The following is a 72,089-nucleotide window of genomic DNA, read 5'->3' on the forward strand; positions in this document are numbered from 1 at the left end:
CTATCCCCAGTGTCCATCTGTTCTTCTGTCCCAGGAGTTTCAATTTTGACAGAACTCTGTGAAAATGGGTCATTTTGTTTTGTTTTTCTAAGAACTGGCCCTCATGACATCACAAAGATTTGTAAGTACAGAGTTCTTAGTTGATGTTCATCAAAGGAAAGATCTGTAATCCATGATTGGCATACACCATGTGTTTTCTGAATCCAGAATGTCCCAAAGTTTCCACTACTTTGTGATTTGGTGTTTGCAGTAAATATGTATTAAACTATTTTTAATTGTGAGTTGTTTGTGCCATCTTGGCCAGGGCAGTATTACACAATACTCTCTTGGTTAAATAAAAGTAATCAGCTGGGGGGGTCGGGATTCTGACACCATTATTCCTTTTTTTTTTTAAATATGTACTTGTTCATTGTTATTGACTTGTGCAGCTCTATAAGAAGTAATGAAATTAAATAGGCCTGGAAGAACAAGATATGGTACTACTGATACCACTGCACATCAGAATCAAAATTCCTTTTTTGTCATTCCATAGGGTACAGTGAAATTGGTTTGCAGTCCTACTGGTGCATTCGTACAACAAAATAAATAAAAGGTGTGTGTGTGTGTGTACACACACAAAGTACAAGTTGTCAAAATGCCTTGGAGGAGGGGGGAAAAACAACTTTTTCTGTATTACCAGATCTTTAATTTAGGATTTTGTACATTGTTGTAGCGTGCTTTTTATTATTGGGATTTATTTTATTACTGGTTTTTGTTTCGTGCTTTGATTCCTGTGAAAGTCCTATATACACTGAACAAAAATATAAATGCAACACTTTTATTTTTGCTCCCATTTTTCACAAGCTGAACTCAAAGATCTAAAACATTTTCTATACACACAAAAGATAAGGTAGTGTTTAAAAATGGGAAGCTGACAGGGGGTGGTAATATATTGTGCAAAGTTTCTGTAATGAGTTGGAATGGCGTGTGAGTCCAGAATGTTTTTAAACTTTAGACCTTAGGCCTCAACACTTTTTAAAAGAACTCAATCCTTTTATTTCCTGTTAATTACATAATTTTTAATGGTAATTTACAGTCTTAATGTATTTATGAATTGTTTAGGTTCTTGTTATCATATACACGCTATTATTATGATCAGTATTATTGTTTTATTTTTACTTCTATTTTGTCATTTGATTTTTAAATGGACCACAATGGAAATAAGTGTTTTCACTTTCTTGTATCATCCGTGTATTTTAAACGTATATATATGATTTACTGCCCTTGCTGGAATGGCATGTGAGTCCAGAATGTAATCATTAACCTCAGTTGTTCAGTGTTGTTAGCTAGTATGTAGTTTCTCCCAAAATATTAGTCCTATCAATGTTCCATTTTAACAGCGTTCGTCCATGACCTAAAATAAATAAGTATACCAGACGGCAAATGTCATCTCTCCCCAGTTTGTCCGTAATCAAAGTTATACGCACACATGCAGAGCTTTTTGTCTTTTCTGCTTTCTGCCTCGAGCAGCTGCTTTTATTTTTACACAGCCACAACCATAGATGGTGTCAGAAGATATCAAATGCACTAGAGTTCTCAGTCATGGTACCGCCAACATGACGCTTAACTAAACTGACTAAACCAGTTGAACTACAAAAACACAATAACACTAATAACACTGTTTAACATGAACCACAATAACATTTAAAACCCCAAACTCCCATGGTGCACTGCAGCACAATGTCCATTGTTAACTGTTATTAGCTAATATCGCTAATTTCTCCAAAAATATTAGTCCTATCAACTTTGCGTTTTCGCAGCATTTGTCCTTGACCAAAAATACATAACCATGTCAAACTGCAAATGTTAGCTCTACGCAGTTTCTCTGTGATCAAAGCCATACAGACGCATGCACACATACACTCACAGAGGCCACTTGGCTATACACACACACACACACATACATATATATATATAGTGTAATTTGTTAGGTTTACGTGTATGATGGTTAAATTGGAATCAAGAAGGCGTCTTTCTATCCTTTTATAACAATGTTCAAACATATATTTGAAATTGAAAGTTAAGTGTTAGATCGTTCCTCACTTACCTTTTATAAAAACTTAGTCATTAGATTTGTTTTGGGCAGTCCAAACAGGCTGTCAATGAAGTGTGCCACCAATTAATACTTGAGTGTTAATTGGTGATTAATTGTGGGAATTTCTGGATGTATACCAGTTGTCACAGGGACGTGTGGGTTAGAGTGACTACATATTCACGTTAAATGCAGTTAACTTCTTTTATATTGCTCACCAGCCATGAACAAAAGAGCATGAAAGATGGGTGATCAAGGTATGCAGTGAATGGGGTCTGTGTGTGTGAGAGAGAGAGGGAAACAGAATCCCCACAGAAATATACTAAATCAGAAGAATCAACTTTTTTTCATTGTGTAACAGCAGTTACATCATATAGTAAACTCAAATAACACTGTTACATCACACCTGCGGAAAGCATTTGCAGACACTGGATATGAAGTTGCATGCAGCTTGAAATTCACTTGTTTCGGTTTATTTATGTATAAAGCTTTAGTGTGGTGATCAGCAAGATGAATGTTGCTCATATTTATTCCACTTAAAATTCACTGATAGTTGAATAATTTCAGTTAAATGTTTTGAGGCATTTAGTTGTTTTAAAGAATTTGGAGTCTAGTTTTCCAGTGGGTATTGGTTAAACTGGGGTCAAGAAGAGTCTTAGTGTAGGTGCTAAATAATGTTCAGTGGGGCATTAGTTCTGGTCTTGTTGATAACTTTAAGTAATTTTATAATCTTAAGTATTTGGCCTTGCACGTTTGTGCTTTGTGACAAATGCAATTTTCACAACTTTGTGACAGTCTCATCACAAAGCTGGGACTGGTTTAAAAACTCAACTTGCGTTATATATAACGCAGCAATCCTCGATTTATCATATCAGTTGTCATTTTGATGATTTTAACACTTCAGAGGATGTTTGCCGGCCATTCCATGGAAGAATGATCAGCGTCGCTCCAGGCTGAGAAATGCTGATACCTGCATGTTACGTCATGTTGAGGGGATAAAAGGACGGGCTGGGTTACGTAAGCGCTTGAAGCTGTGTTTGTGCCTTTGTGTCGTGTGCGGCGCCTCTGTGTTCTCGGTCCAAACCTCACGGTGCTTTTCGGCCCTCAGGCGGCAGCTGACATGTGCTGCCGGGGAGTGACCACGCCCACTCAGCCCGCCTCACATGTTCCCGCACACAGAGCAAGACAGGGAGTGGCTACTCGTGCTGCCTTCACTGCGCATGGGAATAAAGAATGTGAGGCGTTTGTGGAGTCTTCCTGTAAGAGTCGCTTTGTGTGTTTTTAGAGAGCACATGCTCGAAGTTATAAGTTTAGTTTAAGCTGTGATTTTTTTTTTTTTGTTTGTTTAAGGCGAATAAGTGGTGGTTTTTTGTGTCTCTTTCCTGTGCTTGAACACTGACAAAATGTCTTAAATAAATGTACTAAGAACAACAGCAACGTTTTTGCAGGCATACAAGAGTCAAAAAATGCAAATAAATGAAGAATAATATACAACAAACAACCACAGTGATGTGTTCACATGTCAGACTGCATTCCAGCAGTTTAGTGTGCAGTAGTGGCTGCAGGAAATTTGGGGGGGGTGCAAAGCAAAAATACAATGCACTGCATGCCGTTTCTATTTTGTTTTGCTGCTCTCATGAATATCGCATTGTTTTACATGTCTTACTGTGTTTGGAATGCAAGTGTGCAATAACTGCTGTTCCCAATCCCCATTCTCCCTACTGAGATATCCCATAAAACCTTGCACACCAGGGAGTCGCTGCAGTCTAAACAGCATGGAGAAACCACATGACAATTGCAAATGAACATTAGACTACCAAAATGTAATTTTTATGCTTTTCACCAAGTTAATAAGAGACTGCATGCATCAGACCCTGAGAACTTGCTAAAACCAATATTCTGTGTCTGTTAAGTTTAACCTGTGTGGAACTTAACGCAAACCGAATTTCAGACATCTTACATATATTACTCTGGAACAAACAGCACAAACAGTGTTGTAAAGGACAATCAGCAGGGTATTAAAGAGCAAACTTCACTTTCCACCACAATGACATGAACAGGAAGAGATTGCGGCTCACGGTTTTTGCATGTTTACATAAAAACAATAACAGCGTCTAAAAACCTGGATAATATAGTCACTAGAGTTTTGAACACAATATACAAAGAGTTTTATGTTGCAATGTTAATGCTGTTGTCTGTGTGCAGCGGTTAAATTGCAGCCTTTATGTCAACATTAATGACATCTCGCAGAGCGGCGAACTCTGAAATTTTGCAGGATTTGAAACCTCAATAGGGTGAATTAACCTGGTACTTTGTAATATTTTTTAGGAGCACCAGGTATCCTTTTTATACTTTTATAGCTTTATATTTATTTACTCAAACTCTGCACAGGAATTCCAATGTGCCCAAACCTTATGTGCAAGTACGAATGGCAAATTCTCTATCTTTCTTTCCATCTATGTATGAGATCAAACAGGCAATCACTGTTCTCTCAAATTCCATTTTGCATCATGAATAAAGCACATGTGGGTTGCTGAAACATATTATTAGCTGACAACTAAGGTTTCCTTTGTGTCAAGCACATATTGACAGAATGACTGCCTGTCCTAAACTTTGCTCGTGGTGGTGATCCACATTTGTTGTTGTGGTGCGGTGGTTAGCACTTTAACCTCACAGTCAGGAGGTCCTATGTTCAAGCTCGCCAGTTCATTTCTGTAAGGAGTTTTCACACTCTGTGCTTGTGTGTGTCTGTCCTCCCACCGTCACGAACATGCACATCAGGTTCTTTCTTCTTGTAGATGGGGAGAGGTATTAAGCATAAAAACTGTGCCTAATGAGTTTCTACATTTGTTCGCAAGAAGACCTCACCAATAAATATAGAGACTGGTGCATTTGTGGAAACCCGCAGATCTAAATTTTGATAGCAGTTCCCCCTTCCAATTTTGTCAAAGAAATAGCCACTTTAGAGATTTCAACAATACAAGCACCCTGTCACTGGCTTGGATTCATTTCACCAATAACCCTGTGGTTTGGTCCGGTAAATCAACAGATTTGTATTTGTATTAACAACAATTAAGGTGAAAAAGACAACATTTATCTTTGTTGCTGCAAAGTTACTGCACAAAGAGTCACTGGCTTTGTACAGTGTTTCCAGATGTCAGACAATCGACTGTCCCTGTGACAGGTCTGATGGAACCAGAAGGTTGGACACAAATGCAGGAATCAGGATTCAGCTTAACAGAGTTTAATGCAGCCGTGGGTCGGTACACAAAAAGGCTGTCCAAAATTAGCAACAGTAGCTGAAGCATGAGGCAGAGACAAAATCCAAAAAACAGGCAGACAGGTCGATACTTGGTAAAGCAAACAAACAGGTCTAGGAAACAGGACATATGCTTGAAAGTGGCACAAGGCTCAACAGTCTCACAAGTGAGAGGGAGAAGATGTGACTAATAAAGGGGACATGATCAAGAGAATATGCACCGCAGGTGTGTGAGGAATGATCCAGAACGAGGCGTGGCAAGCAGGGACAGGCAGGAGGGACAGGCCCAATACCAAACACACAATACAAGAGAGATCCCACCACCAAGCCCCAGTGAACTAACCAACAGCATACCCAAGAAAAACGACTACAAAGCAACACACAATAAACAACACAGACCCAATCATGACATCACCCCCCAGGACAGCAGGACAGCACCCAGAAATGCTCTTCAGGACCGTAGCCTTCCCAATCCACCAAGTACTGCATACCCCGGCACCGATGACGAGCAGCCAGGAGATGGCGGACAGAGAAGACAGGGCCACCGCGCATGAATTGACCAGGCAGTAGTGGATTGGCCGGAGGGCACAAAGAACTAGTCATTACGGGCTTAACCCGACTTAGGTGAAAAGTGGGGTGGACATGCAGAGCTCCGGGCAGGCGAAAGCAAACCAACACAGGATTGATCACCTTGGTAACAGGAAAGGGACCCACAAATCTGGGCGCAAGCTTCCACGCTGTCCCGCAAAGCGGCAGATCTCAGGTAGACAACCATACCCACTGGCCTGGAGCATAGGAAGGTGCAGGTGCTCGATGGCGATCCGCCGCAGTCTTAAAGTAAGAGGTCTTCAACAGCGTTCACCAGGCCCAAGTCCAGATCCCTTTGTAGTGCGAGAGCTAGCGCAGAAGGTACTGAAGAGGTCAAGTCTATGGGGAGAAATACAGGAGGTTGAAAACCATGGACTTCATGAAACAGGGAGAAACCAGTAGCTGAGGTCGGGAGCAAATTGTGGGCCAACTCCACACAGTGCAATTGCACAGCCCAGGTGGATGGATTGTGGGAAGCCAGGATGCGCAGACCCTTTTGTAGCTCCTGATTAGCACGTTCAACTTGGCCGTTGGCCTTAGGGTGATACCTGGATGTGAGACTTATAGTGGCTCCTATCAATTTATAGAATTCGGACCAAAAGTGGGAAACAAATTGAGGACCTCAGTCGGACACGATATCCTGCGGGAATCCATACAGCTTACACACATTCTGAAGAAGGATCTCTGCGGTCACTTTAGCCATAGGGAGTTTAGGAAGAGGGATGAAGTAACACATCTTAGAGAATTGGTCTATAAATGTAAGTATTACTGTGTACCCCTGTGAGGTTGGGAGACCGGTGACAAAGTCTATGTCAATATGGGACCAGGGTCACGTGGGAATTGACGGGTAGCAATTTTTCAGTAAGTTTCTAATTAGGTGATTTTTGAGTCGCACAAACCTGACAAGCATTGACATATTCAACTATGTCGTGACCTATACTAGGCCACCAAAAGCACTGGAGAATCAACCATTTGGTCTTTTTGATACTGGGGTGGCAGGCACCCCTGACCTGGCAACAAGCGATCTGTTGTCCGTGCTGACCGCAGTAGAAGCAGAGACCCTCCTGCTGACATCGGCGATGCTCCTCAGCTGAGAGTCAGGTGCGGCCCAGCTGCATGGGTTCATCTTCTTCATTCCTCGCTCCGGAGGGACATGTATCCCCTGATCGAGATGGAACAAAGCTTTGGTTCGAAGGCCGTGCCCGATCACAGTGCCGGTCTATCAGCCCTCTGTCGATCGATATGGCCAGAGCGATGACAGCGTTGAGAACCTCCAGGAAATCAGCAGTGACCAGCTGATCTTTAACTTTTTCGGAAAGTCCTTGGGTGAAAGCATCGACTAATGCCGCAGTGTTCCACTCACTCTTAGTGGCTAAGATGCAGAAGTCGATAACTAGTCTGTCACCTGCTCTCTGCCTTGTCTGAGATGCATGAGAGAACGAGGTGCTTCATGGCCCAGTGAAATGTGTTGAAACACTTGCTTCAAGGCGGAGGTGAAGCTCTGGAGCATTTGAAACGTTTCTGAGCAGTGACTCCATTCGGTGGTGGCCCAGGATGCCGCTGTTCCAGTCAAGTGGGATATCATATACGCTATCCTCATCCACTTGGATGGGAACTTAGACGACATCAGATTAGAGCGACACAATGCTGTTTGCTCCACTCCTGCAGAATTGTGCGCCTCAATAAAAAAGGCATTAAATGCATAGGTCCAGACATCCTGATGTCCACTGCAAAGGCAAGGCTGGCAGCAGCTCCACCACTTCCAGAAGCAGCCGTTCCTCTTTGATCATTCTGCTGTTGTGGTGTGCTGCACCCGCAGCTTGTGCGTGTTAGTGTGCCTTGATAGACAGAGTGGCGACATGACGAGTCGAAAAAAATTGGTCAAGTGACTCATGGTGCCATCTTGGGTTCAAAATAGCATTCACTGTTAATCTATCTGCATGTAAATCCAGCTGTTTTATTTATTTATTCACTGAAAATGCTGGGTTGTTGTGCATTTGGAAGCACAAATAGACATAGCAAGGGCTTCAAGATGTAGAGATTCCCTTCAGATCCAAAGGGAAGAAAAATTTGGGAAAATAAAGTCAGCTGCGTGGGATGGAAACCGACTTCATCGTCAAAGTTTTGAGAGGTAAATTTATTGTTCAGCCCCATGTACAGTAAAACTCACCTACACCGTCATCGTATTAACCAGATATTCGCAGTCACTGGACAAAAAAACTTCCAAGGTTTTTGTGGGTGATTCTTTAACTACGAGCACTATTGTCCTTGTAAATGTAATTTCCACCACACCATTGCCTTACAATATAAAGCGCCTTGGGGCAACTGTTTGTTGTGATTTGGCGCTATATACATGTGCTCTGATGTCACTGTTTATCTCCATAGAAACTACCCAAACAATCTTTCATACAAACTGTTTAAAGGGACATTACAATGTTGTGGTGGAAATTACGGCAATAGTGTGGGACAAATACATTTTGTTTAAAAAAATCACAACAGTTGTATGACATTGAATACCCCAATTATGTTTTGATTATTTTACTGATATTTTATTCAGAGATATTTAAAACATTAGAAAAAAAATGTTTCTTTACCATTCATTTTTATCATTGAAGATCAAAAGTCTGGGTGTGGGACAAGCACAAAACGGCAATATTTGCATATAATGATGCTGAAAAAAGGTGAAAAAGTCATCATAGACTACTAGAACAAATTTCTTAACACACTTTCATTGTAAAGATAACTATAAAAGTGTGAAATTTCCCCTTTTTTCTGTTTTTCATACAATATGATCAAAGGACATAAGTGCCCATAGTCTAAGAATCACCCTTGTATTGTTTTCCTTGTAATAAACACTGTATATAACTATATATTTTGTACAGCGGATTTTTTGCTCACATTGGATAAAATGCCCTGTCCAATCGCAATGTATTTCCATTAAACCCCTCGCATGTGGGACCGGAGTCATTTCCGTGATTAAAAGCCCGACCGTTTATTTTTTCACACTGTGCTCAGACTCAGAAGTGCGCGGCAGGCTGCGGGCTGCTTCTGCAGTGAAAGCAGCAAAGTTCGCTGCTTTCATTGCACAGCATTTATATTTTGATAACGGATCGAATACATTTGTCAGAAAAAGAACTTCAGAAGAAATTTTGAGGAAAATGGGACTGGAGTCATTTCTGTGATTAAAAGTCAGACTTTTTTTTTTTTCCTTTTCCCAAGCCATGTTCAGACTGGGACCTGAAGCCTGACATGCACCTGTTAAATCAGACACACATTTTCTGCTTTCAATCCTTTGTCTGCCATCATATTATAATAGTTTTTACAATGCGCGTTGATTACAAATGGATCAGAAAAGTCCGCAAATTTACAGCACAAAGTCTATAAACGAGGAAATTGTTCAGCTTACCTTTGATTTGGGACTGATGATTGTAGAAAGAAAAGCTTGTTGGGGGTCATATTAGTCCTTAAAAAAGCATAATCCAGAGACAGAGAACTTTAAAACTCACGCACGTCATTGCATGACAGAGTTAAATAGCAGCAGCTACATAAATCAGGCTTTAAATTAATTAAATAAATCATCATAAATTGTAAATTTGATAGCTTAACTTTATTTCGATAGCCCTTGTACCTGGATGTGTTGCTGTATGTTGTTAAATTTTTTAAAAAATGTTGAAAACATTAAAGGTTCATTCAGTAGTTCAGCACAGTTGGACCCAATATGGCGCCATGTTCTAAGTTGATGCCGCTCTCGCTAATCAAGGCACTCTAGTGTGTGTGCCCCCCACCAACACCTCACACAGTTCTCTCATGAGTCTCTCATGTTAGGAATCGCAGCGAGGACATTCAGAGGGTCGCATGACACCAGCGATGGCTCTGGGAGCATACAGGGAGGAGCCTTGTCGCCTCGCCAACTTTGAAAAATTCAAAATCTAGACACAACACTGGCGACACCCTGTGAATGAAGCGAGGGAAGAGCGCCACCCAGCGAACATCGCATGAAGCGATTTCCCTCGCAGTTGCCATTTGCAGGCTGTGGCAGCCCAGCAAGACTGGACCCTTAACAGTCAATTTACTTCTGTCGCAACTCCCAAAACCAACCCATAGAATCGGAATTCAGTCTCGGTTACGCACCCCTCTGAGAGGAATTTAAGGTCGTTTTACTTTGAAAATCAAATCACATAGCAGTGGTATGTTTAGGCCAGCACTAACCAGCTACAGGTCCCTTCTGGATCACATCTGTGGGAACATCAAATACCAAAATGTGATTAATTCTGAATCAGTAAAACACTTTTTGACATGTCCAGTGCACACAGTCAGACAATGTGGTTCACATGAGCTCCACGCTGAGGGTGACGGTAGTAATTTGGGTTAGAACATACAAGGGGTGTTCCACAAGTCTGTAACCTGACTGAAAGCATGAGGTTGCGTTGCCTGTTGGATCCACTGACACAATCATCTGAAATCACCAAAACATAAATCTCTCTATGGGTGATTCTTAGACTACGGGCACTTATGTCCTTTGATCATATTGTATGAAAAACAGAAAAAAGGGGAAATTTCACACTTTTATAGTTATCTTTACAGTGAAAGTGTGTTAAGAAATTTGTTCTAGTAGTCTATGATGACTTTTTCACCTTTTTTCAGCATCATTATAATATTGCTGTTTTGTGCCCAGACTTTTGATCTTCAATGATAAAAATGAATGGTAAAGAAACGTTTTTCTAATGTTTTAAAATATCTCTGAATAAAATATCAGTAAAATAATCAAAACATAATTGGGGTATTCAATGTCATACAACTGTTGTGATTTGTTTAAACAAAATGTAGTTGTCCCACACTATTGCCGTAATTTCCTCCACAACATTGTAATGTCCCTTTAAACAGTTTGTATGAAAGATTGTTTCGGTAGTTTCTATGGAGATAAACAGTGACATCGGAGCACATGTATATAGCGCCAAATCACAACAAACAGTTGCCCCAAGGCGCTTTATATTGTAAGGCAATGGTGTGGTGGAAATTACATTTACAAGGCCAATAGTGCCCATAGTTAAAGAATCACCCCTACAAGTTCAGCACGTACCAAGAAGTTGCAATCCCAGGCACTCCGTATTCTCAAGTGCTGCAATCAGGGTCTACATTGATTTTGTTGCATCTTAAATTACATCAGTGCATTTTGTTTATTTTTCCCATTATTCACATAAGTATGCTGCAGTGCATACCTCACATATATTTATATTTGTTAATTCGAATGCTTGGAAACGGAACTATTTGTTTGCAGAGACTATATGCTACGTTTATTTATACAAACTGATCTATACCACATTGTACATAGTCATAGTCATTTGTAGTGGTTTACATCAAAAGAATCAGTGTTCCACGCATTTTTGTGCTCAGGTAATTAATTTTAATCTAATGATCTTATAAAACGCACATTGTGAAACTCACGCTGCCCTAACATAACTCTGAACTCCTTTTTTATCGTCAAAGATTGTAGACAAAGATCAAACACCCCAAATTGACTTGATTTTTTTTTTTTATCTTTTCAATTTCCGTCAGCACTTAAACGCATCATACTAGCACCAACAAACCCCTCACGTGGACTGTACGACGTCAGCACCTAAACACGTGTCTCGGCACGGGATTGGCCAAACCGCTGCTGTGACGTTCAGGGGCGTCGTGGCATTCGTAAATTTTTTTAAATGAGTGGGCGTGGCCGCGCAAAAGAGCATCATCATGGATGCTTCGAATACACGCCCAGACTGGCCGCTTTTAACTCCGGCGAAGCGTAGCTTCATGTTTTCATCTTTGTTGCTTTTGTCGTTGAAGATTTCTCTCATCTGTTTTCCACAGGATGACTCTCTGTAAGTCTGAGGAGATTTAGGAGGTTTCTGCCTCCTTCATTTGTGTGATCCTGTGGATGAAACACTGACTCACAGGTGAGTCACACTGCTTTGAAATTCAGCTTTTTAAATATGTAAATGCAAAATGTCTTGTTTCCCCCCCTTTTTTTAAATTATATTTATTTTTTATTATTATTATTTGGCAGGTCACCTTGCCGTTCTGGTCAGCTCACATGTTTTGCTCTTTACAATTTGTTGATTATAGTCAGACTGTATTGAGGGATCCACTTGACGTTAAAAGTGTATTTCCTGTGTGTGTGTGTGTGTGTGTGTGTGTGTGTTATGTGATTATTTGTGGATCAGCAGCAGACGTCTGTTGCATAATAGTTCTGGGCTGGGACTCGTTATCAAGTTCCTGCTGCTTCATCCTGCATGTGCTGTTTGTCCAAACACATGAATCTCGCACTATCAGATCCTCTTCTCCTGAACTGCCCGTCAGAACAAGTCGATTCATCAACAGAAAAGAAATCGGCAACAGTCATCGAGGATTAGTTGTTTATCAAGAACTGTCAAATTTGGACTTCTTCCAGTTTCATGGCCGCGATGTCACCTGCTTTTGACTCTGCATCAAACACGTTTGAACTGGTTGAAACCAGATATTAGCCAATTAGAATTAGAATATACAATGGTCTGAGCCAACAGTTAAAAGACATGGATTTAATTGGGTGAATTGAAAATGATTTTTTTTTTTTACCTGTTCTAGAAGTTATGAATTGTTTCAGGCATGTTGATCTAGTTTAAACTATACCTGATCTGGGCTTGGTTTAATTTAAATATATTTACAGATAAATTGCAAATAATCTGCTTTTAAACTTGGAAGTGGCACACAGTATGCAGCAGTATTGATAATACCAAAATCTGTCCGGATGTAGTGTGTTAATTGTACCATTAGGTTAAGGTCTGGGTTACAGTTTATCCTGTAGCCATTCGTAATTGCTATGTATGATAACTCTAAGGGCCCCTTCACACATAGTACGAATCAGGGCGAATCACTGAGAAACAGCTCGTATGAGTGAACCACAATTTTCAATTTCAATTTATTTTCAGTTATATAGCACCAAATCACAACAGAGGTGCCTCAAGGCGCTTCACACAAGTAAGGTATAACCTTACTAACCCCCAGAGCAACAGTGGTAAGGAAAAACTCTCTCTGAGGAAGAAACCTCAAGCAGACCAGACTCAAAGGGGTGACCCTCTGCTTGGGCCATGCTACAGACATAAATTACAGAAACAATTCACAGAAACAATTGACAAAACAAATATACAGGAAATGCTGTTGGTGCACAGGACAGGAGGGTCTCCAGCACAAATACCACTCCCATCTCTGGATGGAGCTGCACCTTAAACAGAGAAAAATAGAATCAGGCATCAGAAAGACAAGAAATACTGTATAATTTGTCAGCATTAAACAACAAGAAAAACAGGAAATACTAAGGTGATCGCCAGCCACTAGCCCTAAGCTTCACTAAAAGACCCAGAATTTAGGTAAAATTGAGGCCGCGGCACGCTCCGTTTCCTAATAAAATGAATTAAAAGAGTAAAAAGCATAGAACCAGTATGCCAGTATGCTAGCCATATGAAAGGGAAAATAAGTGCGTCTTAATTCTGGCCTTGGAAGTCTCTACAGAATCTGACTGTTTTATTGACGGGCGATCATTCCACAGAACAGGGAGACGATAAGAGAAAGCTCTGTGACCTGCAGACTTCTTATTCACCCTAGGGACACAAAGTAGTCCTGCATAGGGATGGGTATCGAGAAGCGGTTCCTTTCGGGTATCGTTAAGAAATGATTCGATCCCTTCCAAGATGGCGCCACGTGAAGGCGCCCTGGTATTCTGGTGCTCCCTGTTTTGTCTGTTTTTGTGCGTGAAGCGTGTGTCATCATGTCCCTACACCCGCGAGGAGCTTCTAAACATCAAATCATCAACACCCACGGACATTACGCCAGTTTTTTTAGTGCCTGCAGCTGAACTGGTTCACTTTTTGGCCAAAAAAGTGAGACGACGGCGGAGAGGAAAACGAGCTGGAGCTCTCGTGTGCCTCAGACGAAGGAGCACGCGCACGCCCCTACCTGGGATATTTCTCTCCAACGCCCGCTCACTCCACAACAAGATGGATGAGCTGGCACTGCTGATGAAGAAGAGTAGAGATTTCTCCTCATCTTGTGTACTGTGCTTCACGGAGACGTGGTTAAATGCACAGACACCGGACTGTGCGCTCCAACTAGAGGGATTCCGACTCCTCCGCGCAGACAGAGACCGAGCACTCTCTGGTGGAAAAACAAGAGGTGGAGGACTCTGCTTCTATATCAACAACGCCTGGTGCGCCGATGTGACTGTGATCTCCCAACACTGCTGTCCCTCTGTGGAATATCTCCATAAACTGCAGACCGTTCTACTCTCCACGTGAGTTTAACTCTTTCACACTTTGCTCTGTGTATATTCCACCGAGTGCAGACGTGCACGAGGCCGAGCGCGCGCTCGCGGATCAGATTATGAGTTTGGAGAGAGACTTTCCGGACTCTCTTGTTATAATTCTCGGTGATTTTAACAAAGGGAATCTCAATCAGGAATTACCAAAATACAAACAGTTTGTTAAATGCCCGACCAGAGAAGGGAGCATGTTAGATCATTGTTACACGACAGTGAGCGGCGCCTACCACGCGGTGGCCCGTGCAGCTTTAGGACTCTCAGATCACGTGATGGTCTGCAGCAAAGGTTCTCTGCCAACGACTCGGCCTCTGTGTGGAGGGGGTTGAAAGAGATCACCAACTACAAGCCCAAAGCACCTCGTTCTATTGACGACCTGAAGCTGGCCAACGACCTGAACGTCTTCTATTCACGCTTTGAAGACAAGGACTCACACCTCCTCACCACCCACACAACTGGATATTCAAACACTCTGGACCTCCCCCCCTCACTGCTGCCCTCCCCACTCCCCCTCTTGCCCTCCATTGGAGGACGTGAGGAGACATTTCAAAAGGCTGAATCCACGTAAGGCCCCAGGCCCAGACTGTGTCTCTCCTGCCACCCTGAGACACTGCGCTGATGAGCTGGCCCCAGTCTTCACGGGGATCTTCAACACCTCCCTGGAGTCATGCCATGTTCCAGTCTGTTTCAAGTCCTTAATCACAGTTCCAGTCCCCAAGAAACCACGCGTCACTGGACTTAATGATTACAGGCCTGTGGCACTCACGTCTGTAGTGGTGAAGACCTTCGAACACCTGGTTTTATCCCACCTGAAGTCCATCACTGACCCCCTCCTGGACCCCCTGCAGTTTGCCTACAGAGCTAACAGGTCTGTAGATGACGCCATAAACCTGGCCCTGCACTCCATCCTGCAGCACCTGGACTCCCCAGGAACCTACGCTAGGATCCTGTTTGTGGACTTCAGCTCTGCATTCAACACCATCCTTCCAGCTTTGCTCCAGGACAAGCTTTCGCTGCTCCACGTGCCCAACTCCACCTGCAGGTGGATCACAGACTTCCTGACAGACCGGAGTCAGCGTGTGAGGCTGGGAAAAAATGTCTCGAACACTCGGGCTTTCAGCACAGGATCTCCACAGGGCTGTGTCCTTTCCCCTCTGCTCTTCTCCCTCTACACTAACTGCTGCACCTCCAGCCACGACTCTGTAAAGCTCATCAAGTTTGCAGACGACACCACCCTCATCGGACTCATTTCGGATGGGGATGAGTCTGCCTACAGGAGGGAGGTGGACCGGCTGGTGACCTGGTGCAGCAGCAACAACTTGGAGCTCAACGCCCAGAAAACAGTGGAGATGATCGTGGACTTCAGGAAAGCCACAGCCCCCCCGCCCTCCCTCGCCCTCACCAACAGCCCCATCACCACTGTGGTCTGTCACCACTTCCTCGGCACCACCATCACCCAGGACCTCAAGTGGGAGTCAACAATCAGCTCCCTCATCAAGAAGGCCCAGCAGAGGATGTACTTCCTGTGGCAGCTGAAGAAGGCCATGCTGCCTGTCCAGCTGATGGTGCAGTTCTACACGGCCATCATCGAGTCCATCCTCTGCTCCTCCATCACGGTGTGGTACGCCGGGGCCACAGCCAGGGACAGACACAGACTGCAGCGCATTGTGGCCTCTGCTGAGAAGGTGATCGGCTGTAGCCTTCCATCTCTCCATGACCTGCACGTCTCCAGGACTCTGGGCCGAGCAGGTCGGATCACAGCTGACCCTCTCACCCTGCACACAGTCTATTCAAACCACTCCCCTCGGGCAGGAGGCTACGGTCCATCCGGACCAGAACCTCCCGCCATAAGAACAGTTACTTCCCCTCTGCCTTTAGACTCATGAACACCTCATAACTCAGTCACCTTAAGCTTAACTCTGTCACTTTATCATTTTATCACGGGTCACTTTAGACAATGTACTTTGGTTTTTAATTGCACTCCTCCCACTGCACTGTTTTTTCTGTTTCTCTGTTTTTCTGTTGCACACAGCCTTTCATATTTCATATTTCTTTTTATCTTATATTTTATCTTATTTTGACACATATGTTATATTTTATCCCAGCATTTTATCTCTTCTTAATGTTGCACCATTGTACCGAAGCAAATTCCTAGTCTGTGAATCCTGTTCACTGGCAGTGGCAATAAACTTCTTCTGATTCTGATTCTGATCCACTGACATCAATAACCTTTTTGCTTAACGATTCCCTTATCAGTCCCTTATCAGTCCAGTCCAGGCATGCTGGGATATGTTTAGCCTAATGTCTTCTATTTTCTTCTCAAAGTAATCCAGGAAATCTTGTGTGAAAACATCAAGCCGACGTTGGGAGGGACACGTAGTCGGGCAGGCGTGAACGATCCCGTTGCAGTTTTGTGCACGCTCGTGTACGAAACCGTCGCAGTGGGAACACAGTGCGAGCAGCTGGAGTATGTGTAACCACATCGCACAGCTGCTGTGAAAAAAAATACATGCCACCGACGGGATTTGAACCTGCAATTTACAAAAGCTCTAATTGCCAGCCAGAAACTGCGCTATCATCACTGTCCTATAAAAGGTGCAGAAAAATGCCTGAAATCAACAAGGAGATAGATGTATTTAATCCATCCATCCATCCATTTTCTTCCGCTTTATCCGGAGTCGGGTCGCGGGGGCAGTAGCTCAAGCAAAGCCGCCCAGACCTCCCGATCCACACACAACCTAGATGTATTTAAAAAAAACAAAAAAAAACCATACACCATAAAAACAATGCCACATTTTATTGAATCCCTCTCATCCAGCGGACAATACAAGTATGAACCATCTGTTCCTCTGTAGATGACCCATGGTTACAGACGTACAGGCATGAAATGACATGAATGGAGCAGTGCGCTCTTATTATGCCCACATCTACTGGCCTGGCGTGTCTGGCCAGCCCTGCGCGTGTTTCTGGCCCGACACGCGTGTCTTGCAGGACAGAAACCGCATCATGTGGAACAGAGTTCATGTGGGTGATGTGACATTCAGATCGCCTGCTGCGTGTTATGATCTGAGGGTCTGTTTCACCTGAGGCAGCCTGTCAATGTAAGTGCCGTGCGCTTGCTGGCTGCAGCCCGTCGCAACAGCGATATGTGTTTTTATGTATGTCCATGTATGGACAGCATGCAGACACACACACGTCACAATGGACAGTTGTAAGTTTATGTCCATCCAAAAACGGTACGTGTTCCCCAGCCGTGACATCCAGATCCAGAGATCTCAACAGCTGCGGCTGTCGTTGGCCACGCCCCCTATCAGTTCAGCGCACACACAGTGTCACTCTGTGTTATGTGATAATTTCTTATTAGTTATTTTTACTGCTTTTTAGTTATTCCCCCTGCACATGTGTTGCGGAGGGTGCGACACTCCGGCACCCCACATGTCCATTGCTGTTTTGCAACACCATACTCATGGGGGCACTTAGACAAATTTCACATCCAGCTCAAAAATGATCATCTGCTCACTATTTTCGTGCTAATAGCGTGAATGGCCACACATTTTCTAAGTGCCAAGCGGGCGGTGTTAGATGTTCGTGTGTGTCACCTGGAATTTGGCCGGCACCTGCCGCGAGAGGGATCAAATGGGCTCTCTCTGTCTTTCAGCCGCTGGTGTGCGCAAATAGTTGTAGCAACAGGTGTTGGAGGCAGCTCAGATTTATCATGTATTGCATACAATTCCTGCTTCGTGCGCAATTCAGCCACATTCGTACTATGTGTGAAGGGGCACTAAGCTATGACCCATCACATACTGAGACACTGGTGTAAATGGTAGGGCATGGGACATCTGAGCCAAAGGCCTTGGGTTTGAATCCCAGTCATATTAAGCATTGTCTATACTTCAAGTATAAAATGGACACAACACTCATCATAACTAAAATAATTACTAATACTAATACAGTGTCTGTAGGAAGTTTGTATTCCTATAGAAAATTGGGAGCTTCAGTAGATTTTTCATGTTTGGTCATATGAGGATGTGTTTGAAGGTGGGATGTACAAAGAGGTGTACTTTCTCTTACATAGTTTTAATAGACAAAGTGTACGTTTGTTAAGACAGGTTGACATTGAGATACAAAGAGACACGTAAATACAGTTTAAGATAAAGATTGACATTCATCCAACATGGTCAGACACACACACACAGAGATAGGAAGGAATAAACACAGTTAGTGTACATGAAGCACAAATATGGATATAATATGGATGTGAATACAGTAGTTATTATTGATAATGTGAGTCAGGGACATTTAGGTTTGTTGTGAAATGTGTTGATTGATATGTGAGCTGACGACTTACATTCTAACATTTGAGGTAGAAATAATATGCATTTTGATACAATACAAAAATTGAAAAGCCACTTGCCACAAATTAAAGATATTTGATTGGCGTGGAGTGATTATTTGGGTCTATGTTTTGATTGATATGCTACATTGTATTATTATTTGAATATAGTATTTCATATTGTTTTCAAAATTCAGTTTTATTATCAATTATATGAAAATAAAATTATTCCTATTAAACAGGTTATTATAAGAGACTAAGACAAAATTAAACAGAACATTTACAATATTTGAATCAGCAAATCCCCAGTACCCCCAACCCCCGAACACAGTTTATTTAAACTTGAACTCACAGCAAATGTAGATTTTATTCAGCTTATGTACTTAATGAAACTTTGTAGAAATTGTGGGAAATTTGTCATTTTTAGCAAAAACAGATTTTAGCTCATGTTTCCTTAGTGTTGTCAAGTTAAACTCAGTCACAAGGAACACTGACAGCATGCCTTTCACAGTAAAAGTGTTTGCTGGGGTGCTGGCATTACATTTTATTGTGAAATGGTGTGAGCAACATGAATCTCTGTTGTTTATCTTTTCTACCAGTAACATCAGCAAGCAACACTTGATATTATTTGCAAACAAATGTGAAAAGAACACGTTTAACTGACAACTATTCTCAAAAGTCATTCTCCTGCAGTCTGTTTTCTCACTTTACCCTAACACTGAAGTTGCAGCTCTTGGTCAGAGCTAGCTTACAGTCACGAGACATCACAGAGGACGCCATCTTGGAAGCGATAATGTTACACTGTTAATGAAAATAAAGGTTTCAAAATAAAGGTTTTGAAAATTAACCTGCTTATGCCCAGATTTTTTTTTTATTTTTTATAAGTGGAAAAAGTTGCATTAGTACCTTTGAGATTTTTTTATTATGAGTAGAAGATGACAGTGATACACTTCGGCAACAATTGTTGCCAGTGGGCAAAACGGGTTAATCTCAAAAATTTTCATAATAAAGGGTGCACATCATCATGCCATGCGCGAGTCATATCCGAAAGCTGAGGTCGATCTGATGAACACACACAAACGTTGCTTGCTTTTATAGATAGATTTGAACCAGAGAAAGAGACCTTAACTTCAAAAGTTAATTTCAGCCCTACATACAGATAGAAAACAAAAGCAAAGGTACGGAATCTCAGACTGACTGACCAATCACAAGCACTATGTATGACTAGACTTGTGTATTATCAATACGATTACATGTGTTCTCGTGCATTGAAAATGAATATTTATAACGATGATAACTGTTCCTTTGCCTCTGTTATCGCCAAGCCGATGACTCTATGTCCCCTTCCCCAAAATGTGTGGTAAGCTGTTTGCTGTATTTACACTCTGTAACTTCATTAAACCTGATCATGGCTGGAGCTACTCATTATTGGCTGGTTCAGTCAACGAAGATGCCATCCTAGTCATTTTTTTCATCTCTTTGGAACAGACAAATTCTGATCGTGGTGTGATCTGTTGCATCCTGTTTGGTCGGCCCAGGTAACACTGGCTTAAGGCACAAGTATTGTACTCTCTGAGTGCCCCTTCGAATTTGTACCACTTGCAAAGACCTTGTTGCAACAAGTGGTTTGCCATTAAAATTAGCCTCATCATTGTATCAAGATAAACAATACTGCTACCAAATATTTCACTGGGTGATTTTGTCTTAAAGGTCTGGAATGCCACAGGGACATTTTGGGGAACGGGCCAACCGTAGTACCACAAAGAATGCCAAGGACAAGAGTAACAGCGCCACCTTGCGGGCATCCCAGGGTGGCACTCACAGTGATCATTCTGGGATGAGTGACATCAGCAACCACATGGTGCACTATGAGTCGGAGAAGGACTGTGAAAAGGATTCCGGATATTCAGGTAATGAGGTACAAGCTCCGTAAAATGTATAGCAGTTTATACTGAAAGTGGTTTTTAATCTTTTCTATTTGTGATGTAGATGAAAATTAACATGTGTTCAACTAATAATAAACAACTAATTTCTTTAGAAATACTGAGTTATTTATTTATTTATTTATTTTTTAACTACAATGATTTCACGCATGCAACAATTCAGGAAATTATATATATGCTACCGTGTTGGCTGTGGGGATCCACAGGCTCTAGATTGGGTAGTGTTTATGAAGTAGGTAGCTGACATTTTTCAAGCATGGTAATAAATTGCACAAAGTTTCTATAATGAATTGGAATGGCATGTGATTCCAGAATGTTTTTAGAACCTTAGACCTCAACAGTTTTTTGAAGAACTCAACACTTGTGTTTCCTCTTAATTATGTAACTTTTTAATGTTAATCTATTGTCTTAATGTATTTAGACATTATTTAGGATCTTATCATATACACACATTATTAGTAGTAGTATTATTATTAGTATTATTAATTTATTTTTACTTCTGTTTTGTCTTTTGACTTTTAAATGGGCCACAATGGAATCCAATCTTAGCCACATAAGCCTATAACTTGTTCTGGGTTGTCTGGGTATCTTGGTGGCGTTCCTCACTCTTCTTCTTGCACAGTCACTCAGTTTTTGAGAAATGTCTACTTGATGCAGATGCACCATAGAGTGCCATAATATTTGTATTTCTTCATAACTGATGTAAATAAAGTCCAAGACATATTCAGTGGCAGCTTTACCATCAGAGAGCCTCGTCCACAACTACTACAAAAGACTCCAAGCTGTCATTGATGTTAAAGGGGGCAATACACACTATTAGGAACAGGGGTATCTTAACTTTTGATCAGGGTCATTTGGGTAGTTTCTGTTGTCATTATAATTTAAAAAGAGTAAACACAGTTGTTTGACAAAAAATGGCTTCACCCAACCACTAACCATGAGTGAAAAAAGTTTTGTGTTATCATTCATATTCTCTGAAAAAAAAAAAATTCTGCCAGGGTATGCGAACATTTGAGCACAACTATAGATTATTTACCACCCCCTGCTGGATTGGTGTGCGAGTCCAGAATGTAAATATCAATGTATTTACATTCTGTATTTTTTGTATTTGACCCTCCAATGGGTAAATACAGTATACGAGGTCTGTTAGAAAAGTATCGGACCTTTTTATTTTTTGCAAAAGCCTGATGGATTTGAATCACGTGTGCTTGCATGAGCAAACCTTGTACCTTCGTAGGCATGCGTGAACGTTTTCACGCCTATTGATTGCAGCCTTTGTGTGAGGACGTGTAGTGCGCTCAGCGGATTTTCATTTCAAGGAAAAAGACGGAACGACTTGAGCAGCACTACTGCATCAAATTTTGCCAGAAACTGGGGGATAGCCAGGTGGAAACCATTCGAAAGATTCACCCGGCTTTCGGTGATGATCCTATGGGCATCACACAGATTAAGGAGCGGTACAACCGGTTTAAAGACGTCCGCAAAACGGTGGCGAGCCACGCTTCGGTCGGCCATCAATACGCTGAAATGACCAGATCATTCCAAAGTGAACGCTGTGGTGATGCAGGACCGTCGTGTGACTGTCCGAGAAATTGCGGAAGAGGTGGACATCAGCACTTTCTCAGTACATTCCACTGTGACAGAAGATTTGGCCATGAAAAGAGTGGCGGTGAAATTCATGCTGCTGCTAACGGCGGAGCGCCTCCGTGTTGAAGTCTCACAGGACATGCTGTGACATGCCCACCTGTTTCTCGGACAGTCACACGACTGAAAAGTCACAGAAAGCCGTTTGAATCATCCGAATGGTTTCCACCTGGCTGTCGCCAGTTTCTGGCAAAATTTGATGCAGCACTGCTCCAGTCGTTCCATCTTTTTCCTTGAAATGAAAATCCGCCGAGCGCACTACACCTGTCCTCACACAAAGGCTGCTTACCAGAAAATGATGCAATCGACAGGCATGAAAAAGTTCACGCATGCGCACGAAGGTTCAAGGTTTGCTCATGCAAGAACACGTGATTCAAATCCATCAGGTTTTTGCAAAAAATAAAAAGGTCCAATACTTTTCTAACAGACCTCGTATAGAGTGAGACAAATAAGTATTTGATCTACTGTCGATTTTGCAAGTTTTCCCCACCTATAAAGAATAGAAAAGTCTGTAAATTTTAATGTAGGTGCACTTCAACTGTGAGAGACAATCTAAAAGTGCAAATCCAAAAAATCACATTGAATGATTTTTAAATAATTAATTAGAATTTTATTGCATGAAATAAGTATTTGATCACCAACCAACCAGCAAGAATTCTGGCTCTCACACACCTGTTAGGTTTTCTTTAAGAAGCTCCTATTCTGCACTCTTACCTCCCTGTTACTCATTGCACGGCTCTCGAGCCGCATGAAGCTTTACTTGGCGGCTCTCAAACCAGGCAACACACCCCACCTGGCAACGCACCCCACCGACCATTTGTTTACCGATACACTTACGCATGTGCAGCGATGTCATATAATAGACTACTTCGGATGTGAGATGCAAAAATCACAGATGACAAAATGGATTGTTTTGTAATTAAAAAGGGAAAGAAAATAGCTGATGCAGGAGATGGAAAGACACAGAGTTGCAAGAAACAGAGAGGGGAGAGAGCGTGAGGAAGATCAGCATGCAGACCCCGACGAGGGGACAAGCAGCCAAACGGAAAGTCAGAGTACAAAAAAGAAGGTACGAAGCGTACAAGATGAGCACAGGAAATTTCAAGATAAATGGACGGATGAGTTTTTGTTTATTCTCCATAACACGACCCCGCTGTGTTTATTGTGCAATGAAACCCGTGCCTGCTTTAAAAGAAGTAACTTGGAGAGGCATTTCAAAACAGCGCATCCACAATTTAATGAAAATTATCCACCTGGCAGTGAAGTAAGAAAGATTAAAATAACACAGCTCACTACTTCACTTGGTGAGCAGCAAAGACTTATCCACAAGACAAGCTCTGCTGCAGAGCTTTTAACAGAGGCATCTTTTGAGATAGTGTGGATTTTGGCCCGGGACAAAAAACCTTTCTCGGACTCCGAAACAGTTAAACACTGTTTTTTGGCTTCCGCGGAAATAGTGTTCAGAGACTTCGCCAACAAAGATGAAGCGTCCTTAAAGGGGTCCTTAAAGCTGTAGTAACAGACCTTATTCTCTGTGAAGCCCGTAAAATTTTCACCGAAATCCAGATAAATTTTTCGAATGGTTTCCAGGTGCCAGTCTCTAACAGCTTCTGAAAAAATTCTGATGGAAAAAAAGGCCTTTTCATTACGCCATTTCCAGACAATGAAAATCCGACGAGGGGGCGGGACCACTCCTTCCCAAGGCGTGCTCACAGGCGAATGACGTCACCAACAGGCGTGGAAAAACTCACGCATGCGCATGAGGGTTCAAGCATATCTGACGTAAAAACATATGAATGAAATCCATATAGTTTTTGAAAAAAAATAAAAAGGACCGTTACTTTATTGACAGACCTCGTATGCGGCTCTCCTCCTGGTTTTTTTTTCTTCGTATGTGGCTCTTGAGAAAAAAATAGTGAGTATCACTGCTTTACCTGTATTAATTGCACCTGTTTGAACTTGTTACCTGTATAAAAGTCACCTGTCCACACAATCAATCAATCACACTCCAACCTATCCACCATGGCCAAGCCCAAAGACCTGTCTAAGGACACCAGGGACATAATTGTAGACCTGCACAAGGCTGGGATGGGCTACAGGACAATAAGCAAATAGCTTGGTGAGAAGACAACAACTGTTGGCGTAATTATTTGAAAATGGAAGAAACACAAAATGACTGTCAATCTTCCTTGTTCTGTGGCTCCATGCAAAATCTTGCCTCGTGGGGTAAGGATTATTCTGAAAAAGCCCAGAACTACACGGGAGGACCTGGTCAATGACCTGAAGAGAGCTGGAACCACAGTCGCAACCTAAGTAACACACTACAATGTCAAGGTTTAAAATCAGTAGAACTCAACATCTTGGTCCCCTAACCAGCCCTCTACTGCAGCAGTCAGCTCATCGTCATACTCAAATCTCTGGCCCGAAGGTATTTTTTCAGCCTGGGAAAGAGGTGGAAGTCACTAGGGGCTAGGTCTGGAGAATAGGGTGGGTGAGGAAGAAGTTCATAGCCACACTCGCACACAGCATCTATGGCAACCCGGCTGGTGTGGACTGGTGCGTTGTGCTGGTGAGCAGAATGCCACGACTGACACTGGATGGTATGTCTCTTCCACACAGTGTTATGACTCAACAATTGAAGTGAGCAATATGATTCTACATAATATAAGTAGGTAAGGCATTGATATAGATCAGGTGTGATGCATTATAATATCCAACTGGGAAAAATGTGCGAGGCTGTTAGATTGTGAATTGTAAATTTTCCCGGGTGTAATGGGGCTCAATTCAAAAACACAAAAATCACAGATAACGGATTTCAATTTTAAATGTTGTATTGATAGAAATCTTTCCTGGACAGGAAGGTGCTGATTAGGGATGGGTATCGAGAACCGGTTCCTTTCGAGTATCGTTAAGGAATGATTCGATCCACTGACATCAATAAGCTTTTTGCTTAACGATTCTGTTATCAGTCCTTCAGAGTGGCTGTTGTTTTGGGGGGTGTTTGTCAGGAAAATTATAATTTCTCTACATTGATTACAGACCCTGCAGCGGGTATGTAATCAACTTTTCTGCAGCGCGGCTTTGCTTTGAACCTTGAACCAATCGAAGCAGTGGTTCGCAGATTGAAGCAGTGCTTTGATCTATTGCTTCGTTTATTCGTTCTTTCTTTCGCTTAATTTTCCCCCGCTAAAACCCTAAAGAGCATACGTCTGTGAGTATTATTTACCTTTTTTATGTTAAACCGACCTGTTATGGTCTTCTGAAACAGTTGATAGATGTATTTTATAACTTAAAAACCGGAGCGATGCTAACGCGTTAGCATGTCTATGGCATTTTCAGTGTTAAAAGTTAGCATTAAGCAGTTGCAGCTGTCATCACGTTAGGGTGCATTTTTTTTCAAATTGTAATATTTTTTAAATTTATTTTTGTTTATATATTAATAATTTAATGGTTATTATATACTTATTATATACAATTTTAGAGAAAGAGACAAAAGAACCTGAATAGAAACACAACAGAAAATATAAAACCAACTAACAATGAACATACATAAATAAATACATACATACATACAGAAATAAGTTTTTCCTGTGAACACCTAGTGACTCTTATACCTCCATGTCATCCCAGTCTTATTTAAGTTTAATGACAGTTTGTTTCGGTCAAACCATATTTTTAATGTGTTAATTTCTTCAGTGATTTCCTCCAGAACTATCTGCCAAACTAGAAAACTGCTGCATCCTAGTAAGAGCAGAATACTACTGGAATGAATTTGAATAAGGAAAGTTTTTTTTTTCTCTCTCTCTCTCTCTCTCTCTCTCTCTCTCTCTCTCTCTCTCTCTCTCACTAAATGGATGCTGCACTCACTCCAGTTTATTGTCTGGAATAGTCCCAGATTGCATTTCACAGCTTCTAGAATTGAAACATTTTCATGCACGTGGTGTTGGGGGGTAATTTTGGGTTTCAGCTTTTTTAGTTTTTCACCACTTTCATCCCTGAATGTGTCAATTGTGAGTCACTTTTGTGCGGATTAAAGTTACTAACTGGGACTCCTGTCTTGTTGCGAGAAAGAAACGAGAATCGTCCTCCATTCTGTTCACACAGCTCCAAACGCTGTGCGGCTCTCTGCCGAGTCAAGTTCGAATGATAGAGTCCAGTCGGAATTGATAACTTCAAAGCGAAACACCGTTTTGTTTATTTTTATTTATGTCCAGAGATCAAGGATACAGTGACCAATTTCATATTTATTTACTTTAAGACTCAATGAAATACATATAAAACCTGTAAAGCCTAGTTTTAGTACAAAATTCATGAGGTATCGATAAGGGAATCGATAAGGAATCGGATCGATAAGCAGAATCGATAATGGCATCGATATCGATAAAATCTTATCAATACCCATCCCTAGTGCAGATATAGCCTGCAAGGTGACTAACCCCACCCTCTCGCCTGCCTTTTACCCCCTGCACTCCAGCCATGCCCCAGATGGGCAGGCCACTACCCTCAGCATGAATCAGTAAAGTTATGTGTTTCCATGAAACATCCATCCATCCATTCATTTTCTTCTGCTTGTTGCATTTTAACATCTGATGTTTATGTGCAGAGTGCTGCTCGCATTGTTATATAAACATGTGTAAAAGTAAAACTGTTTGTCTGTGTAGATAAGCAGATGAACAGTCTCATGGCGTTCCAGAAGAAATACGAGGATATTATTATCATTATTATTAATATTATTATCATCATAAGATATGAGGTTATTAGCAAGTTATGTTATGATCTTTATCACAAACAAATTACCCATGAAACATAGTATCCTCGACATCCCCTCGTGTGTGTGTGTGTGTGTATATATATATATATATATATATATATATATAAAATATACACTGAGGAAAATAAGTATTTGAACACCCTGCGATTTTGCACGTTCTCATAATGTAATCACAATGTATGATTTTTTTAAATTTATTTTTATGGTACTGCTTCAAATAAGTATTTGAACACCTACCAACCAGCAAGAATTCTGCACAACAGACCTGCAATCTGCACTATAGACCTGCATAAGGCTGGGATGGACTACAGGACAACAGGCAAGCAGCTTGGTAGAAGACAACAACTGTTATGATTATTTATTAGAAAGTGGGAGAACCACAAGATGACTGTCAGTCTCCCTCAGTCTGGGATTCCATGCAATATCTCACTTTGTGGGGTAAGGATGATTCTGAGAAAGCTCAGAACTACACAGGAGGACCTGGTCAATGACCTGAAGAGAGCTGGGACCACAGTCACACAGATTACATTAGTAACACATGATGCTGTCATGGTTTAAAATCCTGCAGGGCAGCAAGGTCCCCCTGCTCAAAGCCAGCACATGTCCTGGAGTTTCAGCTCCCTCCAAAGATTTATTCAGGTCTGGAGACTGGCCAGGCCACTCCAGGACCTTGAAATGCTTCTTATGGAGCCCCTCCTTAGTTGCCCTGGCTGTGTGTTTGGGGTCATTGTCATGCTGGAAGACCCAGCCATGACCCATCTTCAATGCTCTTACTGAGGGAAGGAGGTTGTTTGCCAAAAATCTCGCAATACATGACCCCATCCATCCTCCCTTCAAAACGGTGCAGTCGTCCTGTCCCCTTTGCAGAAGAGCACCCCCAGAGTATGATGTTTCCACCCCCATGCTTCCTTCTCCCATGCCTCCTCTGGATCATCCAGATGGTCACTGGTGAACTTCAGACGGGCCTGGACATGTGCTGGCTTGAGCAGGGGGCCCTTGCTGCCCTGCAGGATTTTAAACCATGACAGCATCATGTGTTACTAATGTAATCTGTGTGACTGTTGTCCCAGCTCTCTTCAGGTCATTGACCAGGTCCTCCTGTGTAGTTCTGAGCTTTCTCAGAATCATCCTTACTCCACAAATTGAGATCTTGCATGGAATCCCAGACCGAGGGAGATTGACAGTCATCTTGTGTTTCTTCCACTTTCTAATAAATAATCATAACAGTTGTTGTCTTCTACCAAGCTGCTTGCCTGTTGTCCTGTAGTCCATCCCAGCCTTGTGCAGGCCTACAGTTTTGTCCCTGGTGTCCTTAGACAGCTCTTTGGTCTTGGCTATGGTGGACAGGTTGGAGTGTGATTGATTGAGTGTGTGAACAGGTGGCTTTTATACAGGTAACAAGTTCAAACAGGTGCAATTAATACAGGTAAAGAGTGCAGAATAAGAGGGCTTCTTAAAGAAAAATTAACCGGTCTCTGTGAGCCAGAATTCATGCTGGTTGGTAGGTGTTCAAATACTTATTTGCAGCAGTAACATACAAATAAATTCTTAAAAATCATACGTTTTTAGATTATGTCTTTCACAGTGGACGTGCACCTAAGATGAAAATTTCAGACCCCTCCATGATTTCTAAGTGGGAGAACTTGCAAAATCGCAGGGTGTTCAAATACTTATTTTCCTCACTGTATATATATATTAGGGAGGTCCTAAAATACAAACTTCAACTTTTTCAAGGTGCTTCTTCATTTTTTTGTTCCATTTGGTGAAATAATATATTGAGTGAAATTTCATAAGAATTGAAAAATATTAACCACTGCCGCTTGACCCCCGTTTTTGCACCAGGCGAGTAAAATTTTGAGTTCTTGAATGGATACAGCAATGGGAAGACAAAACACAGTTCAGGAGTTATAAGTACTGTTGGCACCATTTAGTCCTGCACTTGAGTCTATTCAGTATTCATGTAATTAAAATAGCATGTGCTACAAGAAAGAAGAAGGTAGTGTGGCTGATTGGCTTCCCCTCAGATGAACTACCTGGAAATCGGCTACCATCTTGGGCTGAAGTTCTTCAAAGATACTTCAAGCTGATGAGAAGCTAGAAATCAGGAGGGCAGCAACTCAAGTTGTTAGTGAGATGTTAAGCATCTGGGAGAAAGCATGGATTCCAACTGCTGAAGAAAGAAACATTATTAAAAAGCTTGAGAGAAAAGTGGAACAGTATTGATCAATAGCTAGGGGAAAGATGAAGCAATCTGCATCTCAGATAAAGAAAGAGGAGGCGTTCAAGGCAAATTTAAATGACTTGTTTGACATTGCTCATGTCCAAGCATTTCAGTTGATTAAGATACCAGAGGATTGCAAATTCCTTAAAGCACAACGGGAGCCAGGGCGACGTGGCTTTATGGTTGGTGTTCACAAAGTGCTGGAAGGAAGGGAAAAACGGGCTCTTCAACAGGCTGAGATGTCAACTGCAAGGGAGCAGCATGAAATGGCGCTGAAGGCTGCACGAGAAGAGACTGTTGAACTGATGTCTTCAACAGAGAGCAATACTGATGTCACGGATTCTGAGGACAATCCGGTTCCACCTCCTCCAAAAAGGTCATGCCGGCGTGCACAGAACGTTGTTACACCGGAGCTGACTGCAGCCCTGGACCGCACAAAAATAAGTGACCAATCAGCAGTTCATGTTCTGTCAGCAACAGTCTCTGCCCTGGGGCATGACCCATCAGAGTTGGCCATTAATCGGTCGTCGAGCTGTAGACATAGGCGAATCCACAGGAAGGTGATTGCAGAGGAGATTCAGAAGAGTTATGCTAGCAGCACAAGCCTGGTAGTTCATTGGTATGGCAAACTGCTTCCTGACGATGGGAATCAGAAAGTTGATCGTCTTCCTGTCATCATTACTGACCCACGAGGAACTGCAAAGTTACTTGGTGTGCCAAAACCTCCTGCGGGTACTGGCCAAGCAACAGCCACTGCTGTTATGCAGTGTCTTGAGGACTGGCAGTTATCAGACAAGGTGGTTGGCATGAGCTTTGTTACATCTGCCTCAAGTTGCATTTTTGAGGCATTCGAACTTAACATGGACTTCCTCGTCAAGGACCTATCAGAGTGGGAGGATGACCCATCATTCCAGTCGTCACAGCAGGTCCTGCATGGCATTGCTGCTGTCAATGATTTTGCAGAGCGGGAGTGGCCCTTATTCAGGATTACAACCAAATCCTGACAAAGGATGAGCAGCAGCGGCAATACCTTCTGCAGGTTGTTGAGATGCATCGACGTCAGTTCCCAGAAGCAAAGAAAACTGTAACCAAATGACTGTTTGTTCCTATCAAATATGTTAACAGTGACACTTCATGTATTTTTATGTATCCTGTATGCTAATTTAAATAAAATAAGATTGTTCTTTCAATTTGTATTTCATATCTGAACAGGCACATTGTTATTGTTGGTTTGCACAATATACTAGAATAGTCTTAATTTTCACCCCGCGTGCGGCAGTGGTTAGAATTGTTGTACTGAAGTAAAATTTTGCACAAAATATTTTCTTACCAAGATGAACAATTTTGGCAGGAAGCACCTTAAAGTCACATTTTAATTTTTGGCATGCTGTAGAGGACCACCCTAATATAAATATAATATATATATATATATATATATATATATATATATATATATATATATATATATATATATATATATATATATATATATATATATATATATATATGTGTGTTGTTTGTTAGTTCACAATTTACTAGCAACAGTTTGTAACTCTCCAGCAGCAGTGCTGCATTGTCAGGGCCTTATGTTTTGGAACACTATGCATTACATTCAGATTGCAGCATGCATTCGCACCTGGAATGTACGCAGTACAATCACATTTTGATTTTGTAACTGTTAAACAGCAGCTGAGGACGATGTGCTTTTCATAAAAGCAGTTAAGTGGAAGTAATGAAGAAAAAAGTTAATTCCCCCCACCCCAACCCTGTCTGCACTGAGTAGATTCAATGAAGTTGCCAATACATAGTAATAGTCAAACATTTTTGAAAGATTACCAGCAGTATTTATCAACATATAAACGACAAAAACATAAACATAAGTGATCTTTCTCTGATTACTCTTAGTCTAACCTTTCATAATTTTTATATGTGCTACCCCTCCCCTACCCCTTATTTCAGAGGCCAGCTCAGATGACCAGCACAGCTTTCAAAGTGAAAGCAGCAAAAGCTCCAACAGCACCAGTGTGAATGCTGCAGGACACAACATGGCTCCTTACGAGAAGCTCACGCCTTTATATGTTATTAAAAATCTGGTGGTCAAGCCGGTGAGATTTTAAGCCATTAATAACATTTTTGTTTACTTAAATTTGTTGTATAATAAACAATGATTCAACAGAGTCCATAATCTAGAAGTTATTGTTAAGTAGCAATATGTTCTCACTAGAAAACTGTCACTTTTTAACAAAAAATAGGTTGGTTGGTTGTTTGTTTGACCGAATGCCAACATGTGACGAGTTGGGTACCCTCTTTGCATAATTTAGTGACACGTGGGGGAAACCCCGGTCATAACCTAACCATAGACAGGTAAGTGTTCCCTGATGATGCAGAAGTCAACCAGATAGTTCTGTCTGAGAGAAGATGATGCTGCTGTATATTAAAGCGTTTCCCCGTGCGGGACAAAATGACACTCATCACATAGTGATGCAAAGGGGCACTGACCAAAAAAGTGAGTAAAGCTCAAAATCCTTATAATATACAAATAATGAAAGTTTGAGTTCAGTGGTATAAATATTTCATGAAGTGAAAGATGAAATGTTCCATTCAAAGAGGCAAAGCAGAGTTGAATGGTATGTTCCAGTTTTCACCGAATAAAATATTTGTTCCATTAAAAGAATGAAAAAAAAATCATTACTTGTTTTATATAATGACTGAAATAGATCCTTGTCATTTGATATTATATTAATGTATAAAAAACAGAAAAGGGGCTTACATTTTGGTGCGTGTCACTGGTGCTGTGACGTCAACAGTGCAACACGAACTTTAAATAGGAGTTCAAAATTGTTCTCAGTCATCTTGGAAAAACAGTTGATAGTTCAAAAATAATTCTGACGATGTAGTCTGTGATGCTGTGCACTGACTTCGTGTACTTCCAAAAAAAAAAAAAGACTTCATGTACTTCCTCAGTCCAGCAAAAATTGTCAGAAATTTATCCAGGATTAAATCCTAACATCATCCTAACTTCATCCTAACAGCTTTTCATGCCTCCAGACGGCTTACGGCGTAGTGGATTGGTTGTGTGTGTGTGTGTGTGTGTGTGTGTGTGTGTGTGTGTGTGTGTGTGTGTGTGTGTGTGTGTGTGTGTGTGTGTGTGTGTGTGTGTGTGTGTGTGTGTGTGTGTGTGTGTGTGTTAGAAGAATTAGCTCCGTCAATTAACTCGTTCAAATCATCGTCCGCCAGCAAAACAAACTCCGTCATGTTTAGCTAAATGCCGCCCCCACTAGTGTGTGCGTGGGTGACATTTGCAGCATGCAATGGTACAAAATGTATGGACCTAAATTTACACAGTAAGTGGAACCAGATTTGCACGCTAAATGCAACGCAACACAAATGGGATGAATAATCCATGTCAGGTGACATACAAAGCACCAATCAAATGAGAAGGATCCACTCAGCTGTTATATAATAGCTTTTATTCCCATACACTCAAATAGATTAGGAACACTGTACATTCTATTCCAAATCAAAACATGAAAAAAAATGTATCAAATTTAGTATTACTTTTCAGAAAGTGAAGAAAAAAATAATTAGGCTATTCAAAAAAATAGCAGTGTCTGCATTTTTCTTTAACTACTCAAACATTTATTGCATAAAATGAAAAATTCTTAAAGATTTAGCTTCCTTGTGAATCACTGAACTAATATTTAGTTGTATAAGCACTGTTTCTGAGAACTGCTTCACATCTGTATTGCATGGAGTTGACCCACTTAAAGGTTTTAAGAATGTTTGGAGGAGAAAATACCCAACAACCTGTGAACAGGTATTCCAGCCCAGGATGATTGGACTGCATTCCACAATTCCTCTGCATTTCTTGGTTTTGCCTCAGAAACAGCATTTATGATGTCACCCCACAAGTCTTCTATTGAGTTAAGGTCTGGGGATTGGACTGGCCACTCCATAATGTTAATTTTGTTGGTCTGGAACCAAGATGCTGCTCACTTGCTGGTGTGTTTGGGATCATTTTCTTGTTGAAACACCCATTTCAAGGGTGTTTCCTCTTCAGCATCAGGCTACATGACCTCTTCAAGTATTTTAATGTATTCAAACTGATAAATGATCCCTGGTATGCAGTAAATAGGCCGGACACCACAGCATAAGAAACATCCCCATATCATGATGCTTGCCCCACCTTAAATGAATGAAGGAATGAATTTATTCAGCCCACACATACCCCAAATAACAAAGTAAACTCACAAAGAAAGCAAACTAAAATAAACTAAAATTTCAAAACACAAACATGCAAACAGAAGTGCACCATGCACAAACCCAAAAAACAAAATCAATAAACTTAATTCATCACACCACAACGAGTAATTAAATTATTTTTGTAAAGTCTTTTAAAGCCAACCAAGTTACCAAGTTATTTTATGTTATCCGGGCACAAATTTCAAATATTACCACATTTAACAGACGCACAATGACTTTTTACTGTAGTTTAAATCTTTGATTTTTGGAATACTAATGTTCCTCGCAAATTATAACTGGAGTCCTCATTTTGAACAGGCCCTGGACATGTTGTGGTAAAAGTTTATTTTTTACTTTAAACATAATTTGTATGATGCTGTCATCAATCAGGTCTCAAAATTTTAAAATGTATAAACAATGCATTTTCCAACTCAATTTATCGTCAATGAAAACCCCAAGAAATTTGTCATTTACAAGTTCAGTTTCAATATCATGTACTAATAAATTTCTACATAAATTCCTGGGTTTATTTCCAAATATGATACACTTTGTTTTTACCAAAATGAAGTGATAATTTGTTTGAATCAAACCATTGTTTGAACTTCTGCAGGTCCCTCTCCATCATGTACATAACCTGTCCCAAATGATCCCCATTACAAAACAGTCGTGTCATCAGCAAATAAAATGCAACTCACAAACTGACAAACCAAACATCTCATTCATCTTCAACCGCTGTTCCAGGTTCAGGTCATGGGGGCAACAGCTCCAGCAGGGGACCCCAGACTTCCTTTTCCTGTGCCACATTGACCACCTCGGACTCAGGGATTCCTACGCGTTCCCAGACCAGTGTGGAGATATAATCTCTCCACCTAGTCCTGGGTCTTCCCCGGGTTCTCCTCCCAATTGGACATGCCTGGAACACCTCTCTAGGGAGGCGCCCAGGAGGCATCCTTACCAGATGTCCGAACCACCTCAGCTGGCTCCTTTCAACGCAAAGGAGCAACAACTCTACTCCGAGCTCCCCACGGATGACCGAAGTTCTCACCCTATCTCTAAGGGAGACACCAGCCACCCTGCTGAGGAAACCCATTTCAGCCGTTTGTACCCGCCATCTAGTTCTTTCGGTCATGACCCAACCCTCATGACCACAGGTGAGAGTAGGAACCAAGATTGACCAGTAGATCCAGAGCTTCGCCTTTTGGCTCAGCTCCCTTTTTGTCACAACAGTACAGTACAGCGAATGCAATACCCTGCTGCACTGATTCCAATCTCACGCTCCATCGTATCCTCACTCGTAAACAAGACCCCGAGGTACTTGAACACCTTCACAGACTCAAAGGGGTGACCATCTGCTTGGGCCATGCAACCGACACAATTGACAAACAATTTACAAAACAAATATACTTGAAATTTTCCCAAGCACAAGCCAAGCACGAAGTCAAAGGAATTGTCTGTAGACCTCCGAGATAGGATTGTCTCAAGCCACAAATGTGGGGAAGGGTACAGAGACATTTCTGCTGCTTTAAGGTCCCAGTGAGTACAGTTGCTTCCATCTTCCGTAAGTGGAAGAAGATTGGATCCACCAGAACTCTTCCTAGAGCTGGCCGGCATCTAAACTGAGCGACTGGGGGAGGAGGGCCTTCATCAGGAAACATAGTGGGTCACCCCTCTGAGTCTGGTCTGCTTGAAGTTTCTTCCTCAATATCAACAGAGGGAGTTTTTCCTTACCACTGTCGCCTGTGTGCTTTTTGCTCTAGGCTTTGTTTTCAATATTCTTAAAGCATAGTTTCTAGGCATCAAATAGTGACAGTGACATTTTGTGCAAGGTTTACTGCACTATACCATCAGCATTCTTGACTTGCTTGGAATTTGGCTTTAAACAGTGACAGAAATAGTTGGCGAGCTTTTGTGAATGCCGTTAAAAAGAACCCTGAATCTCCACCCCAGCCCCACTGCTCATTAATCATTGGGGTGACAACTGCCCCACACAAAAATAGGTTGGCCATTAACTGAAAAGATTCTGGTTTGATTTCAAACTACTTCTGACAAAATATTCTTGAGGTATCTGTGGTTCAAAGCTCAGATAAAATTGGAAGTGATTCATGTCAGAAAGGGCATGAAGCTGTAAAAGCTGAACCAAAGCAACACAGCATATTGTTCCCATGTAGGAGTGGAAAAATATGTAGAGAAAGAAGAAACATAAAGTTCAAGATAATAATAAATAATAACAATACTTTACAATACTTTCCACATGCAAGTAATAACAAATAAGGATAAGTATTGCTATTTGACACTTGTCATAAGACTGTATTGAATATATGATAACATATATGTTCTAATGAGTGTAACTCTATTCTCTCTTTTTTGTCTCTATGTGAATTAACCTCCTCCTCCCTCTTTTATTTCTTCTTTAATCTGGCTACTAATTGCACCTCATTAAATCCATGACCACAATCTTCTTTTGGTATAGTCAAGTCCGGAGCAGCTTCTGTGTGGTTCCTTGGCATGGTCTGGAGGTTGGCACAGCCTTACTGGAGCCAAGACACCAACCCAACTCTTATGGATCCAACAATCTGCAATACCTGCTCTTTCCTCCTGTGCCCAAACCTCTTCCACCACTGTGGCTACACGGCAAGGTGAAAAGAAAAAAGGAGGTGGTCGCATCAACCAGACCCACGGTGTCAAGAACTCATACTTACCCATCCTCAATTCCTTCCCTCGAATTGCCCCTCATCCAAAGAAAGAGAGTCAAGAAGCTCAGGGTGTATCATGGGTAGAAGGGATTAAGGAAAATGGTAGTGAAGGCCAGAGCCAGAGTAAGAGAATGTGCACTGAAGAAGAGAAGATGGAGGCCGTGTCTTCCACCACCTACCTCCCAATGCACCAGCAGCATCAAAAAGATGCTAGAGTCCATTCCCAGTACAAAAGCAAAGGCAGCCACTGCAAATCCAACCATACCTCCAGTATCCAACCTAAAACACACTGCTGCCATCAAAGGTTGAGCTCTGACAGCATGACCTCACTCTCTCTTTCCAGCTCCCAGACGCCCTCATCTCCTTCATCTGACTCCCCTTCCTCATCTTCTCCATCTTCTAGTTCTCCCTCCTCCTCTGTGGTGCACAGTCTTTATTGCCAGACCCCTGAAAGGTCATCTGAACGCCAGCGCCGTTTCCTCAAAACAGCTGAGATCCTGAACCAGTCAGGCCTGTTGGCCATCACGCTGCGCACCAAGGAGCTTCTGAAGCAGAACGCGGCCGCTGAGAGAGAAATTGCTCAGCTCCGTCAGCACACCCATCTGCTGTGCCAGGTAGCCCAGACTACCCAGCAGGGCCACAAAGAAGGCTCTGACAGCCTTGATGAAGTACTTGAGGCAATGGCTGAATCAGGCTCGTACCCCAACCTCAACTTGAATCAGCTGACAGCATTCAGCAGCAGGGATCAGCAGAGGAAGAACAGAAATGAGGATACCATTGAAAAGGGCAATGACATAGGAGTTGGTAAAACACACACTATCCCATCGAAAAACCTGGTGTCTCTACATAACATAAATGATGGAATATCACCACCTTCACCACTGTTTGCGCCTTCACCAGAAACAGAAGAAAGACAGGATGTTGATGACCCTTTAGACCCTAATCCCACCTTTGTCTGTATTTCTTTTCCCAGTTTGGTCCCTGAACAGGGGCTAAAACAAACAGTCAAGGATAAGGGCCGAAGTGATCTTAGTACATTGCTAGAGAACTCAACATACAACAGCTATTTTCTCTAGCTTTTTCAAAACAAGGACATGAATGTATATTGAATGGTAGGATCATATATAAATCTGGATAGCATAACATATTCTAGAATTGTACGTGAATGTCAATGGAAATCTGTGACTGGTCTATTAGCTAATCTAACTTTTGATGAAGTGAAATATGATTGATATATTTTTTTTTTTCTGCAGGGATTTAATTATTACAACCATCCATAGTTTATCTGTAGTTTTACCTTCTGTGCACAGGTCTCTCCTTTTGATGACTGCGTATGCAGTCAGTGATGTCCAGTATACCCAAGAGGCAGTTTGATGAATCATGCACCAAATGATGTACTGTAAGTGACAGAAGCAGTGAGACAAGTGAAGCATGTTTATTAAGAGTTAGGAATCACATACAGTTGCCGTCACCACTCCAGCTGAATTATTTTGGTTCCCCATATTTATAAGATAACAATGCTCTATTATCATCTCATTGAATTTGTGATGACTGGATTGTGAATAGGATTACTAATAGATTATTGGGCAACTTTCCACATTTTTATAAGTACTTTGTTCTTCTAATTATTATTGTTTGTATAGTACTCTCTGGTGCAGACTATACATTTCAAAGTGCTTTGACATCAACATATTCATAAATAACACACTAAAATCAGAGTCAAGTCAACTCCCCGTGACCCTTAACTGGAAGAAACTGTTTTAGGAAGTTGATGGAGGGAAGATGCGTCATATGTTTGGCTGTGATAGACTCAATTTTAAAACTGATCCTTTAAAAAAAAAAAAAAAAAGCCAGGAAATCTAAAGCATTTGCAATCCACCAGGTTTCCATGAAACATGATAAGGTTGAACCTATCCTGAAATAAATTTCATTAGATGTCAGATGTTCAAAGGTGCGTCATATGTTTGGCTGTGATAGACTCAATTTTAAAACTGATCCTTAAAAAAAAACAAAAAAAAAAAAACAGCCAGGAAATCTAAAGCATTTGCAATCCACCAGGTTTCCATGAAACATGATAAGGTTGAACCTATCCTGAAATAAATTTCATTAGATGTCAGATGTTCAGGATGTAGTATATTTTTAAGGTAACTTTTAAATTTCTAGTTCTGATTTTCAAAATAGAGCATGTTTTCTGAACCAGTTTTCACAAACAATTAAATATTGGTGTGGTCCTGTAGTTTGACACCAATAGATTTTGGGGAAAAATTAGAAACCTGGTAAATCTGGTAACAATTTCTCACAAAATTGTTTTGAAAGGATTGCGCTAGAGTACCATTAATTTTCAAGACTGGGTGTAATGCACTTTTGTGGAAACTGTTACAGTATTCAAGACCACCTTATAATTTGAAAATGTAAAATAGCACAACTGCTGGTAGTGACATGGAAGTGCATAGAAAACCCAATATGGTCAATGTCTATTCGGGATTTAAAAATTTTATGTTTTTGTAAAAATAATTTTAAATATAACACAATGCTAAAATACCCTCAATTGTATGAGCATTGTGTTCTTTATAATTTGCAGATGTCTAATTAATTATTAAGATCCTATTGTCTTATGCACAGTTTGTACATGTTCAATAAAGCCCCTCCATCAATCAGTCAATCAAAAACAGTATTTACATTTTGATGGCATCTGCATGAAACCTTGCATGTGTGTGTACATGAGCTTTTGACAAGAGTGGAAGTTGTGCAAATCAAGTAATATTTGTAGATCACCCTCTATGCATTTACAGGTATTAATGAGACAAATTTAACTCCATAGGAAGTTAGCTTTGAGTTAGTGAAAGTTAGTGTGCACACTAACATCCGCAGTTTTGCTCCAGAGGTGTTATTAAGCTCCAAAAACAGCATTTTCAGTTTTAGAAGTGTTTATTTCTTGCTAGCTTTTACATAATAAATGACAGAGGTTATATTAACACACAAAGGAAACTGAGTTTTGCAGCTAGCTAAACCAGCCTGTTAAGTCATAACGTTAACGTCGGCGACATGTCTTCTAAATCACTTCAGAGGTGTTACTACATTGCAAAAACAGTGTTTTCAGTTTTACAAGTGTTTACTTCTCACTAGCATTTACATAACGTATGAGAAACATGTTATACAAACCAGAACAGATTCAAACAGAATGTGACTTTTTAACCTCTTAAAATAGGTCAAGGTTAGCCATCTTTGAACTTGTCCAAGGTCTGTGTCCCAAGAATGTTCCCTGTGAATTTCAAGACTTTGGCAGTAATAGGATTGGACTTACGCTGAGCACAGACAAATGGACAGATGGACGGACGCAAAGCCTTCGCAATGCCTGATGGCGTATTTGATGGCCTTGGGTAAAAATCTATTTTTCATCATGGTAGTAATTGAGATTTCACAATGTTGTGCTAATTCATGCAAAAACTCACTAATAGTTTTCTGTATAATAGTTTTAACATTGCGCTCTACTTGTAAACATTTGCGTAGAGGTACTGGACGTCTATATGTGGTTTTGGTTCAACAGCAAAGCTTCTCTTAGCAATAAGCATAGTTTCAATATAATGAATTAAGATCTCCGATATTGTGAATGTGTTGTTTTTTTGTTTTGTATCATCACACTTGATCACGAAGCAGATGTGGATTGTGACGCTATGGACATTAAGTGAATAATCACATCTAACTGTCTTGTATGATGATGTATTTTTGGTGGATTACTTTTTTTTTTTTTTACTCAGTTGTGTCTGAATGAAAGGAATATGTTTTCATTGTGTAATACTGCGCAAAGTGCCCGCTGTATGACTACTAAGCAGGTATAGAGAATGGATGGAATGCTGTGCAAAGCCCTGAGTCACACTACAATTTTTTAAGAAGATATAGTGTAAAAATGTTTTCTTCATCAGTGTCTCAAAAAAAACTAAATCAAAGTGGTAATGTCTAAACATTACTATTGTAACAAAAAGCAAAACAAGCATATTTGATGGAAGAAACAAATGACCAATTATTAACACAGCTTAAAATGCAAACAAAATAAATAGGATGTCTGGGGTGTACTGGCAGCAGTGGTGGGCACACCTAACCAAAAAGTTAGGTTCGATAACCTCTAATCCACTAACTGAAAAGTTAACTTTTATAATGATAAACTGCTGAACTGGTAAAAAAAAATTAGTGGAAGCTACAGTTAACACATATCTTTTAATTTTAAAATAATGCACTAATTCTGAAGGTTTGAATGTTAACACACACAGATGCCAAAATGTTATACGTTGTTGTTATATGTTCGATGTTATAGTTTCACTTTGTAAAAATGACAGCGTTAACGTTAAAAAAAAAAAACAAAACAAAAAAAACGTCGGGAACTAGTCAAACCTGTTTTGCTGTGTATGCCTTTGCCATGTCAGGACCTCTGTTGTTGTGTGTTTTTGTTGTTGTTTGTTTTTGTGTTTTGTTTGTTTGTTTGTTTGTAGCAGCCTGGCAGCCAGTCCCCTTCTCCTGGGGTAGAATTGAGCTCAGCTCCTCACAGCTGCCTGACTGCTGAAAAATACGTAGCAGACAGGTACCAACATGTATGATTTTAGGGTTTACAAATGTTTTTGAGCATTACTAACTATGCCAGCAAAAAAATCGTTAGTGGACTAAGTTAGCAGACCTAAATGTAGCGGAATATAATTGGTCCGCTGATGGCTTTTGAAGTTAGTTGAAAAGCTAATCTGCTAAAAAAAAAAAGTTAGCTTGCTAATTAGCGGTTAGCGGAACTGTGCCCACCACTGACTGGCAGGTACATTAACAAAAAAAAGTTTCTAGTGACCACTCAACAATAAAATGATTGCTACACATCTCATGAAATACAACAAAATGCTTATAATTTGCTGAAGAAATTAAATGTAAAAAGGTGAGAAGTGGTCTCTCTCTCTCACACACACACACGTACGTACGTATGTATGTATGTATGCATGTGTTTATTTCCAACGATTATCTATTTAGTCACTTTTCCTTACTTTTAAATATTGTAAGCACATTAAATATGTCTAAAAACAGGCATTGTGGGCAAGTGGTTAATGCACTTGGTTTCAGTGCAGAAGGTTCCGGGTTCAAATCCCACCCCTGCTACATTTCTCCATGTAATGTGGAGTTGCATCAAGAAGGGCATCCGGCATAAAACCTGTGCCAATTCAACATGCAGATCCGCCTTGGATTTGCTGTGGCGACCCCGAGTGCAAACAAGGGAGTAGCCGAAGGGACTTACTATTAAATACAACCCCTGGCAATAATTATGGAATCACCGGCCTTGGATTATGTTCATTCAGTTGTTTAATTTTGTAAAAAAAAAGATCACAGACATGACACAAAACTAAAGTCATTTCAAATGGCAACTTTCTGGCTTTAAGAAACACTATAAGAAATCAGGAAAAAAAATTGTGGTAGTCAGTAACAGTTACTTTTTTTAGACCAATTAGAGGGAAAAAAATATGGACTCACTCAATTCTGAGGAATAAATTATGGAATCACCCTGTAAATTTTCATCCCCAAAACTAACACCTGCATCAAATTAGATCTGCTCGTTAGTCTGCATCTAAAAAGGAGTGATCACACCTTGGAGAGCTGTTGCACCAAGTGGACTGACATGAATCATGGCTCCAACATGAGAGATGTCAATTGAAACAAAGGAGAGGATAATCAAACTCTTAAGGGGGTAAATCATCACGCAATGTTGCAAAAGATGTTGGTTGTTCACAGTCAGCTGTGTCTAAACTCTGGACCAAATACAAACAACATGGGAAGGTTGTTAAAGGCAAACATACTGGTAGACCAAGGAAGACATCAAAGCGTCAAGACAGAAAACTTAAAACAATATGTCTCAAAAATCGAAAATGCACAACAAAACAAATGAGGAACGAATGGGAGGAAACTGGAGTCAACGTCTGTGATCGAACTGTAAGAAACCGCCTAAAGGAAATGGGATTTACATACAGAAAAGCTAAACGAAAGCCATCATTAACACCTAAACAGAAAAAAAAAACAAGGTTACAATGGGCTAAGGAAAAGCAGTCGTGGACTGTGGATGACTGGATGAAAGTCATATTCAGCGATGAATGTCAAATCTGCATTGGGCAAGGTGATGATGCTGGAACTTTTGTTTGGTGCCGTTCGAATGAGATTTAGAAAGATGACTGCCTGAAGAGAACATGTAAATTTCCACAGTCATTGATGATATGGGGCTGCATGTCAGGTAAAGGCACTGGGGAGATGGTTGTCATTACATCATCAATAAATGCACAAGTTTACGTTGATATTTCGGACACTTTTCTTATCCCATCAATTGAAAGGATGTTTGAGGATGATGAAATCATTTTTCAAGATGATAATGCATCTTGCCATAGAGCAAAAACTGTGAACACATTCCTTGCAAAAAGACACATAGGGTCAATGTCATGGCCTGTAAATAGTCCGGATCTTAATCCAGTTGAAAATCTTTGGTGGAAGTTGAAGAAAATGGTCCATGACAAGGCTCCAACCTGCAAAGCTGATCTGGCAACAGCAATCAGAGAAAGTTGCAGCCAGATTGATGAAGAGTACTGTTTGTCATTCATTAAGTCCATGCCTCAGAGACTGCAAGCTGTTATAAAAGCCAGAGGTGGTGCAACAAAATACTAGTGATGTGTTGGAGCGTTCTTTTGTTTTTCATGATTCCATAATTTTTTCCTCAGAATTGAGTGATTCCATATTTTTTCCCTCTGCTTGGTCTAAAAAAGTAACTGTTACTGACTGCCACAATTTTTTTTCCTGATTTCTTATAGTGTTTCTTAAAGCCAGAAAGTTGCCATTTGAAATGACTTTAGTTTTGTGTCATGTCTGTGATCTGCTTTTTTTCTACAAAATTAAACAACTGAATAAACATCCTCCGAGGCCGGTGATTCCATAATTTTTGCCAGGGGTTGTATGTCTAAAAATCTCTGCTGTGCTCCATAATGTATGTGTGTATCTTTCCAGTATGAGTGTGGAGTGTGTCTGTTATCATGCATTAGTTTGTAGACATGCATTTGCTGTTACAGATTTAGTTATGGATCTTAATAATGATATGGATTGTTTGTAGATGTGGGGAAACTGGGTTGTCTCAAATTCTGTCTCGTCATATGTGCTGTATTCACATGCTGTCAGCCACAATAAACCTACAAAGCCATGAACAGAAATATTGTCATTTATTTGAATCATACAAATTTGGTGAGAATGCATGGAGTAGTTTTGACATAATCCTTCAAAGCCTATATAAAGGGAAGTCTTGATCCAGAATACGGATCTACATCACCCCAAAATGCAGTGGAGTCTTCCATGCCCTAATGTCTATCTGTCGTGCAAATTTGATGAGAATCCATCAAGTAGTTTTGACATAATCTTTCAAAGCATATATAAAGGGAAATCTTGATCCACAATCTGGATCTGCATCGCCTCCAAAATTTAATGGAGTCTTCCATGCCTTAATAACTACCTGTGGTGAAAATTTCATCAAAATCTGTGCAGTAGTTTTGACGTAATTCTGCGAAAAGCCGGACGATAAATGCCATTGATTTTATTACATCCTTGGCGGATGTTAACAAAAGATTCTAAACACAGTAACAATGTGTTGGCAGTATTTTGCCCAAGAGAGTAAATTTGAAATCTGCTTCAGAAAAGCTATTAGGAGGAAGAACTGTACAAATGGTCATTAAAAAAAAATTTGAATCACCACAGGCCAAGTCCAAATGACAAAATGCATCACTAAGATTTGGGGAGTCCATCAAATAGTTGACAGAAAGTGTGACAGAAAGACAGCACAGTGGGCTTTGGTTCTGCTTTGGGATCTGTGGATCACATTGTTTGGGCATTCTCACTTGCATAAACTTCACAAGGTTCACCAGTAGGTGGCAGTGTTGCAATAAATAGGTTTTTACAAGACAAAATACACATCGAACACAAAATACAGCCAATGATTTATGGCCTAGAGATTCACAGATACGAGGGGATATCAAAAAGTTTTGAGCCTCAACCAGAAAAACCAAGATATTTGGATTCATAATGTTTATTTTTCAACTTAGTCCCCTTCTACCTCCATACACTTGTTCCATCTCGCTTGCCAGTCATTGATACCTGATCAGTAGAACTCAACATCTTGGTCTCCTAACCAGCCCTCCTCTGCAGCAGTCAGCTCATCGTCATCCTCAAATCTCTGGACCAGAAGGTATTTTTTCAGCCTGGGAAAGAGGTGGAAGTCACTAGGGGCTAAGTCTGGAGAATAGGGTGGGTGAGGAAGAAGTTCATAGTCATACTCGCGCACAGCATCCATGGCTACCTGGCTGGTGTGGACTGGTGCGTTGTCCTGGTGAAGCAGAATGCCACGACTGACACTGGAGGGTATGTCTCTTCCACACAATGTTATGACTCAACAATTGAAGTGAGCAATATGATCCTACTTGTACATGAAATAAGCAGCTAAGGCATTGATGTAGATCAGGTGTGATGGTTGTAATATCCGACTGGGAAAAATGTGTGAGGCTCAAAACCTTTTGACATCCCCTTGTAGCTTTAGTCTTGTGAAGCACCTTGGGGTGATTCATGCTGTGATTTGGGCTTCATAGATAATTGGCAAAGCTTCTGGGGAAAACCTGGTCTTGTTAGGAGAGACGGCATCCATCCCACTTTGGATGGAGCAGCTCTCATTTCTAGAAATCTGGCCAATTTTCTTAAATCCTCCAAACCGTGACTATCCAGGGTTGGGACCAGGAAGCAGAGTTGTAGTCTTACACACCTCTCTGCAGCTTCTCTCCCCCTGCCATCCCCTCATTACCCCATCCCCGTTGAGACGGTGCCTGCTCCCAGACCACCAATAACCAGCAAAAATCTATTTAAGCATAAAAATTCAAAAAGAAAAAATAATATAGCACCTTTAACTGCACCACAGACTAAAATGTGGTCTATTAAACATTAGGTCTCTCTCTTCTAAGTCCCTGTTAGTAAATTATATAATAATTGATCAACATATTGATTTATTCTGCCTTACAGAAACCTGGTTACAGCAGGATGAATATGTTAGTTTAAATGAGTCAACACCCCCGAGTCACACTAACTGCCAGAACGCTCGTAGCACGGGCCGAGGCGGAGGATTAGCAGCAATCTTCCATTCCAGCTTATTAATTAATCAAAAACCCAGACAGAGCTTTAATTCATTTGAAAGCTTGACTCTTAGTCTTGTCCATCCAAATTGGAAGTCCCAAAAACCAGTTTTATTTGTTGTTATCTATCGTCCACCTGGTCGTTACTGTGAGTTTCTCTGAATTTTCAGAACTTTTGTCTGACTTAGTGCTTAGCTCAGATAAGATAATTTTAGTGGGCGATTTTAACATCCACACAGATGCTGAGAATGACAACCTCAACACTGCATTTAATCTATTATTAGACTCAATTGGCTTTGCTCAAAATGTAAATGAGTCCACCCACCACTATAATCATATCTTAGATCTTGTTCTGACTTATGGTATGGAAATTGAAGACTTAACAGTATTCCCTGAAAACTCCCTTCTGTCTGATCATTTCTTAATAACATTTACATTTACTCTGATGGACTACCCAGCAGTGGGGAATAAGTTTCATTACACTAGAAGTCTTTCAGAAGTGCTGTAACTAGGTTTAAGGATATGATTCCTTCTTTATGTTCTCTAATGCCATATACCAACACAGTGCAGAGTAGCTACCTAAACTCTGTAAGTGAGATAGAGTATCTCGTCAATAGTTTTACATCCTCATTGAAGACAACTTTGGATGCTGTAGCTGCTCTGAAAAAGAGAGCTTTAAATCAGAAGTGCCTGACTCCGTGGTATAACTCACAAACTCGCAGCTTAAAGCAGATAAGCCGTAAGTTGGAGAGGAAATGGCATCTCACTAATTTAGAAGATCTTCACTTAGCCTGGAAAAAGAGTCTGTTGCTCTATAAAAAAAGCCCTCCGTAAAGCTAGGACATCTTACTACTCATCACTAATTGAAGAAAATAAGAACAACCCCAGGTTTCTTTTCAGCACTGTAGCCAGGCTGACAAAGAGTCAGAGCTCTATTGAGCCGAGTATTCCTTTAACTTTAACTAGTAATGACTTCATGACTTTCTTTGCTAATAAAATTTTAACTATTAGAGAAAAAATTACTCATAACCATCCCAAAGACGTATCGTTATCTTTGGCTGCTTTCAGTGATGCCGGTATTTGGTTAGACTCTTTCTCTCAGATTGTTCTGTCTGAGTTATTTTCATTAGTTACTTCATCCAAACCATCAACATGTCTATTAGACCCCTTTCCTACCAGGCTGCTCAAGGAAGCCCTACCATTATTTAATGCTTCGATCTTAAATATGATCCATCTATCTTTATTAGTTGGCTATGTACCACAGGCTTTTAAGGTGGCAGTAATTAAACCATTACTTAAAAAGCCATCACTTGACCCAGCTATCTTAGCTAATTATAGGCCAATCTCCAACCTTCCTTTTCTCTCAAAAATTCTTGAAAGGGTAGTTGTAAAACAGCTAACTGATCATCTGCAGAGGAATGGTCTATTTGAAGAGTTTCAGTCAGGTTTTAGAATTCATCATAGTACAGAAACAGCATTAGTGAAGGTTACAAATGATCTTCTTATGGCCTCAGACAGTGGACTCATCTCTGTGCTTGTTCTGTTAGACCTCAGTGCTACTTTTGATACTGTTGACCATAAAATTTTATTACAGAGATTAGAGCATGGCATAGGTATTAAAGGCACTGCGCTGCGGTGGTTTGAATCATATTTATCTAATAGATTACAATTTGTTCATGTAAATGGGGAATCTTCTTCACAGACTAAGGTTAATTATGGAGTTCCACAAGGTTCTGTGCTAGGACCAATTTTATTCACTTTATACATGCTTCCCTTAGGCAGTATTATTAGACGGCATTGCTTAAATTTTCATTGTTACGCAGATGATACCCAGCTTTATCTATCCATGAAGCCAGAGGACACACACCAATTAGCTAAACTGCAGGATTGTCTTACAGACATAAGAACATGGATGACCTCTAATTTCCTGCTTTTAAACTCAGATAAAACTGAAGTTATTGTACTTGGCCCCACAAATCTTAGAAACATGGTGTCTAACCAGATCCTTACTCTGGATGGCATTACCCTGACCTCTAGTAATACTGTGAGAAATCTTGGAGTCATTTTTGATCAGGATATGTCATTCAAAGCGCATATTAAACAAATATGTAAGACTGCTTTTTTGCATTTACGCAATATCTCTAAAATTAGAAAGGTCTTGTCTCAGAGTGATGCTGAAAAACTAATTCATGCATTTATTTCCTCTAGGCTGGACTATTGTAATTCATTATTATCAGGTTGTCCTAAAAGTTCCCTGAAAAGCCTTCAGTTAATTCAAAATGCTGCAGCTACAGTACTGATGGGGACTAGAAGGAGAGAGCATATCTCACCCATATTGACCTCTCTTCATTGGCTTCCTGTTAATTCTAGAATAGAATTTAAAATTCTTCTTCTTACTTATAAGGTTTTGAATAATCACGTCCCATCTTATCTTAGGGACCTCATAGTACCATATCACCCCAATAGAGCGCTTCGCTCTCAGACTGCAGGCTTACTTGTAGTTCCTAGGGTTTGTAAGAGTAGAATGGGAGGCAGAGCCTTCAGCTTTCAGGCTCCTCTCCTGTGGAACCAGCTCCCAATTCGGATCAGGGAGACAGACACCCTCTCTACTTTTAAGATTAGGCTTAAAACTTTCCTTTTTGCTAAAGCTTATAGTTAGGGCTGGATCAGGTGACCCTGAACCATCCCTTAGTTATGCTGCTATAGACTTAGACTGCTGGGGGGTTCCCATGATGCACTGAGTGTTTCTTTCTCTTTTTGCTCTGTATGCACCACTCTCCATTTAATCATTAGTGATTGATCTCTGCTCCCCTCCACAGCATGTCTTTTTCCTGGTTCTCTCCCTCAGCCCCAACCAGTCCCAGCAGAAGACTGCCCCTCCCTGAGCCTGGTTCTGCTGGAGGTTTCTTCCTGTTAAAAGGGAGTTTTTCCTTCCCACTGTCGCCAAGTGCTTGCTCACAGGGGGTCGTTTTGACCATTGGGGTTTTTACGTAATTATTGTATGGCCTTGCCTTACAATATAAAGCGCCTTGGGGCAACTGTTTGTTGTGATTTAGCGCTATATAAATAAAATTGATTGATTGATTGATTGATTTGGTGCTGTATAAATAAATGGAGGTGAGGCCCCTGGAGAAAGATTTAATGCATCAATCAAATTCATATTGAGCAACTATTTCTCAAGTGTACAATAAAAAAGGCTTTTTCTTGTAACTTTTAAAAGGTTACCATACTAGACTGCATTGAAATTTAAATTCGGCTGATTTTAAAATAAGCTGAGGTAGCTTTTATATTTGAAAACACATCGTCATGTCTTTAGTCTTTTCTTGTCATCACAAATGATTGATGTTTGGATTCTTGCTGAGTGACAGATATTCCAGAAAGAAAAATAAAAAAAAAACCCTCTATAGCATGAAAAAGGTGCATCAGGGACTTTCTCATTTCTTGTAAGGCAGTTGGATGAAAATTAGAGAATACTGACCAAATGATTTAACAATTTGTTCATGATGGCAGCCAGAGAGAGTCGTACCCTCCATGACGGCGATAGCGTGATCATGGTAAACAGCAGTGTAGAATACTGTAAGCAATAGGAAAAATTTTAAACACGCTTCAAAAAAATTGTCATTGGGATCAATCAGGATCCAATAAAGAAATGATTTTTCTTATTATTACTATTATAAAATATTAAGTTACGGTAAGAACTGCAGTTATATCCAAATTTCAGTAATGATTTTAAGAAATCCGCCCTTCTGTAGTTTAGTTAGCTGTCCATCATAATTATGTTATAATTGTAGACCATCTGATTTTAGCTAGTTTACTAGTAGTTCATTTTACATGTATGTTGCAGGGAGTTTACTGTTAGACCATTTTAACTGAGTTAAGAGCCGTAACAAGCCAAATAACAACACGGTTGACTTCAGCTGATTTCCTGAAGCAGCTTCCACCTGCCCGCATTTGGCACTGAATCCTCCCAAGCAGGAACACAGCTCAGCAGAAGATAGGAATAGTACTTTTTTGGTCTTCTTTCCGTGCACCTCGGCCCAGCCCACAGTCAGCTCAGAAATTGGGATAAATATATTCTCAGTCCAGTACCCTAATGCTGCAAAGGGGCATCAGAGTTTTCTAAACGCATGGTACCATCATCCAACTTGTATAAACCCAAATTAAACTTTGACTTTAAGTGCAGATAGAAGCAAACATTTTGTGTGACCTTTTTAAGTTAATAAATTATATATAAGTACACACAAAATGTATGTAAGTATAAAATGGCTCTTGTGTATGAGAAACCATTCTGAAGTACTGTAATTGTTTTAAGAATTGGGCACCGTAGTCCCGTTTGAGGGTGGGCAATATAGGGGTTAAATGAAAGCATATGACGCAAAAAATATACCTCTGGGGGCAGCCTCATTATCGCCCATTCACTTGTCTGTCCCCGTCAGGAACACATCAATTTATCTGAGTTTTTGGGCAACGGCTACTCTGTCCACCTTCAACTCCTCATTATTCACATTAAGTCTTAAGTCTTTAAATGTGTAGAGAAGCTTGAATCTTCGACTGGACTGGGTGGCTTGACGCGAGGACATTTCGCTTCAAATCGCAGATGCTTCTTCAGCTAAAATTCTTGCTCTGGTGGTCTGACTTCTGTCTTGACTCTTCTTCTCTACTGAAGAAGCTTCTGCAATTTGAAGCGAAACGTCGTCGCGTCAAGCAACCCAGTCCAGTCGAAGATTCAAGCTTCTCTACTATGAAAACCACCTGGACAACTGAGAGCCTACACAGAAACATCTTTAAATGTGCTTTTAAGAGATTGTTTTTAATTTCATTGTCATGCACAGTATTTTTTTTTCTGGTGTCATGTACAATGATAATAAATTCTATTCTATTCTATTCTTGCTAAAACTTTCCGACACGACCTCTCCCATTTGCCTCGTCTTCCCTTCTCCACTGGGAACCGAAAACAAACTACACTTTTCGCGACTGCAGCAGCGATTGCAGCCAAAAACAAAATGGTTACACCATTTTTCTGTGTGAAGTGATGCTGTCTTTGTGTTGCACAATGGCAGACTGTCCCCGGAAGAGGTCAGATCCCATAATATCACACAGGGGTTCAAACAATACTGTGCAGCCCAATTGCATGTAATCCTAGTTTTGCTTTTTTTTTTAAATTGATTTTAAATCCCTAAATCCCCTGCTTGGCCTTTATAAACAAAACTGACACTACTATACCTGGGCAATGCCAGGGTATGGGATTTTGAAGACATTTGTGATTGTTTCGCTTCTGACAGTCCAGATTTCTTGATGATAGGCCCGTAAGATACTGGTAATTTAAGGGTGAAGTTGACGTGTACGTTAACCTCTGTGTGGCATCCAGAGCTTGCAGGCAGTAGAACGATATAAGGAGCGAGTTGATGCTGAACGAGAGACCTAACAAATAATAGACAAAGATTCTGAAAATCTTTACAATAGTATAAAATTACATATAGAGTGAAACACTATGGGTAATGTGCATACTACGTGCTTGACATGCCCCTGGTGGTGATTGCATGAACTAATGTATATAAACAAGGTACTCCACGTATTCTTGATGATAAAAGAAATGTTACGGTGGCTTTTGTTGGAAAGTTTGTGTGAAAGTTTTTCACAGACGTACATATATGTTCATGAAAAACGCCTTTTATACATGACAATATAATAAACAATTTAGCAAACTGCACCATGTAGTAACCAAGTAATAATTCAGTAATAAACACATAGTAAAATTATTATTATTATTTTATTATATTAGAATAAAATAAACAAATCAAAGTACTACAGAATACATGATTCGTTGAAAGAATATGTATAGATTTTTATTTTATGAAGAAGGGCTGATTCACAATGTTATACAATTGCGTATTTAAATCTCAAAAACAACAGCAACAACAACAAAAAAAAAACTAAGATGTTCTATATGACTGAACTTTACCAGGTGGCACCAGGTTTATTTAAAATGTTGCTGGTGTATCAGGCCAAAACCTCTTTAAAAAGAACATAGTATTTGTTGCTAAATTGTTCACTGATTTCAGCATAACCTGTATATGTGAACACTCCAAAAAATGCTTCAAAGATTGTATTAAGCAGCATGCTGAACAAGATAATAAAGGATGTTTTTAATTACTAATTTATGGTGCTGAATGCTGATCCAGAAAAAAAAAAAAATAAGGCACTTTTTCCAGATTAACATACTTGACATTTTGGACTCAGGTCTATAAATAAATGACTACATGATCTGATTTTGTTTTGTTTGTTTGTTTGTTTTCATTAGAAATTATTTTGTTACTTGCTCAACTAGTAAATGTGTCAAAGTGTCTAATAATATTAAAATTTTAAGGAATATATATGTAATACAAATGTATGTATGTTGCAGGCCGATGATTCCAATTATCCAAGTTTAATCGTTTTACCACTGTGCTGTTAGTCCAAAACGTCTTGTAGTTTAACTACTTTTAGAATGTGAAAAACAGTACAAATAAAGAAAAATCTGTCTTCCAAACTCTTTAAACACTGCAATCAGCTGGAACACAGACACACACACACACAAATCTAAATAGGTAGATGGCATCACACATAATTGTAAAAAAAACATAAACATTGTAATACTTTACATTTCAGCATTTTCATCACACATACACCAAAACTATTAATGCTGATGATGGCAGTAAAAAAAAAAAAAAAAAAACTGTCCTGTTACTGCTCTTGGCATGTTTGCCTACAACAAGCACAGCAGGGGGAGCAACAGCGATTACAATAGTGCAAAAAGTGGCCGAGCAGTCCACTCGATCTCTTTGCTACACCTTCTACATTCATCTGCTCTTGATATAGTTCAGTTGAAGCCTTTTCTTCTGTTACCTGCACTATTGCATCTCCAGTACGTGCGTCCGTCTGGAATGTCTGATTGGCTTTGTCACACGTTTGCACTGTCTTTGACCCTTTTTCTTTGACAGTGAGTTTGTCAATCTCACTGAGCACTTCAACTCTGAGTTGTTCAAACTCTGCATATTTATCATCTTGTATATTATATTCTGTTTCCCTTTCACTTGTAGATGATGGATTCTTGTCCTTAGATAGTCCTTGTTCCAACTTTTTGTGCTCCAGTTTTTCCTTTTCTTTATTTAACCAACTTGTCTTAACAAACTGATTGATCACCTTGAGTTTATTCTGCAAGTTGTTTCTTATCTGATGTCCTCTGCGCTTCATGTGGTCAATCTCCTGCCGTTCCAATTTCGTGTCCTTCCACATTTTTCTCAAATAGTGCCTTTTTGAAATTTTCCCATCTGTAGAATCAACCTGATCTTCCACTGAAGTGGACGGCATAAACTCTTTCCAGTCATTTTCTACTTCTTTATCCTTCACTACAGTTGGCAGACCTTCCCTCATAGTTTTTGTGTTTTGATTTATGTTTCTGCCAAGATCATGTTGGTCTACTACTGATGTGAATTGACTTTCAACTTCTTCAGTCTGTATTGTAACATCTGAAGTAACTTTCTGCAGAGCATCCACCTCATGCTCTTGCTCCCATCCTTTGGTTTGTACCTCCTTGTCAGACGTCATTGTCACTACATGCTTCTCTCTTTGTATCAGATCATGATAACTTTTGATTTCAAATATTTGTTTCTTAAATTCATCACATGTCTCTTGCAATATTGTGTTCAGATGGTGTATGTGCCTGTTTTTCTGGTCTAATCCTTCCAGATTTGTTCTCATGTCTTCACGTGTCTTCTGATTCAGCTGTGTGAGTTTTGTCCTCATGGATTTCAGTGCCCGCTGGAGATGAAGATATTTCATTTTCAGCTCAACCAGTTCTTCTTCCATCCCCTTTTGGTTGTTCAAAAGCACTCTTCTCCCAGTCTCGATATTTGCCTTTAGGTCATGAAGTAGTTTTTTCTCTCGCTGTATCTCAACAAGCAGCCTATTGGTGCTTTCTTTCTGAGTTTGAAGCTCAGTTTTTGCAGTGTACCATTTTTCTTTTTCTTCGCTGACTTGTTCCTTAACCCACTCTAACATCTCTGTTTGTTTCTGGATGCTGGAATGTAAAGAGTCAAAGTGTATTTTCTCTTTGGTGAATATTTCTCTCACTCGGTTAAGATACTTGCTCTGCTGCAGCGTCTTTGCCTTCAATTCTTCAAGATCTTGTTTTTCCAACGCTGACTTTGTCATGGACTGATTTTGCATTTCTTCTGACATTAAACTCATTAAGCGTTCCTTTTCACACTCTAACAGCTCATTGTAACAACTCACGTTTGCTTTCTTTTCAATAAGTTCCACTTGGTTTTGCTCCAGTACATCATACACTTTTTTCACTTGTTGATTGTTCTCTTCTATTTGACCCATTTTCCTTTGGATGGTGTCACATGTCCTTTGAACAGCCTCTTTAAGATACCCTCTCAGCTGTTGTGTTTGTTCACTTCCAATCATCAATTGATCATCTGTTACTCTGAGGTCAGGTTGTTCATTCATTGTTTTCTTTTTGTCCTCAAGAATTTTTCTGCTTTCATCCATCCTATTCTTCACCGATTGGAGCTGTTCTCTCTCCCCACCAATAATGTCCACTGCAGCTTTAATCTCTTGATTGGTTATTTTCAGATCTTTCTTCAACATGTTCAGTTCTTCTCTCTGTGCGAGAAGAACGCTCATGTTGCTTCGCAGGTTTTGTGCTTGTTTTATTATTTTAGTTTCTGTCCATTCTTTTTGTTTTTGCTTTAAGACAAAAGTGCTGACGATGTTTTGAAGCTGTTCCTTTTCTTTCTGAACCTGAAAGGCGAGATCTTTCATTTTGGATTTGTCACTCTTTATCTCATCAAACAAACAATCAGCCAGATGTTTCATGCTGGCTTTTTCTCTGTGTATCTCCTCAAACAGATGACTTAGATTGTCTTTTTTATTGTCTATCTCCTTCTTTGCAATTCCCAGCAAGTCTTTCTCTTTTTTAATATCTTTTTTATATTGTTCTATTATTTGACTTTGCTTCTGGATGTCAGACCTTATCAGCCCTAAGTTGAGTTTCTCTTTATTAATCATCTCATTTGCTCTATCAAGATCTTTCCTCTCTTGCTCCAGCTCTGCCTTGATTTTGTCAATGTCTTGTTTTTCCAACAGAGGTTTCTGCTGCCACTGGTTCTCCATTCTTGTTTTCTGTATGCTCATCTCCGACAGTATACCTCTCAGACCATCCTTTTCTTGCTTTATGCGTTCAGTGAAAAAGGGTACCTTTTCTGTCTTTTGATTAAGGTCTCCAAGATATCCTTCCAATGCACTGCAGCTATTTTGCACATTCTTCTGGTTTTGCTGCAATATGTCCATTTTTATTTTGATATCTTTGCATATCGTTGCATTCATCTGTTTTAGTTTTACTCTTAGATTCTCCATGTGCACTGTTTTACTCATGAGTTTGTCTTCTCTCATTCTCAGCTCAGACAATTGTCCCTGGATATTGTATTTTTCATGCTCAAGCATTTGTCTGTCCATTTCAGTATTCACCTTCATCTGACTGAGTTGTTCCTTGTCATTTCTCATACTGTCCCTGGCATTTTCAAACTCCCCTTTGTGTTTGTTGAAATCATTCCTCAACAACTCCACTTCTTCCCTTTGTGCATGTATAATATCAGAACAGGTGTGTAGCTCTTGCGTTTGTTTTTTCAACTTGTCCTCCGTACTTTCTTGTTGTAATTCTTTAAAGACAATAACATCCATAACCCTTTGAAGGTGGTCTCTTTTTGCCTGAAGCTGAATTGTCAGATCTGTAATTTTGTTTTTCTCTCTGTTTACTTGATCAAACAGAGTATTTGCATGTTCCATCTTATTTTGTATTTCAGTCTTTGCAGTTGCCAGCCTGTATTTTTCTTCTCTTATATACTTTTCATCATGGTCAACAATTTCACTTTGCTTCTGGATGTCAGACCTCATCAGATCCAAGCTTAACTTCTCATTGGTCATCATCTCAGTCCATCTGTTGAGCTCTTCCCTCTCATTCTTTAGCTCGTCCTTGAGCTTTCTGAGACTGTGCTGTTCAGACAGAAGGTTTTGCTGAAGGTTACTTTCCATGCCTTCTTTCTGCACTGCAATTCCTGACATTATACAGATGAGATTACTCTTTTCTCTTTGTACAACATCAGTTAAATGAGATATCTTGTTTCTCTCTTGATCAAAACCTGCAAGATTTTGCTGCAGGGCGAGGCATACTTTTTGCACGTGTTCACTGTTTCTTTCCAGTCTCTCGGTTTTCAGTCTGATGGTCTCATATACCCTTTTGGGAACCTGCTGAAGTTTCATTGTGGAAATTTTTACGGACATGATGTCAGCTATGAGTTGATCCTTTTTCGATTTCAGATCATATAGGCATGCTTCCATTTGATATTTTTCATTTTGAAGTATTTGTCTGTCATTCTGAATACTAATCATTATCTGATTGAGCTCCTTTCTTTGAACACTTACACCATCCATGGCAGTTTCAACCTCTTCTTTCTTGCTTTTGAGATCTTTACTCAGAAGTTCCAGATCTTCTTTTTCTGTGAAGATAATGCTCCTGTTGTTTTGCAGTTCTTGCATTTGATTTCTAATTTCTTCATCCTTGATCTGTTGTTCTTTTTCTTTCAACATCATTAAGTTTATCCCATGATTAAGTTCTTCTCTTTTGTTGTCAACCTGCATAGCCAAAACTGCAATATTGTATTTCTGCATTTTGATCTCATCAAACAGACTATCTGCGTAATCTGTTTTATTCTGCAGCTCAACTATGGTGAACTCCAACCTCTCCTTTTCTCTGTTTATCTCTTGCCTCAGTTGTTCTAATTTGTCAGTTAGATGTTGGATGCCAGAACTTATCAGCTGTAAGTTGAGTTTCTCTTGAGCTGTCATTGCAATCGTGCGATCAAGATCACCCCTCTGTTGTTTCAAATCTCCTTTCAGCTTTTGTAGGGTCTCTATTTCTAACTTCATGTGATTTTTCATGTCTTCTCTGTGCAGGACCATATCTGATGCCACACTCTTCAGAACTTGCATTTGTTGTTGGAACATCTCAATATAACTGGGGCTGGTGTCTATCACTTGATCAAGTTCTCTTTGTTTTTGTTGGAATAAAATGCACAGCTTTTGGAAATCTTCATTGTTTACTTCCAGTTTGCACATTTTGTTTTTGATGTCTGAACCCGTCCTTTCGATCAAGGCAGTAAACCTTTCTCTCAGCGTTGTCATATTCTCTGTTTCACACAGCAGTTGATTCTCTCTGATTATAAACTCAGTAATTTTTCTTCTGATATTGTGTTTTCTGTTCAGAAGCATTTCTCTGTCTTTGCTGATATCAATCTTCATTTGGCTGGTTTGTTCTTTGTTGATACTCAGACTCTTCATGGTTGCTCCAACCTCTTCTGTCTTCATGTTCATGTCCTTTTTGAAAAGTTGAAGTTCAGTTTGTACTGCCAATACAGTGCTTGTAATTTTCTTTACTTCTTCAGTTTGCCTGTTACTGTATTTTAATTGTTGTATTTGTTTCAAGGCAGTACCTTTCAACGCATTCTCAAGTTGATGCTTCTCTCTCTGAATCTGAAAAGACAAGCTTTGAATATTCTTTCTCTCTGTTTTTGTTACATCAAGAAGGGTATCAGTGTGTATTCTCATGTTTTGCATCTTAGTCATTGCTGTTTCCAGTATGTGTTTTCCCTTTGCTAAATCGTGTTCAGCTCGTTCCAGTTGATTCCATATGTTTCGGATGCCAGCCTTCTTAAGCATCAGGTCCATTTTCTCCTTGTTCATTTGCTCAGCAATTTTGGAGAGCTCCTCCTGTTCTTCCTTCAGATTAGTCTTGAGTTTTTCAAAATCATGTTTTTCCAACAGACTGTTCCGCTGCCATTGATGTGTCACATCAGCGAGACCTTTCTTTTCTTTCTGTATCATGTAAGTTAAATTAAATATTTTGTTTCTCTGTTGATGAAGATGGGTAGTCCTTGGCTCCAATGAATGACATAATTTTTGAACATATTCATTTTTTTGTTCCAGTCTTTCAAGTTTCAGTTTAAAGTCCTCATGTCTCTTCAGATTCATTTCTTTGAGTTTTCTTGTAAGAGTTTCTATTGTCTGGATGTTACTGTTGAGTAGATCTTCTCTCATTTTCACTTCAGACAGATCTGCTTCCATTTTATCTTTTTCATTTTTAAGCATTTGTCTGTCATTGTCAATACGACTCTTCATATGGTTGAGCTGCTCTCTTTGTTCAATGATATTTTCTATTGCAGCTTCAACCTCTGCTTTCTTCTTGTTGAGATCCTTCTTCAAATGTTCCAGATGTTCTCTTTCTGCCAGTACAATGCTCCTGTTTTGTTCCACTTCTTGTATTTGCCTGTTGAGTTCATCATCCTTCTGCATTTGTTCATGTTCTTTCAAAGAAATGATGCCCATCAATTTCTGAAGATGTCCTTTTTCATTCTGAACTTGCTTGGCCAGATCTTTCAAGCTGGATTTCTCTTCATTTATCATCTTAAACAGACTATGTGCATGTTCAGTTTTATTCTTCAGTTCAGTTTTTGTGAACTCCAGCATCTCCTTTTCCTTTTTTGTTTCTTCTTGCTGTTGTTTTAACATGTCTATTTGTTTCTGAATGTCAGAATGTATCTGTTCCAAGTCCATTTTCTCTTTTTTTGTCCTCTCAGTTACATTTTGAAGATCTGCCCTTTCTTCCATCAGGTCAGTCATCAGTTTCTCAAGGTCTTGTTTCTCAAGCAGAAATTTATGTTGCCATTTATTTGTCAAGCTTGACAAATTTAACAGCAGAGAATGTCCACTCCTTATTAATTCAATGAAATCTGTTCTTTGGTTTGTGTCTTGATCAAGTTCTGCACACTTTTGCTTGAGTGAAAGACATAATTTCTGAACATCTTCTTGGTTTTGTTTCAGTCTCAGTGTTTTTGTGATAATGTCCTCATGTCTCTTTTGATTCATTTCTTTGAGTTTTGCTGTTAGAGTTTCTATTGTCTGGATGTTTCTTTTGAGTTGATCTTCTCTCATTCTCAGTTCAGACAGATCTGCTTCCATTTTGTTTTTTTCCTGATGAAGCATTTCTCTGTCATTGTCAATATGACTCTTCATATGGTTGAGCTGTTCTCTTTGTTCAATGATATTTTCCATGGCAGCTTCAACCTCTTCTTTTCTCTTGTTGAAATCCTTCTTCAACTGTTCCAGTTCTTCTCTTTCTGCCAGTACAATGCTCCTGTTGTGTTCCACTTCTTGTGTTTGCCTCTTGAGCTCATCATCCATCTGCATTTGTTCTTTTTCGTTCAAAGAAATGATGCTCATCAAATTATGAAGTTGTTCTTTTTCATTCTGAAGTTGCATGGCCAGGTCTTTCAAGTTGGATTTCTCTGCATTTATCTCCTCAAACAGACTGTCTGCATGTACAGTTTTGTTGTTCAGTTCAGTTTTTGTGAACTCCAACTTCTCCATTTCCTTTTTTGTGTCTTGTTTAAGTTGTTTTAATATGTCTGTTTGTTTCTTGCTGTCAAACCTCGTCTGCTCCAAGTCCAGTTTTTCTTTCATCATCCTCTCAGCCTCTTTGTCATGACCCTCCTTTTCTTCCTTAAGTTCAGTCTTCAGTATATCAAAATCTTGTTTCTCAACCAGAAGTTTCTGTTGCCATTGATTTGTCTTGTCTGAGTAAATTATCAGACCTTCCATTTCTCTTTGTAACAAGCCAATGAAATGAGGTATCTTGTTTCTCTCTTGGTCAAGTTCTGCACACTTTTCTTCCAATGAAAGACATAATGTTTGAACATCTTCCTGGTTTTGTTCCAGTCTCCGTGTTTTCATGATAATGTCCTCATGTCTCTTTTGGTTACTTTCTTTGAGTTTTGCTCTTAGACTTTCTATTGTCTGGATGTTACTGTTGAGTAGATCTTCTCTCATTCTCAGTTCAGACAGATCTGATTCCATTTTATTTTTTTCCTGATGAAGCATTTCTCTGTCATTGTCAATATGACTCTTCATATGGTTGAGCTGCTCTCTTTGTTCAGTGATATTTTCCATGGCAGCTTCAACCTCTTCTTTTCTCTTGTTGAGATCCTTCTTCAACTGTTCCAGATTCTTCTCTTTCTGCCAGTACAATGCTCCTGTTGTGTTCCACTTCTTGTGTTTGCCTGTTGAGCTCATCATCCTTCTGCATTTGTTCTTTTTCTTTCAAAGAAATTATGCTCATCAAATTATGAAGTTGTTCTTTTTCATTCTGAATTTGCATGGCCAGGTCTTTCAAGTTCGATTTCTCTTCATTTATCTCCTCAAACAGATTGTCTGCATGTTCAGTTTTGTTGTTCACTTCAGTTTTTGTGAAGTCCAGCATCTCCATTTCCTTCTTTGTGTCTTGTTTTAGTTGTGTTAGTATGTCTGTTTGTTTCTGGATGTCAAACCTCATCTGCTCCAAGTCCAGTTTTTCTTTCATCATCCTCTCAGCCTCTTTGTCATGATCCTCCTTTTCATCCTTAGGTTCAGTATTCAGTTTCTCAAAATCTTGTTTCTCAGCCAGAAGTTTCTGTTGCCATTGATTTGTCTTGTCTGAGTAAATTATCAGACCTTCCATTTCTCTTTGTAACAAGCCAATGAAATGAGGTATCTTGTTTCTCTCTTGGTCAAGTTCTGCACACTTTTCTTCCAATGAAAGACATAATGTTTGAACTTCTTCCTGGTTTTGTTTCAGTCTCTGTGTTTTCATGATAATGTCCTCATGTCTCTTTTGGTTACTTTCTTTGAGTTTGGCTGTGAGAGTTTCTATTCCCTGTATGTTACTGTTGAGTAGATCTTCTCTCATTCTCAGTTCAGACAGATCTGCTTCCATTTTATCTTTATCATTTTGAAGCATTTCTCTGTCATTGTCAATATGACTCTTCATATGGTTGAGCTGCTTTCTTTGGTCAATGATATTTTCCATTGCTGCTTCAACCTCTTCTTTCCTCTTGTTGAAATCCTTCTTCAGCTGTTCCAATTCTTCTCTTTCTGCCAGTACAATGCTCCTGTTGTGTTCCAGTTCTTGTCTTTGCCTGTTGAGCTCATCATCCTTCTGCATTTGTTCTTTTTCGTTCAAAGAAATGATGCTCATCAAATTATGAAGTTGTTCTTTTTCATTCTGAACTTGCATGGCCAGGTCTTTCAAGTTGGATTTCTCTTCATTTATCTCCTCAAACAGATTGTCTGCATGTTCAGTTTTGTTCTTCAGTTCAGTTTTTGTGAACTCCAACATCTCCATTTCCTTCTTTGTATCTTGTTTAAGTTGCTTCAATATGTCTGTTTGTTTCTGGATGTCAAATCTCATCTGCTCCAAGTCCAGTTTTTCTTTCATCATCCTCTCAGCCTCTTTGTCATGATCCTCCTTTTCATCCTTAAGTTCAGTATTCATTTTCTCAAAATCTTGTTTCTCATCCAGAAGTTTCTGTTGCCATTGATTTGTCTTGTCTGAGTAAATTATCAGACCTTCCATTTCTCTTTGCAACAAGCCAATGAAATGAGGTATCTTGTTTCTCTCTTGGTCAAGTTCTGCACACTTTTCTTCCAATGAAAGACATAATGTTTGAACATCTTCCTGGTTTTGTTTCAGTCTCTGTGTTTTTGTGATAATGTCCTTGTGTCTCTTTTGATTAATTTCTTTGAGTTTTGCTGCTAGATTTTCTATTTTATGAGCATTACTGTTGAGTAGATCTTCTCTCATTCTCAGTTCAGACAGATCTGCTTCCATTTTATCTTTATCATTTTGAAGCATTTTTCTGTCATTGTCAATATGACTCTTCATATGGTTGAGCTGCTCTCTTTGTTCAATGATATTTTCCATGGCAGCTTCAACCTCTTCTTTCCTCTTGTTGAAATCCTTCCTCAACTTTTCCAGTTCTTCTCTTTCTGCCAGTACAATGCTCCTGTTGTGTTCCACTTCTTGTGTTTGCCTGTTGAGCTCATCATCCTTCTGCATTTGTTCTTTTTCTTTCAAAGAAATTATGCTCATCAAATTATGAAGTTGTTCTTTTCCATTCCGAATTTGCATGGCCAGGTCTTTCAAGTTCGATTTCTCTTCATTTATCTCCTCAAACAGACTGTCTGCATGTTCAGTTTTGTTGTTCACTTCAGTTTTTGTGAACTCCAACATCTCCATTTCCTTCTTTGTATCTTGTTTAAGTTGCTTCAATATGTCTGTTTGTTTCTGGATGTCAAAAGTCATCTGCTCCAAGTCCAGTTTTTCTTTCATCATCCTCTCAGCCTCTTTGTCATGATCCTCCTTTTCTTCCTTAAGTTCAGTCTTCAGTTTGTCAAAATCTTGTTTCTCAACCAGAAGTTTCTGTTGCCATTGATTTGTCTTGTCTGAGTAAATTATCAGACCTTCCATTTCTCTTTGTAACAAGCCAATGAAATAAGGTATCTTGTTTCTCTCTTGGTCAAGTTCTGCACACTTTTCTTCCAATGAAAGACATAATTTTTGAACTTCTTCCTGGTTTTGTTTCAGTCTCAGATGTTTTCATGATAATGTCCTCATGTCTCTTTGGTTACTTTCTTTGAGTTTGGCTGTGAGAGTTTCTATTCCTGGATGTTACTGTTGAGTAGATCTTCTCTCATTCTCAGTTCAGACAGATCTGCTTCCATTTTATCTTTATCATTTTGAAGCATTTCTCTGTCATTGTCAATATGACTCTTCATATGGTTGAGCTGCTCTCTTTGTTCAATGATATTTTCCATGGCTGCTTCAACCTCTTCTTTCCTCTTGTTGAAATCCTTCTTCAGCTGTTCCAATTCTTCTCTTTCTGCCAGTACAATGCTCCTGTTGTGTTCCAGTTCTTGTCTTTGCCTGTTGAGCTCATCATCCTTCTGCATTTGTTCTTTTTCGTTCAAAGAAATGATGCTCATCAAATTATGAAGTTGTTCTTTTTCATTCTGAACTTGCATGGCCAGGTCTTTCAAGTTGGATTTCTCTTTATTTATCTCCTCAAACAGATTGTCTGCATGTTCAGTTTTGTTCTTCAGTTCAGTTTTTGTGAACTCCAACATCTCCATTTCCTTCTTTGTATCTTGTTTAAGTTGCTTCAATATGTCTGTTTGTTTCTGGATGTCAAATCTCATCTGCTCCAAGTCCAGTTTTTCTTTCATCATCCTCTCAGCCTCTTTGTCATGATCCTCCTTTTCATCCTTAAGTTCAGTATTCATTTTCTCAAAATCTTGTTTCTCATCCAGAAGTTTCTGTTGCCATTGATTTGTCTTGTCTGAGTAAATTATCAGACCTTCCATTTCTCTTTGCAACAAGCCAATGAAATGAGGTATCTTGTTTCTCTCTTGGTCAAGTTCTGCACACTTTTCTTCCAATGAAAGACATAATGTTAGAACATCTTCCTGGTTTTGTTTCAGTCTCTGTGTTTTTGTGATGATGTCCTTGTGTCTCTTTTGATTAATTTCTTTGAGTTTTGCTGCTAGATTTTCTATTTTCTGAGCATTACTGTTGAGTAGATCTTCTCTCATTCTCAGTTCAGACAGATCTGCTTCCATTTTATCTTTATCATTTTGAAGCATTTTTCTGTCATTGTCAATCTGACTCTTCATATGGTTGAGCTGCTCTCTTTGTTCAATGATATTTTCCATGGCAGCTTCAACCTCTTCTTTCCTCTTGTTGAAATCCTTCCTCAACTTTTCCAGTTCTTCTCTTTCTGCCAGTACAGTGCTCCTGTTGTGTTCCACTTCTTGTGTTTGCCTGTTGAGCTCATCATCCTTCTGCATTTGTTCTTTTTCTTTCAAAGAAATTATGCTCATCAAATTATGAAGTTGTTCTTTTCCATTCCGAATTTGCATGGCCAGGTCTTTCAAGTTCGATTTCTCTTCATTTATCTCCTCAAACAGACTGTCTGCATGTTCAGTTTTGTTGTTCACTCCAGTTTTTGTGAACTCCAACATCTCCATTTCCTTCTTTGTATCTTGTTTAAGTTGCTTCAATATGTCTGTTTGTTTCTGGATGTCAAAAGTCATCTGCTCCAAGTCCAGTTTTTCTTTCATCATCCTCTCAGCCTCTTTGTCATGATCCTCCTTTTCTTCCTTAAGTTCAATATTCAGTTTCTCAAAATCTTGTTTCTCAACCAGAAGTTTCTTTTGCCATTGATTTGTCTTGTCTGAGTAAATTATCAGACCTTCCATTTCTCTTTGCAACAAGCCAATGAAATAACGTATCTTGTTTCTCTCTTGGTCAAGTTCTGCACACTTTTCTTCCAATGAAAGACATAATTTTTGAACATCTTCCTGGTTTTGTTTCAGTCCAGATGTTTTCAAGATAATGTTCTCATGTCTCTTTCGGTTACTTTCTTTGAGTTTGGCTGTGAGAGTTTCTATTCCTTGGATGTTACTGTTGAGTAGATCTTCTCTCATTCTCAGTTCAGACAGATCTGCTTCCATTTTATCTTTATCATTTTGAAGCATTTCTCTGTCATTGTCAATATGACTCTTCATATGGTTGAGCTTCTCTCTTTGTTCAATGATATTTTCCATGGCTGCTTCAACCTCTTCTTTCCTCTTGTTGAAATCCTTCTTCAGCTGTTCCAGTTCTTCTCTTTCTGCCAGTACAATGCTCCTGTTATGTTCCAGTTCTTGTCTTTGCCTCTTGAGCTCATCATCCATCGTCATTTGTTCATTTTCTTTCAAAAAAATTATGCTCATCAAATTATGGAGTTGTTCTTTTTCATTCTGAACTTGCATGGCCAGATCTTTCAAGTTGGATTTCTCTTCATTTATCTCCTCAAACATACTGTCTGCATATTCAGTTTTGTTCTTGATTTCAGTTTTTGTGAACTCCAACATCTCCATTTCCTTCTTTGTGTCTTGTTTAAGTTGCTTCAATATGTCTGTTTGTTTCTGGATGTCAGACCTCATCTGCTCCAAGTCCAGTTTTTCTTTCATCATCCTCTCAGGCTCTTTGTCATGATCCTCCTTTTCTTCCTTAAGTTCAGTCTTCAGTATGTCAAAATCTTGTTTCTCAACCAGAAGTTTCTGTTGCCATTGATTTGTTTTGTCTGAGTAAATTATCAGACCTTCCATTTCTCTTTGTAACAAGCCAATTAAATGAGGTATCTTGTTTCTCTCTTGGTCAAGTTCTGCACACTTTTCTTCCAATGAAAGACATAATGTTTGAACATCTTCCTGGTTTTGTTCCAGTCTCTGTGTTTTCATGATAATGTCCTCATGTCTCTTTTGGTTACTTTCTTTGAGTTTTGCTGTGAGAGTTTCTATTGTCTGGATGTTACTGTTGAGTAGATCTTCTCTCATTCTCAGTTCAGACAGATCTGCTTCCATTTTATCTTTATCATTATGAAGCATTTCTCTGTCATTGTCAATATGACTCTTCATATGGTTGAGCTGCTCTCTTTGTTCAGTGATATTTTCCATGGCAGCTTCAACCTCTTCTTTCCTCTTGTTCAGATCTGTCTTCAGCTGTTCCAGATCTTCTCTTTCTGCCAGTACAATGCTCCTGTTGTGTTCCACTTCTTGTGTTTGCCTGTTGAGGTCATCATCCTTCTGCATTTGTTCTTTTTCTTTCAAAGAAATGATGCTCATCAAATTATGAAATTGTTCTTTTTCATTCTGAACTTGCATGGCCAGGTCTTTCAAGTTGGATTTCTCTTCATTTATCTCCTCAAACAGACTGTCTGCATTTTCAGTTTTGTTCTTCAGTTCAGTTTTTGTGAACTCCAACATCTCCATTTCCTTCTTTGTATCTTGTTTAAGTTGCTTCAATATGTCTGTTTGTTTCTGGATGTCAAATCTCATCTGCTCCAAGTCCAGTTTTTCTTTCATCATCCTCTCAGCCTCTTTGTCATGATCCTCCTTTTCATCCTTAAGTTCAGTATTCATTTTCTCAAAATCTTGTTTCTCAGCCAGAAGTTTCTGGTGCCATTGATTTGTCTTGTCTGAGTAAATTATCAGACCTTCCATTTCTCTTTGCAACAAGCCAATGAAATGAGGTATCTTGTTGCTCTCTTGGTCAGGTTCTGCACACTTTTCTTCCAATGAAAGACATAATGTTTGAACTTCTTCCTGGTTTTGTTTCAGTCTCCGTGTTTTCATGATAATGTTCTCATGTCTCTTTTGGTTACTTTCTTTGAGTTTTGCTCTTAGACTTTCTATTGTCTGAACATTACTGTTGAGTAGATCTTCTCTCATTCTCAGTTCAGACAGATCTGCTTCCATTTTATTTTTTTCCTGATGAAGCATTTCTCTGTCATTGTCAATATGACTCTTCATATGGTTGAGCTGTTGTCTTTGGTCAATGATATTTTCCATTGCAGCTTCAACCTCTTCTTTCTTCTTTTTGAAATCCTTCTTCAACTGTTGTAGATCTTCTCTTTCTGCCAGTACAATGCTCCTGTTGTGTTCCACTTCTTGTGTTTGCCTGTTGAGCTCATCATCCATCTGTATGTGTTCTTTTTCTTTCAAAGAAATGATGCTCATCAAATTATGAAGTTGTTCTTTTTCATTCTGAATTTGCATGGCCAGGTCTTTCAAGTTCGATTTCTCTTCATTTATCTCCTCAAACATACTGTCTGCATGTTCAGTTTTGTTGTTCACTTCAGTTTTTGTGAACTCCAACATCTCCATTTCCTTCTTTGTATCTTGTTTAAGTTGCTTCAATATGTCTGTTTGTTTCTGGATGTCAAATCTCATCTGCTCCAAGTCCAGTTTTTCTTTCATCATCCTCTCAGCCTCTTTGTCATGATCCTCCTTTTCATCCTTAAGTTCAGTATTCAGTTTCTCAAAATCTTGTTTCTCAACCAGAAGTTTCTGTTGCCATTTATTTGTCTTGTCTGAGTAAATTATCAGACCTTCCATTTCTCTTTGCAACAAGCCAATGAAATGAGGTATCTTGTTTCTCTCTTGGTCAAGTTCTGCACACTTTTCTTCCAATGAAAGACATAATGTTTGAACATCTTCCTGGTTTTGTTCCAGTCTCCGTGTTTTCATGATAATGTCCTCATGTCTCTTTTGGTTACTTTCTTTGAGTTTTGCTCTTAGACTTTCTATTGTCTGAACATTACTGTTGAGTAGATCTTCTCTCATTCTCAGTTCAGACAGATCTGCTTCCATTTTATTTTTTTCCTGATGAAGCATTTCTCTGTCATCGTCAATATGACTCTTCATATGGTTGAGCTGCTCTCTTTGTTCAGTGATATTTTCCATGGCAGCTTCAACCTCTTCTTTCCTCTTGTTCAGATCCTTCTTCAACTGTTCCAGATCTTCTCTTTCTGCCAGTACAATGCTCCTGTTGTGTTCCACTTCTTGTGTTTGCCTGTTGAGCTCATCATCCTTCTGCATTTGTTCTTTTTCTTTCAAAGAAATGATGCTCATCAAATTATGAAGTTGTTCTTTTTCATTCAGAATTTGCATGACCAGGTCTTTCAAGTTCGATTTCTCTTCATTTATCTCCTCAAACAGACTGTCTGCATGTTCAGTTTTGTTGTTCACTTCAGTTTTTGTGAACTCCAACATCTCCATTTCCTTCTTTGTATCTTGTTTAAGTTGCTTCAATATGTCTGTTTGTTTCTGGATGTCAAATCTCATCTGCTCCAAGTCCAGTTTTTCTTTCATCATCCTCTCAGCCTCTTTGTCATGATCCTCCTTTTCATCCTTAAGTTCAGTATTCATTTTCTCAAAATCTTGTTTCTCAACCAGAAGTTTCTGTTGCCATTGATTTGTCCTGTCTGAGTAAATTATCAGACCTTCCATTTCTCTTTGCAACAAGCCAATTAAATGAGGTATCTTGTTTCTCTCTTGGTCAAGTTCTGCACACTTTTCTTCCAATGAAAGACATAATGTTTGAACATCTTCCTGGTTTTGTTTCAGTCTCAGTGTTTTCATGATAATGTTCTCATGTCTCTTTTGGTTACTTTCTTTGAGTTTTGCTCTTAGACTTTCTATTGTCCTGAATTACTGTTGAGTAGATCTTCTCTCATTCTCAGTTCAGACAGATCTGCTTCCATTTTATTTTTTTCCTGATGAAGCATTTCTCTGTCATTGTCAATATGACTCTTCATATGGTTGAGCTGTTGCTCTTTGGTCAGTGATATTTTCCATGCAGCTTCAACCTCTTCTTTCCTTCTTTTGAAATCCTTCCTTCAACTGTTGTCAGTTCTTCTCTTTCTGCCAGTACAATGCTCCTGTTGTGTTCCACTTCTTGTGTTTGCCTGTTGAGCTCATCATCCTTCTGCATTTGTTCTTTTTCGTTCAAAGAAATGATGCTCATCAAATTATGAAGTTGTTCTTTTTCATTCTGAACTTGCATGGCCAGATTTTCCAAGTTGGATTTCTCTTCATTTATCTCCTCAAACAGACTGTCTGCGTATTCAGTTTTGTTCTTCACTTCAGTTTTTGTGAACTCCAACATCTCCATTTCCTTCTTTGTGTCTTGTTTTAGTTGTGTTAGTATGTCTGTTTGTTTCTGGATGTCAAAAGTCATCTGCTCCAAGTCCAGTTTTTCTTTCATCATCCTCTCAGCCTCTTTGTCATGATCCTCCTTTTCATCCTTAACTTCAGTATTCATTTTCTCAAAATCTTGTTTCTCAGCCAGACGTTTTTGTTGCCATTGATTTGTCTTGTCTGAGTAAATTATCAGACCTTCCATTTCTCTTTGTAACAAGCCAATTAAATGAGGTATCTTGTTTCTCTCTTGGTCAAGTTCTGCACACTTTTCTTCCAATGAAAGACATAATGTTTGAACTTCTTCCTGGTTTTGTTCCAGTCTCCGTGTTTTCATGATAATGTTCTCATGTCTCTTTTGGTTACTTTCTTTGAGTTTTGCTCTTAGACTTTCTATTGTCTGAACATTACTGTTGAGTAGATCTTCTCTCATTCTCAGTTCAGACAGATCTGCTTCCATTTTATCTTTATCATTTTGAAGCATTTCTCTGTCATTGTCAATATGACTCTTCATATGGTTGAGCTGCTCTCTTTGTTCAGTGATATTTTCCATGGCAGCTTCAACCTCTTCTTTCCTCTTGTTGAAATCCTTCCTCAACTTTTCCAGTTCTTCTCTTTCTGCCAGTACAGTGCTCCTGTTGTGTTCCACTTCTTGTGTTTGCCTGTTGAGCTCATCATCCTTCTGCATTTGTTCTTTTTCGTTCAAAGAAATGATGCTCATCAAATTATGAAGTTGTTCTTTTTCATTCTGAACTTGCATGACCAGGTCTTTCAAGTTGGATTTCTCTTCATTTATCTCCTCAAACATACTGTCTGCATATTCAGTTTTGTTCTTGATTTCAGTTTTTGTGAACTCCAACATCTCCATTTCCTTCTTTGTATCTTGTTTAAGTTGCTTCAATATGTCTGTTTGTTTCTGGATGTCAAATCTCATCTGCTCCAAGTCCAGTTTTTCTTTCATCATCCTCTCAGCCTCTTTGTCATGATCCTCCTTTTCATCCTTAAGTTCAGTATTCATTTTCTCAAAATCTTGTTTCTCAACCAAAAGTTTTTGTTGCCATTGATTTGTCTTGTCTGAGTAAATTATCAGACCTTCCATTTCTCTTTGTAACAAGCCAATTAAATGAGGTATCTTGTTTCTCTCTTGGTCAAGTTCTGCACACTTTTCTTCCAATGAAAGACATAATGTTTGAACTTCTTCCTGGTTTTGTTTCAGTCTCCGTGTTTTCATGATAATGTTCTCATGTCTCTTTTGGTTACTTTCTTTGAGTTTTGCTCTTAGACTTTCTATTGTCTGAACATTACTGTTGAGTAGATCTTCTCTCATTCTCAGTTCAGACAGATCTGCTTCCATTTTATTTTTTTCCTGATGAAGCATTTCTCTGTCATTGTCAATATGACTCTTCATATGGTTGAGCTGCTCTCTTTGTTCAGTGATATTTTCCATGGCAGCTTCAACCTCTTCTTTCCTCTTGTTCAGATCTGTCTTCAGCTGTTCCAGATCTTCTCTTTCTGCCAGTACAATGCTCCTGTTGTGTTCCACTTCTTGTGTTTGCCTGTTGAGCTCATCATCCTTCTGCATTTGTTCTTTTTCTTTCAAAGAAATTATGCTCATCAAATTATGAAGTTGTTCTTTTTCATTCTGAACTTGCATGACCAGGTCTTTCAAGTTGGATTTCTCTTCATTTATCTCCTCAAACATATTGTCTGCATATTCAGTTTTGTTCTTGATTTCAGTTTTTGTGAACTCCAACATCTCCATTTCCTTCTTTGTATCTTGTTTAAGTTGCTTCAATATGTCTGTTTGTTTCTGGATGTCAAATCTCATCTGCTCCAAGTCCAGTTTTTCTTTCATCATCCTCTCAGCCTCTTTGTCATGATCCTCCTTTTCATCCTTAAGTTCAGTATTCATTTTCTCAAAATCTTGTTTCTCAACCAAAAGTTTTTGTTGCCATTGATTTGTCTTGTCTGAGTAAATTATCAGACCTTCCATTTCTCTTTGTAACAAGCCAATTAAATGAGGTATCTTGTTTCTCTCTTGGTCAAGTTCTGCACACTTTTCTTCCAATGAAAGACATAATGTTTGAACTTCTTCCTGGTTTTGTTTCAGTCTCCGTGTTTTCATGATAATGTTCTCATGTCTCTTTTGGTTACTTCCTTTGAGTTTTGCTCTTAGACTTTCTATTGTCTGAACATTACTGTTGAGTAGATCTTCTCTCATTCTCAGTTCAGACAGATCTGCTTCCATTTTATTTTTTTCCTGATGAAGCATTTCTCTGTCATCGTCAATATGACTCTTCATATGGTTGAGCTGCTCTCTTTGTTCAGTGATATTTTCCATGGCAGCTTCAACCTCTTCTTTCCTCTTGTTCAGATCCGTCTTCAGCTGTTCCAGATCTTCTCTTTCTGCCAGTACAATGCTCCTGTTGTGTTCCACTTCTTGTGTTTGCCTGTTGAGCTCATCATCCTTCTGCATTTGTTCTTTTTCTTTCAAAGAAATGATGCTCATCAAATTATGAAGTTGTTCTTTTTCATTCTGAATTTGCATGGCCAGATCTTTCAAGTTCGATTTCTCTTCATTTATCTCCTCAAACAGACTGTCTGCATGTTCAGTTTTGTTGTTCACTTCAGTTTTTGTGAACTCCAGCATCTCCATTTCCTTCTTTGTGTCTTGTTTTAGTTGCGTTAGTATGTCTGTTTGTTTCTGGATGTCAAAAGTCATCTGCTCCAAGTCCAGTTTTTCTTTCATCATCCTCTCACCCTCTTTGTCATGATCCTCCTTTTCATCCTTAAGTTCAGTCTTCAGTTTCTCAAAATCTTGTTTCTCAGCCTGAAGTTTCTGTTGCCATTGATTTGTCTTGTCTGAGTAAATTATCAGACCTTCCATTTCTCTTTGTAACAAGCCAATAAAATGAGGTATCTTGTTTCTCTCTTGGTCAAGTTCTGCACACTTTTCTTCCAATGAAAGACATAATTTTTGAACATCTTCCTGGTTTTGTTTCAGTCTCAATGTTTTCATGATAATGTCCTCATGTCTCTTTCGGTTACTTTCTTTGAGTTTGGCTGTGAGAGTTTCTATTCCCTGGATGTTACTGTTGAGTAGATCTTCTCTCATTCTCAGTTCAGACAGATCTGCTTCCATTTTATTTTTTTCCTGATGAAGCATTTCTCTGTCATTGTCAATATGACTCTTCATATGGTTGAGCTGCTCTCTTTGTTCAGTGATATTTTCCATGGCAGCTTCAACCTCTTCTTTCCTCTTGTTGAAATCCTTCCTCAACTTTTCCAGTTCTTCTCTTTCTGCCAGTACAGTGCTCCTGTTGTGTTCCAGTTCTTGTCTTTGCCTGTTGAGGTCATCATCCTTCTGCATTTGTTCTTTTTCGTTCAAAGAAATGATGCTCATCAAATTATGAAGTTGTTCTTTTTCATTCTGAACTTGCATGACCAGGTCTTTCAAGTTGGATTTCTCTTCATTTATCTCCTCAAACATATTGTCTGCATATTCAGTTTTGTTCTTGATTTCAGTTTTTGTGAACTCCAACATCTCCATTTCCTTCTTTGTATCTTGTTTAAGTTGCTTCAATATGTCTGTTTGTTTCTGGATGTCAAATCTCATCTGCTCCAAGTCCAGTTTTTCTTTCATCATCCTCTCAGCCTCTTTGTCATGATCCTCCTTTTCATCCTTAAGTTCAGTATTCATTTTCTCAAAATCTTGTTTCTCAACCAAAAGTTTTTGTTGCCATTGATTTGTCTTGTCTGAGTAAATTATCAGACCTTCCATTTCTCTTTGTAACAAGCCAATTAAATGAGGTATCTTGTTTCTCTCTTGGTCAAGTTCTGCACACTTTTCTTCCAATGAAAGACATAATGTTTGAACTTCTTCCTGGTTTTGTTTCAGTCTCCGTGTTTTCATGATAATGTTCTCATGTCTCTTTTGGTTACTTCCTTTGAGTTTTGCTCTTAGACTTTCTATTGTCTGAACATTACTGTTGAGTAGATCTTCTCTCATTCTCAGTTCAGACAGATCTGCTTCCATTTTATTTTTTTCCTGATGAAGCATTTCTCTGTCATCGTCAATATGACTCTTCATATGGTTGAGCTGCTCTCTTTGTTCAGTGATATTTTCCATGGCAGCTTCAACCTCTTCTTTCCTCTTGTTCAGATCCGTCTTCAGCTGTTCCAGATCTTCTCTTTCTGCCAGTACAATGCTCCTGTTGTGTTCCACTTCTTGTGTTTGCCTGTTGAGCTCATCATCCTTCTGCATTTGTTCTTTTTCTTTCAAAGAAATGATGCTCATCAAATTATGAAGTTGTTCTTTTTCATTCTGAATTTGCATGGCCAGATCTTTCAAGTTCGATTTCTCTTCATTTATCTCCTCAAACAGACTGTCTGCA

The 72,089-nt window shown here is 39.5% G+C and overlaps 2 protein-coding genes and 1 long non-coding RNA gene across 7 annotated transcripts in view; 1 reads left to right on the top strand and 2 right to left on the bottom strand.

Annotated features, from left to right (window-relative positions):
- Positions 1–11,671: 11,671 nt before the first annotated feature.
- LOC117517693 (CLOCK-interacting pacemaker-like) lies at positions 11,672–37,961 on the top strand. 4 transcript variants are annotated; one of them, XM_034178814.1, is made up of 5 exons: positions 11,672–11,854; positions 20,069–20,118; positions 20,291–20,490; positions 31,119–31,264; positions 35,872–37,961. In XM_034178814.1, the coding sequence occupies exons 3-5, from the start codon at positions 20,298–20,300 to the stop codon at positions 37,168–37,170; spliced, it is 1,638 nt and encodes a 545-aa protein (XP_034034705.1). In that variant the 5' UTR covers positions 11,672–11,854; positions 20,069–20,118; positions 20,291–20,297; the 3' UTR covers positions 37,171–37,961. The 4 variants fall into 4 exon arrangements, with proteins under 4 accessions (XP_034034705.1, XP_034034704.1, XP_034034703.1 ...); XM_034178813.1 differs by lacking the exon at positions 20,069–20,118; XM_034178812.1 differs by lacking the exon at positions 20,069–20,118 and having other exon boundaries at positions 11,672–11,848; positions 20,289–20,490.
- A 1,769-nt stretch (positions 37,962–39,730) lies between these two features.
- On the bottom strand, positions 39,731–41,148 carry LOC117517699. Its single transcript, XR_004562799.1, has 2 exons — positions 40,883–41,148; positions 39,731–40,167 (listed from the first exon to the last, which is right to left on the bottom strand). It is a non-coding gene; the product is annotated as an uncharacterized LOC117517699 (long non-coding RNA).
- Positions 41,149–51,091: 9,943 nt separating this feature from the next.
- LOC117517691 (nesprin-1-like) overlaps positions 51,092–72,089 on the bottom strand; it is a 51,528-nt gene continuing 30,530 nt past the window's right edge. For both annotated transcript variants that reach the window (XM_034178808.1, XM_034178806.1), the window contains exons 3-9: positions 70,449–72,089; positions 67,767–70,187; positions 66,463–66,610; positions 63,296–66,378; positions 62,887–63,034; positions 58,417–59,226; positions 51,092–58,332 (exon numbers count right to left, since the gene is read on the bottom strand). The exon at positions 70,449–72,089 is cut by the window's right edge and continues 6,335 nt beyond it. In XM_034178808.1, the coding sequence (XP_034034699.1) occupies positions 51,985–58,332; positions 58,417–59,226; positions 62,887–63,034; positions 63,296–66,378; positions 66,463–66,610; positions 67,767–70,187; positions 70,449–72,089 (14,599 nt within the window). In that variant the 3' untranslated portion in view covers positions 51,092–51,984. The remainder of the gene's footprint in view (positions 58,333–58,416; positions 59,227–62,886; positions 63,035–63,295; positions 66,379–66,462; positions 66,611–67,766; positions 70,188–70,448) is intronic.

The sequence above is a fragment of the Thalassophryne amazonica genome, chromosome 9 (assembly GCF_902500255.1).
Source record: "Thalassophryne amazonica chromosome 9, fThaAma1.1, whole genome shotgun sequence".
In the NCBI taxonomy this organism is placed as follows: domain Eukaryota; kingdom Metazoa; phylum Chordata; class Actinopteri; order Batrachoidiformes; family Batrachoididae; genus Thalassophryne; species Thalassophryne amazonica.

Excerpts from the sequence above, each read along its gene's own strand:
- LOC117517693 (XM_034178814.1), top strand. The coding sequence starts at position 20,298 with ATGCCACAGGGACATTTTGGGGAACGGGCCAACCGTAGTACCACAAAG. Across the intron at positions 20,491-31,118 it reads AAAGGATTCCGGATATTCAG|AGGCCAGCTCAGATGACCAG; the intron begins GTAATGAGGTAC and ends CCCTTATTTCAG. Across the intron at positions 31,265-35,871 it reads AAAATCTGGTGGTCAAGCCG|TCAAGTCCGGAGCAGCTTCT; the intron begins GTGAGATTTTAA and ends CTTTTGGTATAG.